Genomic DNA, 70,063 nt, shown 5'->3' on the forward strand with positions numbered 1-70,063 from the left:
CAGCAGTGGCAGAAGTGTGGAGCTGCCAGGAATTGCTAAGCCTGGCGTTAGAGAGCTTGTACCAGGGAGCTCACCGGGCCACACAGCCAGACAAATCCTTCCCCACTGCAAACTCACTGTGCTGCTCAAGATGTGCAAGTGGTGTAAACACCAGCAGACAGCTACCAAACCACCACAAGCCATGACAGCCAGCAGGACCACTCTGCCAGGGTGAGTCCCAGTGAATCAGAGCTCTGTGATGCCAGTGGAGGGAATGGTTCCCGTGTTTTGAAAACCTTTGCAGGTGAAGCTGGAACAGAGGGAGGCAAGCAGCAAATGCCTATGGAACAAACTGCCAAGGCAATAACACTTGGGTACACTGGGGCAGCTCTGAAACTGAGCATTTTCCTCATCAGTGTCACTGCAACGATGCCCAAAACTGCCAGGAAGAGTAACATCCAAAGGGAGACGTGGTATGGAAATCTTCAGAAAATGAATATCATTGTCAAGCTTTGATTTCCCATTCATGCAAAGATTTTTTTTTCATCTACTGGCAAAAAATAATCACTGTGGAGACAGTGGGAGTACCCTGTGGGGAAAAAAAAAAAGCTTTTATAAAGAAGTTTACAAATAATGGTTCAGATGTCCTTCAAATTGACATTGAATCAGAAGAAATAAATGGAGCTACTCAGATTTGGTAAGGAAGTGATCCTATTGTTTTAATGTGATTTTGTTTTAATGATGTTGGAAGATGATGACAAATTGGCTCCCTCTGGTTTGGATTTTTCCAGACTGGCACAGGACAGATGCAACAAATGAAGAACGCCAGTAGGACTATAAATGGAATAGAGCTGTAGTTCCTGCACTCAGCTATGCCTGTATCTCACATACCAGAACAAAAAAAAAGGGGAAAAAAAAAGGGGTGGGGGGAGGGAGCTATGCTGACATGGAGTTAGGGCTTGTGTTAGTAAATTTAGGGTAAGATACATCTCAGAGCACTGCAAACCCTCAGGGCTTAGCATTAACTTGAAAAAAATTACCGTATCTCTGGAAATGCAGTGCTAAGGGCACCCAAAAGAAAGTGATTTTTGTCATGCAGTGCCACTGCTGACCAAGAGCATGATTATAGTTAGGTCACTTTGACATTGGAAACCAAGGACACTGCCCTCTCCTGCCAGCCACCATAGTAATTCCCAGTGGCAGTGGGAATCCATCTCTGCATTTTCAGATATCTGCATCTTTGGTTTAACCTTGAGCCTGACTTGCAAAATTTCTATTCACAGCACATCAAACAGTTACTTCCATCCATCCACAACAGTTTTCTATGAAGTTTACATTTCCATCTTCATCAACACATTTTCCAAGGATGTGCATTTCATACGAGGTGAGTTCTGCCTTGTCAAAGATCTCATGCTCACTGATTCCAGCCTGTCTCAATATATACTCACATGTGTATTTATTTTACTTAACCTTAAAGCAAAGCAGCTCAGCTTTGTTGTGTAGACGATCCTTATATTTTCTTGGTTTTGAGAATTTGTATACAGATAAACAACATTCAGGATCTGACATTTCACTTTGATTGCAAGTTGCTGTAATTAAGAACCAAAGCTTTATGAATTTTAATCATCAGCTGTAAGTGGTACATTATCTCTAGTTCACAATGAAAGCAATCAAGTGGACAAGATATTTTTAGAGACATTACTGTGGTAATATTACATTAAGTAGTGGTTAGTACACTATTTTCACACCCAGTGATTTCACACATTAATGCGGCTATAGATCAGCGTTAATGACAAGAGAAAGTTATTTTTCAAGTAGCATGAGAAGGGTGGTTAAAAGAGCTGCTGGGGATTTACGCTCCAGCAGCAGGAGGGGCACCTCAGCAGGGCTGCAGCTGAAGATGCTCCAGCAGCAGGGGCTGCTTCCACTTCTGCTGGAGACCTAGGCAGGAGCTCCTGGATGGATACAGGTTAATGACAGGGGCAGCATTTCCTCCCTGCTCCTCGGGAGGGAGGAGAGGACAGGAGGGGAGCGCAAGGTAAAGTACACCAGTGCTGGCACTGAAACCCAGAGCTGGTGAGGGGAATAACACACCACATCTTGCCCAAGGCTGAAAGACAACATTTCCCCCTTTTCAAAGAGGGCAGAGTAAAGAACAAATCAGAAACACCCTACAGCTTAAAGGTAAAAAAAAAAACCCAAAAAAACCACCAAAAAACAGGAAGTCTGGCACATTTTAAAGTTTCAGTGTATGCTACTCCATGTGGATACAATGTTGTCTAGATAAACCTGTAAATACACACATCTCTTCTTTCAAGGCAGGAGAGACTAATGCACAACACACAGGGCCCCAAAAGGAACACATTTAAGTATTATCATCCTGCTGAAGGATGCCAGTTCATCCAAAAATTATTTGCCTGAAACTAAAACTAATTAGAAACACTGTTCTGGGAAGGAGAAAATCTTCCTTCTTCCTGGAGTCTCAGATCTGGGATAATAGAAGCTCCAGCAGCCTCACCCCAGACCTGCAGGCCATTTTATTTTACTGCAGAGGTCCTATGGGGATGGCAGGGCTGGGATTTGGAGAGCTCAGCAGCCGGCTGTGCCAGGGAGAGAGTATGTGACAGAGAGCTGGCTGTGTGTCACAGTGGCAGACAGCTGTTGTTCACTGCATCCTGAATCCTGCTGAAAATGCCCTCAGAGGAAGCCAGGTCTGCTCCACAGAAGGTGGCACTCAGGGGATGATGCCTCTGGAGCCAGAACATGCTGATACCAACATCATCTGCATCTCCAGCCCAAACCACCTGGTTACAGAGGCAGCTGTTGACAGCAGGAACTTTCTGTGGCATCCAGAGGCAGCGATGCAATGGCCTCTTCTGCTGCTCTCCCTCACACAGCACCAGTTACCCGCCAGTATCAGGCCAGCCCTCAAATCCAGTCCAGGATTTTTGTGTCAGTGAAGAAAGATTGGACCCCTGCTCTGGGATATAGAGAAGCAGTATGGAAATACCAATCAGACTTTAGGTACCATTGAAATGGCTCTTTCACAGTGTTTGCCTTCTTTTGTTACAGGGTAACTCAAGCAGCTCTGTCAGAAAACAACCCAAAGTAGGAGCATTAGGTTCTGCAGCCCACAGTAGGAGAGGAATCTTATATTTGAGCAATAGGTAATGCCCTCTGACCTACTTGTGCACTGAAGAATTATTTATTTCTCAGGATCCTACAGATGGCTTCAGAAAGCAGCATTAACTGCACATCAGGGCCTATTGGACAGAACATCCCCAGGATATCCTATTTCCACAGAAGTGTCACTGCAGTGCACACCAAGACTGTACAACTTGGGGGAAAAGAATTTTGAAATAAGATACAAGACAGAGAGGGAAGTATTCTACCTGAGAAGCTGAGAAAAATACACACTGATAATGCACCTTACATAAAATCCTGTATGCTGTTTGCTCACTGCCCAGCTTTCCAGGCTCTTCTGGGGTGTTTCTATGTGGAGAAAACATCAATTGCAGCAGCAAAACTTTTCTTGATGCACAGCCTCTGTCTTCTGTTCCAGTCCCATTTCCCTACACCCTGTAGAAATGCACAAAGAATGTGGTTTTCCTGTACAGAAATTGGAGCCTGCCTCTGGAACAAGCTCTTGTTCCTCACTAGGCAATGCTCCCAGATCTTCCCATGGGCCTTCCAGGTGGCAGCTCCACAGCTCCCTATTACATATTTTTCAAACAGGTCATTTGAACCAATGGTAACTTGTGTCAAGGCTGTGGCTTCATCAGTGTCCTCTCCCACTATGGGAAAGAAAATGAAATTGCTTCTTCATTAGTTCAGATGGGGGATGATTTACATATCCATCTATGCCTGTAATTAAAAACATAATGATAATAAAACACTAACTATGATAATAGGGGATGAAGTGTCTAATGGAATGAGAGGTTTCTTGATTGTGAATCCAGACCTGTACACATGGAAAGGTGTGCACTGACATCACACATGGCTTTCTTCACTGCCTCCTTTTGCCTTTCCAGACTCAGTTAAGTGTAAAATGCAAATTTGGCATCAGCTGGCACACACAGAGGTGTCTGTGCTAAGTGTGAGAGACACAAGAAAAGACACCTTTTCCTCATTCCCTTACATCAAAATGTGAATTCCCTTCTTTGGACTTCTGTGCAAACTGGGGCTCAAGTCAGTGGCCTGGTACTGATGATGCCACACATGGATGTTCAAGAGGAATATGTAAAAGTGTCCTCAAGACATTGGGATGGGAGGGGACGTCTGAAAATTGCCTGGTTCAACCCTGATCAAAGATGCTTCAATTAAGGCAGCTTGCTTAGGCCTGTATCCAGTCAGATCTTCAATATTTTCATGTGCAGAGACTTGGTAACCCCCCTGGACAACCTGTTCCAGTATTCAACCCATAATCACAGTAAAAACAAAAAAAAAGCAACAAAAAAACCCCAAAAAAACCAACCAACCAAACAAACAAACAAGAAAAACCACACCAAAAAAAAAAAAAAACCCACCAAAAAACATGGCAGTGTTTTTCACATAAAGCTTTTTGTGCCTGTTGCCTGTTGTCCTTTCACTATATACCACGGAGGATAGTCTGTCTCTGTCTTCTTTCCATCAGGCTTTTATGCATATGGATAAGATCACACCCATCTCCAGTTTGGACAGTCCCAGCCCTCTCAGCCTTTCCCCAGGTAAGAAGTGTACCTAAGTGTAACTCCAAGCCTGTAACTATTTTCCTGGTCCTCTGCTGGAACAGTTCCAGTTCCAGTAGCATTGGCATTCCGCTTTGTAGAACTTCATGAGATTCCTACTGGCCTATTTCTCTGAGCTGTTTAGGTCCCTTTGAACTGCAGCAGAACCATTTGGGACAATCTGCCTTCTACAGAGTGTCTCCCTGATACCAAAGAGTTGAAGGTTGGCTTAAATCTGGAAGGTACAAGGCATCACTGTCTTGAAAACTCCAAGCCTTCCTGTTGGCCATTTAAATGTCTAAGCGCCCTTAGAAGTATGTCTGAGAAGGACTTAGCTACGTGCAGATCACTGTGCCACCAGTATGAGATCACTGTGCAACCCAAAAGTCAAAAGCACCAAACCAGAGAGAGTTTTTTGCAAAGTAATAAAACCTTAAAGGAATTTCCAATCATTCTACAGAGGTCATGCCCGTTCCAAAAGGCTTCAATCTACAGTTTTGTGGGTTGTAGGGGTTTTTTTCCTTCTCTTCAACAGTCAGCTGAGACTATTTCTGTACCACTCCAGCTGTAAGGCCAGGAAGTGCCTTGTCCTGCTAGGTGTCTAGCAGGGTACCATAAATACTTAAAGAATTTCCTTGAGCAGATCATCTCCCTTTAAATGTTTATGGACTTTATGGCTAGAGCACAGATTCTCCACAGTCTATGAATAAATTCTGCTGTTAGGCATTCTGTGCTTGCCCAGCCTTTGGAGACTCTTCTTAGTAAAAGATTTGAAACTTGGAATGTTTCGCAATATGCAAAAATTATTGTTCTTGACTGTCAGTTGGAGGAGAGGGAAATTTCATATCCAGGGAAGTTACTGCTCCTTCTCCATCAAACAGGAAACATGCATCAAGCAAGAGTTTGTAGAGAACTCTCCCAGAACTTGTATTATTCAATATTTTCATTAATGGCAAGGATGAAGAAACAGAGGCTGAGCTTATTAAACTTTTAGATGACACCTTGTTGGGAGAGGCTGCAAATATGCAGGAAAACAGACTTAGTATTCAAAACATCTTTGGTTATTTGAGAAAGTCTGGGAAGAAAAAAAGGATGGAATTCAAAAAAGACATGTAAAATTCTACAGTTGCTTAGGAAAAATCAGCTATTCAAATGTAGTAGACAGGGGCAGGACTGGCTACATGGGAGTTATGGTGTCAGCATTTGAAGGCAGGACTTGAACTCACAAGGAAAGCAAGCCCAAAATGAGCCCAAAACTGCTACAAGTCTGAGCAGGTTCCATCACTGCAGGTCTTTAAGAAAAGGGCAAATGTTGGTCAGGAATGGCAGACAGAGGTACCTGTGCTGTCGGACAGAGGAATGGACTAGAAGACATCCCAATGCACCCTTCAGTCCTGTTTTATGACTTTTCAGTGATATTACATTAGATAAAAAGGAAAGTTTCACTGCTTGTTTCAGACTGGTGGGTCTCTGGACCTGTACCCCTTTTAAAACTGACCTAGGTCTCTGATGACAGGAAGTGACAAGAAAACCAACTTCTGCTTTCGGAAGTCTCTTCCAAAAGCTCTGCTCTCTGATCAGCCAAAGCCTTTCTCCAATTTTCTACCTCAGGGGATTCAAAAGCAGTTTTTCTCTTGACCTTACAGCCAATGAGTGCTAAACAGTGTAGGGGAATGCAGAGTGCAGTGGAAGACTAAGACTAAGACTAATAAAAGAGAAGTTCAGCCCTGCTAACTGTTCAAGTCAAAGAGATTAAGTTAGCCTACACACTTTTTTCATGGCAAGTTGTTCTCAGAAACCAGGTTGGTCTCTTTCCTCAACTCATGTAGACATGAGTGCTGAAAAATCCAACAGGTTATAGACCAAAAACTGTGCCAGACCTGAAAGAAACTTACTATAAGCAAGACTTTGTGATTTTTTTAAACCACATTTTTTTTAAATCCCAAAGTTGTGGTTTGAATTTGCTTCTCCCTGATTTAAATACAAGCTTTAGCTGAACTAGATAGAACATTCAAAATGTCCAGCTAAGAGGCCCAGCACTGTGAGGGTAAAGCCTAATTCTGGGAAGACATGATCTAGTAATGCTTTGGAGACCCTCTATCCTATTAAATATGGAATAAGAAATTGTCCATATTACTGCCACTTGAGACCCAGCTTTTATAAAGTTTGAGGGAACTAAACTAATCACCATTAGAAAACAAGGGTCAGTAAGTGATAATTAAGTAGCTTGGGGATCTATTAAAAAACTTTAGAAATCAATGTTTACACTGTGTAGTTACAAATTAGCTGCAATGGGCATTGTTAAGGAACCATTTTTATACAACAAACACTGAATGTTTGCACATTAGAAGAGTTCTCCCATGATTAGAAATCACAGCACAACTCATTTTATCCCATCCCTAAATTAGAAACTTAATGCCTCAGTTTATTAGCAGAAGGAAATTCTATTACATTCAACCAATGCTAGAACAGAGAAAAGCACAAATTTTGTGCAGCTCTGCAAAAAAAAAAGTTGTAACAAAGATGCTCACAATTACAGTTCCATGCTTCAATGATTTAACAACTTCAATGACTTTATGTCTGTGGAGTCACAAACATCTAGGATGGCCTTCCGATGATGGCCTTCAGGAAGCAAAGCAGCTGCAGCAATGACAGTGGCAGTGACAAGCACTGGGACTTTAGGAGGAAACAAAGGCCTCTCAGTGCTCAGCGCATTGTAGCTGAACACGAAATAGCATGGGAGAACTCCCATGTTCCATGTTGTCCAGGAATGCCTCCTAACCAGCAGCCCCAAGGAGCTCTGCGTGGATCATTGTCTGAGCTCTGATTGGTGCTGTTCACACAAGCCTCTGCACAATGGCACCTCCTCCAAGAGCTTCTGAAAGATCCCCAAAGCTTCTCTAGGGACACAGGTTCAACTACACCACAAGGTGTCTGTTCACCTAAGAAATGTCCTGTTGCCACAGATATCCCATGTTCTAACCCACGTCCTCTGGAGATCCCATCCCGTGGTTAGCAAAAAGCCCACTAAAAAGCTGCTTACTTTTCTAGACTGCAGCCACTCTAAGCCAACACCACCAGTGTGGAAGGCAGCAATTTACACTCTCCCACTGGCCTGTGGAATTTGGGAAAAGTGAATCTATTCCTCCATAGCATGTACTGCCTACAACAAAGCCTTCAGGTGATGATGAGGCCTCCACAGAGCAATCCTCACTTGCTGAGTCTCTCTGTTACTGAGCATCACTTGTGAAACACTGCCAATCCCAGGCTACAAAACCACACCACATTTTTGTTCCACTTTTCCCATTTGCTTATCTCAACAAACCCACCCTCACTGCGATATCAGTTTCTGCGAGCACAGATGTGACGATCCACTGCAACTGAGTAGTGCCAGGAGTGCAGCAGACACTGCCCCCTTCCTGGCAGGGTTTCAGCATTGCTTTCCACTGCTGTGGTAAGTTTAGGCACTGGGGATTAGCTGGGATACACGTAAGGCTGCACTGACCTGCAGTCCATTGACAGACCTGCTGTTATGAATATGAAATCCACTATTAAGAGATACCAGCGACCTGCTCCCTTACAAAGCTGTAGTGTCTTCCCTCAGAGACTACCCTGCAATATGAAAATGGCTGCTCAGGATTCCCACATCAAGCTGATGCCAGCCTGCTTCCCTAACTTCCTTCCAGAGGGTGAGTGTTTTCCACCAGCATGCACTCCTCCATTTCACATCGCTTGTATTTCTGACTGTTGAGGGAGGCAGAGATGTCTCACGCTGCCTTCAGGCTCTAAATGGCTTTCTGTGTCTTTATTTTCCTGCAACACTTCAAGGATCAGTTTTCTTCATGCCTCAGAGAAGTGGTATCTAAATCGTTTTAAACTGAAACAGGGACAGAATAAGCTGTGCAAATCATTTTCTAGAACCTTAATTACATCCTGCAGTGTCTCGTCCTCAGCAAACCACCAGCAATAAAATTCTGCATTTCATTTGAAAACCGACAAGGCTGGGTTTTTTCTATTTTGTTTTCCCCAATTGACATATCCATAATCTAGCCTGGGACTTTGTTCCACAGAATTTTTGTCAAAGGCTCTAGAGAGTGTGCCTGCAACTACTAAATCTTTCTCAGGTTCGCATTCAATTTGCAAGTTATACAACTGTAGCTAAAGAAAGAGACGTTCTGTTTGCAGGAAGGTGTTTGCCAGATCCCCAATGGCAATGGCAGAAAGTGATTTATGATCAGTTTTAGTTAACATGGCCTCTCAAACAGATTTTTAAAAGTCTTCACAGCCGTGGCCCAATGCCAATGCTTTTTCTATAGGAATGTGCTCAATTTCAGCTTGTGGTGATGTCCTGTGACTCAAAACCAAAACGCAAATGGGTACAAATATTGAATACATCCTCTTGATGAGAAAAAGGGCTTTTTACTTTCCAAACATTCCCCCATGCTCCACCACCATAAACTTGCCTTTTCCAGTTTTTGGTTTGTGCAGGGGGGGCTGGTGACTTCAGTCCCTCAGCTCACAAGATGCTCACAATTACAGTTCCATGCTTTGATAATCAAACAACTCCAATGACTTAATGTCTATTGAGTCACAGACATCTAGGAATTCTCCAGTGATGGTGGCCTTCAGGAAAAGTAGTAGCTGCAGCTACTATTGGCACTGGTAGTGACAAGTGCTCTGTCTTTAGGAGGAACTCAGTTCATCCTTCTGTGCAGGAGTCCTAGGTTTTCTAAATTCCTCCAAGAAAGATGGATTTATATCTACTGTTTTTAAGGGGTGCAAATAACAAGCCTTAGATGTATTCCTGGCCCAATATTTAAAAGTGTATTTACATACTCAATTCACACTAAATAGGTGTCCTTCTTCCTCTTTGGGGCTGCCAATATGAAAAAAATTTTTGTGACACTGTCATCACTGTCATGAGCACAGGAATCCTCCGACACATACAAATCCCTCAAGGAATGAAACCAGTGCAGTTCTTGCATCTTCTCCCAAGCACCAGATGTAGTTGGTTTGTGTTGCTCACAGAGCATGCACAACTACTTAAACTTTGACCTTGGGCTTCAGCTACAGATGCCTTTCCCACTGTTTCTTGGAAGCTCCATTGTTTCTTTTGCCTTGACAAATCCTCAGGCTGGGTTGAGGGCTGGGTTACTGACTTCCTTCACTGGCACCCTCTGATGGGATTTCATCAAAACCGAACTCTGGTGTCTCCAGCATTGTTTTGCCCAGTCCAAACCCGAGGTTCTGCAGAGCCTGAAGAGTCAGTCTGAGCCTTCATTCATGACCCCAACCCTTACTGGGTGTCCTGTTTTGGCACTACAGTTCTCTGCAGTGCTCCAGTTGTTGTAACACTTTTATAATTCCCCTCCTTTGCATAAAATAATTGAATATTCAATACAAACATCCCCAAGCCATGTACTGCAGCTGTGGCCAGCCTTGAATCCTGACAGCCACAGTCCAACACCTCCACAGGGCTGCATGCTATGAGACACAGCTCAGAACCACAGGGAAAAGAAGCTCCACAAGGATATCACCAACAGGAAACAATCTTGACTCTCCAGAAGCTGTGTGGTTTCTTATGAAAAAGACTGGACCCATCCCCAGAAGCCTTGGTAATGTCAGTCACAGGTTTTGAGGCTCAGCAGCCTGTACATTTTCCTTCTTCCCTCTGCTGAGATGGCCATGCTTCACAGGAAATATTCCCTGTTATTAGAGGAATTCAGGAAGCCTAGGACTTCCATTTGGCACAAAGGGATGAATTAAAGGAGAACAGCCCCCACTGCCACCCCTGCTCAAGAAGATAGCAGCAAAGAAAAGCCAGACCACAGCTCTGAGAGAAACTCAACATGTAGGAAGCATGTTTTCTTCAAGTCAATCTCAAAAGCAACTTGGAGCACTCTTCTTCTAACCTATGTTGAATATGTAAAGCAAGGACACCAGATTTACAGCCAAGAGATTTTCCACTCCAGGCACATGGAACAGGATGAAAGTAAATTTGTGGGTGTTTATGCTTGATTTGGCAGAGAAAAAAAATGAGGGAGGGGCTGTGTTTGAGGGAGGGTATCAAAGATCAGAGCCAGATGCTCCTGCACGGAGCTCTGGATTTACAGGAAATTAAGAAGGTAGAGAAGGTGAGGCAGAGGCTGTGTTTGAAGTGAGAGTCAAGGGGTTCTGAGGCTTACAACCATCCAAGGTGCTTGGGGGGAACTACAGCACATGCCAAAACCACACCACAGTGGCCTGGGGTGCTTTCATTATACAAAGCCTGGGAGAGCAGAAGCTGTAAATGTAGCTTCAAAAGAAGCTTCATCTTAAAGTCTTAGCTCTCAGGGCCTATTAAACATTTATGCTGACTACCACTCCTACTATTTGCTTCAGAGAAAGTACCCGAAATAACCTTTGCTACAGAGTGAACTACTACAGCTCTACTGGCTGAGTAGGAGACTAGCAGAGAGCTGTGAGAAACAAACAGAAATGGTGTTGGAAGAGTGTGCTGATGTCTCTATTCAGTCAGCCAGGAAAGAAGCAGGAAAATCTGGTCTGGAACCTGAGAGGGAAGGCAGAAAACTTTGCTAGAACTAATGGGTGGATTACTGATGTAGAGATGGCTAAGACTGAGTGAGGCCAGTGGAGGCAAATATAGATATTTAAAAGTATTGACAATTTTTTGCTTTTACCTTACTAAGGTTCACACTTTTGGGGGTGCCTTCAGACCAGCCTCTAGTTGGGTCTGTGGCCACTGCAGTTCTAAGAAAGACTGTAGAGGAAAAGAAAGAAAGCAGACCCCTATGCAGAAATCAAAAGGAAGACGGAGGATCTCGAGGAGAAGATGAAAAGAAGGGATTAATTTTCCTGATTTGCTTAAAAAATGTTTGGCCGTGCAACAAGAGTTTAGGATGAGACAGCCAGAACTACTCAAGGCTTTCACTCTAGGAAGTTGTTACTATTAATAGCAAGTAATACACAAAGATTCCCTTATTCCCTCACAGGTACAACCCTGGTAGAGGGCTGTGCTGGCACTAGCACCTTCCAAGCAGGCGTTCAGAAAGCCCCTCAAAGTGACTTATTTCAATGGGTGCATGCAGGATCCTGCAGCGGGTAGGAGCTGCTGCCCTCCGCTCTCACAGCCAGGGGTTGATCCCAAAATTCACCTGGAGCCTTGCACAGAGTGAGCAGACTTGGTGCTTGGATTTTATCAGCTCTTGCAAATTCAGTAGAACTTCTGGTCTCTGGAATTTAGCAGTCCTTGGGAAACCTTCACGCTCCTTGTCAGCACATGCTTTTCCTCTTTGGTCTGTTTTCTGGTAATCCTTTCTCCACCCAAATCTACAACTACCTACAGGACCAATCCAGTTCCCCACAAAAGAGGCCTAGTGACTGGTGGAGTTGGAGGCCGTTGTGGCTAATCAGAGTTTTCACTCTAGAGAAACTTAGTGTAAATGTGGCTGCTTCCTATTAATGAGCAACCACAGCTCCTCCTCCTGAAATCCAAAGCCCCAAGCTAGGAAAAATGAACGTTTAGTGTTCACATTTGAATATACAGACCCCATGAAGATGGGACAGACCTTCCCATGTTCAGCCTCAGGAAGAAACATTGATTGACTGGTCTGGATTCATGTTTGGATGGTACCTTATGTTTGGATGGGCTTAACCCCAGCCCCTTTAACCTGCATTCATTTGGGTGCTTATCAGCATGGCTATTGCATCTAGCCCCCAGGTGATAAGCCTGTCTCTTGAAGGATGGCCAATATGACCGAGCTGACCCAAACTCAACTACCACACACTAAGTGGAGGGTAGCTTTGAATACTGCATTCTTACAAACCATTTTGCAAAGTGAAAGTCCTACACGTTATGTTGATGGTGCTCAACCACCGATTCTCAGTTCTCTTCTTTCCATGGAATAGCCATGGAATAGCTTGGGTTGGAAGGGATCTTTAAAGAGAATCTAATCTTGATTGATGGACATCAACCTGTTGGAATGAGTCCAAAGGAGGGCCACCAAGATGACTATGGGGATAGAGGATCTTTCCTACAAGGAAAGGCTGAGAAAATTGGGTTTTTCCAGCCTGGACAAAATACGGCTTAGGGGTGACCTAACTGCAGCTTTCCAGTACCTGAAGATGGAGAGGGACTTTTTACAAGAGCATATAATGATTGGAAAAGGAGGAATGAATTAAAACCAAAAGAGCAGGGGTTTAGATTAGATGTTAGGTAAAAAATTCCTTACTGTGAGGGCTGTGAGGCACTGGAACAGGTTGCCTGAAGTTGTGGATGCCACATCCCTGGAAGTGTTCAAGGCCAGGCTGGATGGAGCTCTGAGCAACCAGGGATAGTTCCTGCCCATGGCAGGAACTAAATAATGCTTAAAGTCCCTTTCAATCCAAACAATTAGATGATTCCATGACTCCTTGAAGTCCACAGCCCTGAAGTTGAAAAGAAATTTATATAAATCAGTCTGAACCTTTATATAGTAACGATTTGTGACTTTAAATGTTCAAATTGCATCAGGCCTTGGCAACAGCGAGTGGCCAGGCCAGGAGAAAGAGCCTCTTACAGGCTGGCCCAAGTTCTTAATGAATCCAGGCGTTCTGGGGGAAGTTCTGCCCCAAAACAGCCCGGAGGGAGGGAGCGAGGCCGGCCGGCCCCCCGAGCTGTGCGGGGCTGCCGGGGCTCCTGAGGCCGCAGCTGGGAGGGTACCTGAGGGGCTATCCCAGCTGCACGCTCAGAGCTCCTCTGCGCAGCGGCTGCTTGCACGGCCCCATCTGTCGCGACCCGCCGCCACAGGCAATGTCCGACCGGCGGCGCGGCAATGTCCGCCCGCCCGCCCCCTCAGCGCCCCTCAGGGCGGGAACTACAGCTCCCATGGCCGCGCGGGGCGGGCGCCGCCGCCATCTTGGGACGGGCGGCGGGGCGGCCATGGCCGCGGGGCGGGCGGCGCTGGCGCTGTGGGCCGTGGCGGCCGTGGCGGCCGCGCTGTGCCGCCTGCAGTCCGCCCTGGCGGCAGGTGAGCGGCGGCACGGCGGGACGGGACCGCGGAACGGGGCCGGGGGCCGGGCGGGCGGCTCCCCCAGCATCCCGCGGCGGGCGGACCGCGGGCTGGACGGCGCGCCCGAGCCGCTGCCCGATCCCCGCCTCCCCAGCCCGCCGCTCTTTCTGCTGGCGGGTGGATCGAACCCTTTGGCTTTTCCTTCCTGTGTGCTTTAGATACCAAGTGGAAAGCGATAACTGGCCAAATTAAGAAAGCTGTGGAAGCCTATGAGCCGTGTGTAAAGGAAAATTGCAGCTGCCACCAAAGGTGAGAGACTGGTTTCCTTTCGGCTGTGCAGGTCTCCGGACATAGGAGGGAATACTTTCGGCAGCACTGGTGGATTGGGGATAAGCCCAATAAGAGAATATTTTGGCCCAAAGGTGTCACATCTGCAGCTATGGGGCCACCACTGGCCGCACATCTTGTTACCCTCTGCAGCTGAACATGCAGTGTGTTGGCATTTCATATATACTACACAATTCATATATACTACACAATAAACCATACACGTAGCTGGTGACATTTCTCTTAACAGCCCACCTCTGCCTTCTCACTCAGTAGGACTGGGGGGTTTGATACCTTTAATCAGCATTTTTGTTTAAAGGAGGCAAAGGAATTTAGGAGTTACCATATTCTTACTCTAGGATTGGGATTCCAGATGCAGAAACACAGATGCTCAACTTCAAGCCTCCTATTTAAAAGTATCAGATGTGCTCACTCATTTTGGGGTTGGAGTACTGTATTGGCTTTTAAAATCAGATGAGTCATGTTGAGCTACTGTTTGTACTCTCTGTTTGGAGTTTTTGATATTCATTACTCTTGAAATATTGATGAGGGAAAGTCTCATGTAGCTGAGCCTTCCAGTCTTTCCTAAGTTCCAATCCAGATACAGCCTAAAGACATATCCTAATCTTTAAACGTACACCCCACGAGCTCCTGCCCACCTTTGTGCCAAACACCTTCCCAAGTGGTTACAGCCTCCAAATCTGCTGCAGATCATGACAGGCAATAGTAACATGAAGTGAGGATGACTGTGAATGTGCCATGGCACTGCAACTCTCTTCCTGTTCTCAGGCTCATCCCTTTGCATCCCTACCAGAATGCTCATGCTGTTGTGGCAAGACATCTGCACAGTGGCAATTCCTGACACAGTTTTACTGCTCTCTGATTAGGAAATAGCAGAATTCTGGAGGTTGGAGGGGACCTCTTGAGGTCATCAAGTCCAGTCTCTTGAGATCATCAAGTCCAACCCTTCTGCTCAAGTAGGGTTGCCAGGACTGTGACCAGTCAGGTTTTGAATATCTCAACATTAATATGCCAAAGAAACTCCACAGCCTCTCTCTTCAACCTGTACCAAGGTTTGACCGCTCACACAGTGGGATCCCCCGACAGTGTTTTCTTAAACTGAAACATTGATGCAATGTCCACGTAAAAGCAAAGAATGTTTCCTTGGCTGTTACAATCTGACAGTGTTTATTACATGCTCCAAGCAGTTAGATCACAGGACTTTTAGAGTAATTTTATATGTAAGTTGCATCCTCCTCCTGTGTTTTCTTGCATGTTCATTAGGTTTGTGCTTCCATACTGTGTTCCTGGAGCTCGCTGGTGGTGTGCAGTAGTCACAGGACATGTGCTGCATAGGCCTGTCCTCCTGGGCCAGCTTTCACTCACCCAGTGTTCCTGGATGATGGTATTTCATGCAATTAGACTGTTACCTACATCTTTAATGTACACTGCATGACATTGTGTGAGGAATTTGGTCTTGGCGTGCCCCATCATTTATGGAGAGCCAGAGCACAAGAGTGAATTGAGCTGGAGAGTTTTACCCAAAACATGCTAAGATATGTCAGGTACTTCTGTGAGAGAGTGACCAGAGTTGTCCTGTGCTGGGCTTTGTGTTCAGGCAAACAGCACATAGGTAAAAGTGTGAAGCTTGGACCTATGTGTCTCTGAGGAACTTCCAAGACTTAAATTCTGACACCAGAGCTCTAAGAAACTACATGGAGCTTCTTTTAGCTAGAAGCCTGTTCTGCACACTGCAGTATTTCATGCACAGTATCCTCCCTGTGGTACATAATAGTGGCTGATGGTTTTGTTTCAGTGTCTGGAAGCAGGACCTGGCTCCTTTTCGAGGTGGCATTTCCAAGGAGACAATGTCAGATGTGGTGAGCCGGAAGCTCGGGACCCACTACCAAATAATTAAAAACAAACTGTATCGTGAGCAGGACTGCATGTTCCCTGCAAGGTAAGAGCTGTGCAGAGGATCTGCTCTCCTAGCTGGGACAGAAAAGTACTTTCAACACTGCCAAGCTGGCAGCTATTGGGTACTACGATATTTCAGAGGTCTGAATTCCTCATCAGAGCTGGAGCCCAGAAAATAAACTGTTAGGCTTATAGGCATCAATAGGAAAGTGTCACTGTTGCGTTTCAGTGTACAAAGGGTTGATTGGTTGTGGAATCCCATAGAAATTCAGGTCAGGCCAGATTTTATAGCATGTGTTGCCTCATTGGGGTCCATGCTGCAGTGGAACTTGGAGGCTGCTGTAGGCAGTTCCCAGTTTGCATCATGGTATGGCTTAGGCTCGCCATCTCTTCTGCCTCTGTGCAGATGAAGGCCTGCAGGAGTCTGTCTCCTTATAGCTCTTTTGCCATGTGTCATTTCTCCACAGATGCAGTGGAGTTGAGCACTTCATTCTGGGGATCATCCACCGTCTCCCTGACATGGAAATGGTGATCAATGTGCGAGACTACCCCCAGGTTCCCAAGTGGATGAAACCCATTATCCCAGTCTTCTCCTTCAGCAAGGTACACACACCTTTAAAAGCTGAGCATTTCCAAGATGTGCATGTTCTTCTTTCTCTTGGGAACATATTTTTGAGGATGGTTCTCTGCAGATTTTCTGTGCATTGAAATTGCTTGTTCCTTCTTGCTCTTTGTTTCCTTTTGCTTCCAGTTTTCTGATAGACAGACTTGCAGATTGATTTGATAGATCAGCTTTTCCCCTCATTAGCTCCTCTTCCAGGTCAAAAAGTCTACCTCTGCTGCAGTGGAATGATACACACCTGGGTGGGATATGTGCCAGTATTCCTCCCATTTGCTACAATACCTCTGTTAAAATTGTAGCCATATCAATATCCTTGATATCGTTTACCAGCAATATCAAGGATTTTTGATCATGTCAGTGGTCATACAGTAATCTCATTTAATGTGAATATTTTAGTGCATTTTTTGTGCTGCCACAGATGGGTCTTTCTGTAATCTTGTCATCTTCTCTGAACCCATTTCTCTTGGATTCCCTCTTCCACCTGCAAATGTGTACACATATGCAGAGGTGCACACATGCATGGAGACAATTGCTCTTTGCTTCACTGTTCCCAGACTGCATGTTTTCCTACCTCTTCCACTATTAAACTTTACTGTGGCGTAGTGTCTCATCCTTTTCAGCAAAATGCTCTTACACCTCAAGCTTTAGCTAATCTTGCTTTGCCCCTTGACCATTGAACAACCTTAACCCTAGCCAGCAGAACCCAAGTTTTTGCAAAGCAGGTTGCAGGAGTTTAATCTTTGTAGCTGTGTTCATCATTCTGCCCCTGAGTGCCCCGCAAGACCCTGCAAGAAACTGAGCTCTGCACTCACTGTTGTCCAGTATCTGAACTGTACCTCAGCCTTATCTTAACTGAAACCCAGTGACCCAGGCACAGCTCACATTTCAGCAGCCAGAGTTAGGAAGACTTCAGGAGGAAGACTTCAGGGTGGTGGTCCTATGTGCTTTCTAAAGCTGAAAGTATAAGGGATTGAAGTATTGTCCTGTTTGGCATCTCAGAAAGTTGATCATGAAGCTGTCATGCTCTGTTACCGGTGCCCAGTTGTAGCAGGACTGAAGATAGAGAAGCACACGCTCATTCAAGTTGGAAGGGACCTCAGAAGGTCACCCAGTTCAGCACCTTTGCTCAGAGTAGGAGCAGCTCTGCACTGCATCCTGCTCAGATCTGAGCATCCCTGGGGACAGGGCATCCACAGACAGAGTAGATGAGTGAAAACATATTTCCCATTATCTAACTGGAATTTCTCCTCTTGTAATCAAAGCCTGCTGCCACTCATTCTGGCTCTGCCCTACAGAAAACAGTGCCTCCCCCTGAGCTCTCCCATTAGGCACTAGGAGATGGCACTTACATTCCCCCAAGCCTCTTCTTCCTGTGCACAGACAAACCCATTCCTCAGCCCCTGTTCATAAGTCATGTGCACTAACCTCCTAACTACCTCGGTGGGCTTGGAGTCTCCAGTATCTCCAGGTGACAGACAGATGGATAATTGTGTAGGAAGTTTACTACTAGGGCAAGGAAGTTGACTATAGTCTGGTTTCATGGAAGGGTTTAGTCTTAAGAGTTGGTATTCCCTCTGATAATTTATGGGGACTTAAGCAACCAAACAGGAGTGAGGAACTGGGATTCTTACATGACCAGGATATTTGTTACAGTGAATTGTTAAGTGATCTCCAGGAAGTCTGGAATGAACTGAAGTGATGGAAACCTTAATGTCAAAGTGTCTCTAAGTGCCTCTATCTCTGAGGAGGTAATAATGCCTCTTGACTTGTCATCAGAAGAAAACATTTGTAGCTACACATAGGCACAAGTCTTTAGAAAGGTGAGTTGAGCTCAGGTCTTTTGCCATTTACTAATCAACTGCATCATGGATCTCTTTTGCTGTTTTCTACATGAAAGTCCTGTGTCATCACACAGCATGACAAGGCCTTTTAAAAATCATTGAAGCATTTCAGTATTGAGCTGTTTTCATATGAACCCTGCTCAGGGAGGAGTGGAGTCTTCCTTTCTGGAGACATTCCAAACGCACCTGGATGTGTTTCTATGTATCCTGCTCTAAGTGATCCTGCCATGGCAGGGGGGTTGGACTGGATGATCTCCAGAGATCCATTCCAACCCTGATAATTCCGTGATTCTGTAAGCCCAGCAAATGGTGACTGCAAAACTCTTTTGGCCTCTTTTAGACACATAATGGAGAAAGCCAGCAGAGCTCCCAGAAGGAACATTTGTTACTGGTGGGCTCAGTCAGTAGACCAAAGCAGATATTACTCTCATTCTTGCATTACTCTCTTTTTCTCAAGACATCTGAATACAATGATATCATGTATCCTGCCTGGACATTTTGGGAAGGAGGACCAGCTGTTTGGCCAATTTACCCAACAGGTTTAGGGCGCTGGGACCTCATGAGAGAGGACCTCAGAAGGTATGTTTTGGAAATGGTTATGTGTGGGGGGAGGTTTCATGGAAGAGAAAAATCCATCTTGCACTGGGCTACTGTTGATGTCTAAGACCATAAGTCTATTGGCCTGTGATCTGTCCTCCTGCCTCACATTTACTAACTACAGCCTAACTGCTGTATGGGAATTCTCCATGGAAACCTTGGATGATGTCACTGGAAGTTATAATTAGCTCCTCTGTTTGCCACCCTTTAGTAAGGAATGCAGAGGACAAACTATGCACATCCTTCATGCTGTCAGGGCCAGATCGCTATCGGATTTGGGGAGAGCAGGTTTGTCAATAAAGTAGCAGTTATCTTTTGCCTGCAGAAATCTCCCCTGACATACAGAAATATTCTTCTTTCTTTTCAACTACTTCTCTAGGAGCTATGTTTTTTTCACTGCAGGGATGATCCAGGATGTTTGTATAAGCTACTGGAAGGCTAAAGGAAAGCATTCTTTAGATCTGCTTTTACTTGAGTGTCATTGTGCAATAGAAAAACCTGGAACCATTCCTAGGAATCAAGAGTCATTACTGGACTAAACAGAAGACATTTCTGGCTGATAGTCTTCCTTTTGGCAGGATCTTTTGACTTACTAGCAGAGTAAGGGGCTGCTTCCCATGGAGAGTGACAAACCAAGTGTGCAATGATGAGTGAACACAGAAACAAAATAGCAAAAACCACTTCTATGTAATTGACATCCGAATGCAAAGTTGAATCTTTTGCTCTTCAAAATCTGAAGATCCACGTGATTATTCATAGCTAAAACTTGATGTGTTGTAGTGAAATGGAGGTGCAAAACATTTACTCATCCTTGTGTTTTCACTATAAGGAGATGCAAAGCTTGACCTGCACTGCTAGATCAGCTTGGGGGTCAGGACCTGCATGTTCCATCAGGTGCAGCAGAAACGTATGGCAGAGCTCCATACTTCTACTGAGAAATGGTGAGGCAGGTGACTGCACTGGCAGAAAAAAAAACCAGGTTAACAGCTATTTTGAAGGACTTGATTAGGTTTAAAATGGAAGTGATTAGAAAAAACAATGAACTCTTGTGTTTTAAGTGCAAAACACTAGGTGAGTTTTTTGTTTCTTGATTGGTAGTTTTGTTTTGTAGTGGGAAATGACTGATTAGGAACTCTCTAGTAGTTTTTTCACTGTCCATATTCACTACAGCAAAATAAAGCCACAGCACAAAAAGTGCATTCAAAGCTTAGGTAAACTTTTAATACCCTTCAAGGTTTGGTGGGGAGCCGTGTGTAATACATTGTTTTGCCTGAAAGGTGTTCTGGAAAGTAGCCTATATTATGTTGCCTTAAACACAATATTTACAGGAAAACCTGTTTCATTGGAGCTGGCTGAGAGTTTTTTTATGCTATAATGAGGAAAGTGATTTCCATCAAAAATGAAGACTAGAAAAAGACACCATGCTGTGAAATCTGATGAGAGTGTTGTTTCATGATTATATTAAATCATTAATTGCCATGTGTAAAAAATATTTTCAGATCTGCAGAAAAATGGCCATGGAAGAAAAAAATCTCTAAGGGATATTTCCGAGGATCCAGGTGAGCATTTTTTCCTGCAACAGAAGATTCTACCAACAGAGGCTGAGACAGCTCTCTGTGTGTAGAGATTTCCATGTCTCCTAGACCTAAACCCTAATTAAGTGTACCTCAGAGTGTATTTTCCAAAAGTAAGGAAAGTGAGACATGTTGTACAGCATTGCACTATTAGTTATTCTCCAAAAGAACTGCCATTTGCAACTAGTTTATTATAATCACCTAATACTGGAAACAGAAGTTGTAATGGATTTGCCACATTATTTCTTAATGACTAAAACTGTCACCTCAGGAGCCCGCTTGTTTTGTTCTGTGAAGGGAACTGCAGGTGCTTGATACAAATTTAAAGATTTAATATTGCTGTTCATGCATCCTGCCAATGTGAATGCTTTATTTGCTGTGCAAGTGCTCCACATTGAATGAAAAGTATTCTGGCCTTAAGTTACCTGAGTGATGGAGAATAAGAGAAGATTTTGTTTTGGCCTCTCTCCAGTGACAGTTTGAAACAATGTTAAACCCCATACTTTGTTTTTTCCCATTCCCCAGTAGGGAAGGATTTAATGGCTTTCCAGGTAGGCCCAGCAGCTGATGAGGAATGTGTCTCAGGGATGTCATAACCTTGTTTATCAGCAGTGTTTTAAAGCCCTGTCAGAGGGATCACTGCTGAAGATGCTGAGCATCTTTTAACTTTCTCTAAGGTGGGAGTTAAAGCATTTGGCACTCATCAGGATAAAGGAAGCAGGATTTGTCCTGGGAATTGTTTAAATAATACTGTTAAATATATGGTCAGTCTAATAATTTTGGTACCCACTACTCATTCTCTTCTGTTATTATACCCTTGGACAGAAATACACTGTGGTACACACTAAGAAGCAGTGCCTCGAGTCCTGTAGTCTGTTAGCTCTGTTGAGTCATGGGGATTGGCAATTAGTGACAGCATTTCTTTTTCAGAACAAGCCCTGAGAGAGATCCCCTCATCCTGCTGTCCCGAGAAAACCCAGAACTTGTTGATGCTGAGTACACTAAAAACCAGGCTTGGAAATCTGAAAAGGTGTGTGGGTGTTTGTCTGTCTTCTGAGTGTGAAGGCCAGAAAGGGTGGCATTGCAGGATGGCTTTGATGGGAGAGAAACATCTTGTTGGAGAGTTGTGGGTGATCCTTTAGAGTGGGGGAGGTTTGTAGTTCCCTTGATGGCTGCACCTCTCTGACAGATGAAAGGAAGGAGTCACTAGAGCCTGGCAGGCCAAATACTTTTCTTCCTTCCACGCTTGTTGTTCAAGGAAAGGAGAACACATAAGAAAATGAATCTCTGCCAATCTCCTCCTCTCCCACAACAACAAAATTGGCCAACCCTTCCCCTTCTTGTCTCTGAGCTGCCTCTCTAGTGTTGTCAGTCTTCAAACCTTTTTCTGTTTGCTCTGTTTCTTGATCCTATTGTGGATAACTTTCTGATAACTGTTGCTGATAACTTTTTAGTTTCTTACTTAGTCTACAGTCCAGCTCTCTCCAGACAGTCTTGGCTAATCCAGTTACACTTGGCTTCACACAGTCCATTGTCCCAAGCTGTTTTCTACTCTGTAGCTGCCAACAAAACATTATCATTTAATGTGTTTGTGCTGGCATTCACTTACAGGCAGTGTGTAATTTACTGAGCTTTTTTTCATGTTTGAAGGGCTGGGAATTCTTTATAATCCTTCTAACAGCCCACCAGAGAAGGTTTTCTCAGAAGTGGGAATGGAAGCTTTTGACACCTTACCTTTGTTTCTAACTGAGAAGGAAAACAAGTTAAATAACCATTTGAAGCTTACTGTTTTGTTTTGTTTTGTTTTGCTTTTAAATTCTCTTTATTTTAAGGACACCTTAGGAAAGCCTCCTGCAAAGGAAATCCCACTGGTTGATCACTGCAAATACAAGTAAGAGTTTTGATTAGTAAAGCTACTCAAGGGCTGTGGGTTAGTCTTTCCTAGAATGGTGTAGGGTCTCATTTTATTTTAAGGTCTAATTCAACAACCAACTTCATGCAGATATGACAGCTTGTGAGCAGATATAAGGCAGTTGAAAATTTGGGAGATCAGCATGACAAGTGCTGCCACTGGGTGTATGTAGTAAAAGAGAGAATCTGAAATCTGATTGAGCAGACCAAGTATTAATTCATACTTTTTATGTTGTTTAGGAGAATGTGGTTTTGATTTACAAGGGTTTTTGTTCTTTAACTACTTAATGAGAGTTTTTTGGTGTAACACTCTCACAGGTTTCTATGTGCAATATAAACTCTTAGTGTGTATGCACTTGTGTGTCAGATGTTTTGCTTTTTCTTCTGCTAGTTGTGATTCTGCCAGCCAGAATCTGCTGATATAAGAGCTCAGTCATTTGGCTGAATCTGTGTTTTTGTGCAAATGTGATTGACTTGTCTCATTTTGTATTTCACTAGACTGTAGCACAGATTTCTCCCTTCTGTTACACAAACACTGCCCAACTCTGATGCTCCCCAGCCCATCATATGGTGTAGGCTGAGACCTTCTCATACACTTTTGTTGTAGCCCAGGGTGGTAGGGTCAACATGAACTTTTGTCTGCTCCTTTCAGTGTAGGTGTGACAGCAGGCTGGCTATGCTGAGGTCATGGATGGTGGGAGCTGTGTCTGGAATTGGACAGAGGCATTTCCTTGCTTCCAGACTGTCGTTCTTGTAACATCTCTACATGTATTTGCTGAGTTCCTTATACAGTGAGCTGCTCGTCCCTGCCTTGAGATCCTAGGTAGTACAAAGGATGCAAAGTAATTTCAGATTTACTCCTAGTTATTTGCTGCTGAACTAAGTTTAGCTGGAATTCCCATCTTGCCCAAAATATATATAATATATAAGCTCCATCTCACCCAAAATAGCTTCATTAAGGAAGCTCTTCCCCCAGCCCAAAATATTTGACTTCAAAGATCAGTTATGTTCTGAGGAGGTTTACCCGTAGGAAAAACAGCTTTCCATATAATAGGAGAAATGTGGGTTTGATAAAGAAAACAAGTAAGCAAACAAACATCCCTATGAGATACAGTTTGCTAAGAGAAATATCCCCTTGCCACAGTCAAGCCCACTTTACTAACTTGGCAAAAAATACTGAAAACAAAATTGTGGATTCTTTGTTATCTGCGAAGTCCGTCTGTTGTGTGCTGGCCCGTTTAACCTCCTAGGGTTGCATTCCCAAGTTAATATCAAATAATCACATTCAGATTAAAGCAGAATCCCAGAGGAAAAAATAACCTGGGATAGATGTGGCAAAGCAGAACAGTGAATAGAAAAGCTTCACTGCAAGGCAAGAGAGAATTGGGAAAAAATTCTTTGTGGTTGACAAAGCCTCTGGGTGACCCCGCAGGGTCACAGAATTCATGCTGTGACCTTCCATACCTTGCTGGCAATTGTCCACAAGGCCTTGTTGGTTTGTCACAGGCAGGTGCCTTTATCAGAGGTAAAGCCAACTTGAATTTCTCACTGAGTTTTGACAGACAGCAGAAACTCACCTTAACTTCAGTTCACCTTTCCTGTGAGCAGCTTCAGATAAATGCCTTTCCTCTGCTTTAGTGACTAGTGTGCTACTCAGCTGCTGCCTGCCAGGGAAGGTTCACTGCTACCTGGAGACCAGCACACCTTAGTGCATTTCCTGACACAAGATGTGTAATCAGGTCCCTCTCTTTGCTCACCCTTTTAAAGGTACCTGTTTAATTTCCGGGGAGTGGCAGCCAGTTTCCGTCTGAAGCACCTTTTTCTGTGTGGCTCGCTCGTCTTCCATGTCGGAGAGGAGTGGTTGGAGTTCTTCTACCCCCAGCTGAAGCCTTGGGTCCACTACATCCCAGTGCGGTCAGACCTCTCTGACGTCAGGTGTGGCACCTGAGGCTGCTCCCTGGAGCATTCCATACCATGGGGAAGCCTTTGGGAAGGGGGGATGGTTTGTGTTAGGCCATGGAGTGCCTCCACTCTGAGGCATCAGGCAAAGACTCTTGGAGCTCGTGGCTTTTCATCACTGCCCCCAAAGAATCCTTTGCTGATATTACTTGGGGAGTACAGTTTCACTGGAGTCTTTCACTGAAATCAGCAGGCACTAGACACTTAAATTTGCAAGTGGGCAGCAGAGATAAGGGGGAAGAAGAACTTATCAGTGGGTCAAAAATGTATTAGCTCCCAGATTTCAGGATGTTGTCCAGAACTGATGTGAAACAATCAAGAAGAGAAGTTTCTTCTGTGCTCTGAGGCGAGCAGCACCTTCACTCACTTATAGACTCTTAACCTCACCCTCCCCAACAATTTAGCTAAGGGTGATATTCTCCACTGACCCAGTTGTTTCATAGCTTTTTTTGTGTGTATCTTTATTTTAGGGAGCTCTTGCAGTTTGTAAAGGAAAATGATGCTATAGCACAAGAAATTTCAGACAGGTAAGCACCATGTCCTTCCTGGCTATTAGGCTGTCTTCTTCCAAAACATTTTCTTGCACTGCTTTTGAAGGGGTTGCCCATCAAAGACAACCCAGTATTTGTAGGGTGCAGTATAACTGATCTTCTGCAGTAACAGCAGGAGGGCTGGAGCAGTGATAGCAAGCAGAGGGAAGCAGAGAGCAGGATGCTGTTCTTAGCTCTTTGGTTCACATGTGACCCATGTCAGGAACCCCATGGAAAGCTGGCAGAGGCTGGGAGCTTTCGTCTCAGTATGAGAAAAGCTGGCTCCTGGGAGCCTTGTCTGTGCTGTAAACATTATCTATCCAGGCTGGTCTAAAGCAGCATGCATCAGTGCTGCTCTAGCTGCATGTGATAAGTGAAATCTGATATTTATTATCCCAGATAGCAAATACCATCCTGAGGATAGCAAAAGCTCTGCAACGTCAGAGCTGTGAGCATGAATGAAAATTGTAAAATTAAAACAGATGGTACAGAGCAGTGTGTGTTGTTTCTCATTTGAAACAAGGAAGTGTGAAAGTTGATATACATCCAAACCAAAACTAATGACTCTTGTTGGAACTGGGAAACAGGCCTGACTCTGCCTTGTGTGTCTCTAGGGGACGTCAGTTCATCACTGAGCACTTGGAGATGGAGGACATCTCTTGCTACTGGGAGCATCTGCTGTCTGAATATTCCCAAATCTTGACTTACAAAGTGAAAAGGAGGAAGAGCTACAGCGAGATTACTTCTGGACAGCTGAAAACAGAACTGTAGAGACTTCTCTGATTTTCTCTTTGGCTCAAACTGATCACTGTGGAAATCGGAAGATCAGTATTGACTTATTTCTTGCTCTCTCAGACTTACCTTTCACAGTAGAACTACAGAGAAGTCAGCAGTAGGCTGACTTGGACATTGTTTCTAGGCACTGGGACCTGGTTATATTGTCACCACAGGAATGTTAAGCAGCATATTGGATTAAGGCTATTTAATGGGGTGGTCAGTCATGCCTAGAGGAGGGATGTTAGCATTTAGGAATTAGTTACTACCTGTCTCAAAATGATCCTAAATCCCATTCAGTCGATGAGAAGCCTTACTGGACTTTTCGCCAAAGGTCATGGCAAAGGACACAGACTGAGCTGCACTCAGCTAGTAAATACTTGCCTCTTTGTTTGGCAAATGTTTTCTCAGCTGGGTGATAGCACTTGGGGTATTAGGTATTCTCTGACAGAAGCGGCTACTGGGATTTGGGGGTTACATTTCTGGATAGCTTAGAGTTTATGTCAGGTTTTAGAGGTTGATGGTAAGGTTTTGACATGCCCTTGAAAAAATAACTGATCCTTGCAGAGTTACCCTACCTACCTCACAGGGGAATCAGTATGTGCCGGTGATGGGGCCATCATCAGTGATGTGCTTGGCAACTGAGACAGAGATGGTTCATCCTCCAGCAGATGAGCTGGGTGCCTGCACAGCCCTGCACAACTGAGCGCCTGTTAATTATCTCTCACCAGCTGCCTGGCCAGATATCCTGGGATGTCATCCTTAGGAACCCAGAGAAAGTATTCACAGAGGTAGATTCAGCACTTCCTTTTTCCAAAAGTGCAGAGTCTGCTCTGATCCCCTTCTGTAATCCTTCCAGGATTATTTTGGGGTTTTTTGGTTTGGGGTTTTTTTAGTTGGTTTTCTTTTTTTTTTTTTTTTTGATAATACATCTGCTCACTTCAGTACTTGCTTTTCTTCCCCACAGCTGTGCCGCTTCTTTTTTCATCTCCTTCAGCCTGGTTGAGGGAATGTCCTCAGTCACACAGTAGCAGCTACTGCTCACATTACCCATTTTGGGTTGGTCACAGGCTGCTTGTGCTCACTGTGTTTATGCCCACCACAGCCTCTTGGCTGAGTAGGACTGCAATTCCTGAAATGCTCTGTGCCCCCTAAGGTGAGAGGCTGGGAGGCAGCAGCATCTTCTCTGGCAGCCAGACAGGAAGAGTATGGGGTGGCAGGAGGAACACAGGAGCCTCCCAGGGAGCATCTCTGTTGGTAAAGCAGCCTCAAGGCTGAGAGAGCAGCACATTATAATGGAAGGGGATGATAGCAACAGCTCTCAGGCCCCTCTGCAGTCAGTGTGGATCGGGGAAGAAGGAAATTGCATGGAACAATAATATTTAAGAGCATGTGTGCCCTCACAGAGGCCTTGCAGCCCTGGTACAGGGACACAGCAGCTGGCCCTATTGATCAAGTGCTGGTTGCTGGGGCAGTGTGTTGGTTTTGGGACCAGTGCTGGGGTTATCCCATCCAGCAAAGGAAACAGAATGGGGCATTAAAAGAACCTGGTTTCCCAGGAAAACTGTGCCAGAGTGGAAAGGGTTTTCTGGTTTTTTATTTTTAGCCGACGGAGAGACAGCACTCCAAGAAACTGAACAGCTCTGTATGATATTTTAAAACCATTTGTAACTAAGTGCTTTTTGGAATAAAACAAACAAAAATGAAGTTTTGCTGACTGCATGTTGCTTCATCAGAAGAGTAATAAGAGATCTGCAGAGCCCCAGCTTTCCCACCCATAGATCTTGCGATGAGACTTGATTGTTGCAGCTTAGGTGGCCCTTGGCCAAAGTGATGGTTCGGCAGGAGTGGGGGAAGAATCCCGGGAATTCCAGTCCCATAGGTTAAAATATGCACAGGCTCGGTGGGAAGGCCCAGGCACCTCCCCTGGTGGGGAGCTTTCCCTGCTGTGGTGAAAGGAGGAATTCACAACAGAGGGAGCTGTTTTAGGGAAGGCAATGAGCCCCCTGAGAGGAGGCACCGTCTCGCCGTGCAGCATTTGCCTCTTATCGGCTTTAAAGCCTAATCGGCTGCTCCCCCTCTGTCCTATGCAAACCGGGCATCACAGCCCCCAAAACTCAGCTCCCCTCTCGCGGGGGAACAAACCTGGCCCCGCACAAACGGGTAAATATTTGGAGTAATTAATCAGTAATTAACGCAGAGCCGAGCGGTTCGGAGCCGCTCCGTGCCGTGCCCCGCCGGGGCGCAGGGGGCGCTGTCGGTGCCGCCGCCGCCGGCCCGGCCATGGCGGAGCCCCCCGGCACTCAGATGGCCTTCGGCCGCCCCGCGCCGCTGCCGCAGACGGGCTGGGAGCGGCTCAGCGAGCTCTGGCGGCTAGAGTGAGCTCAGGGCCGGGCTCGGGTGGGACGGGCTGGGGTGGGCCGGGCGGGGCTGTGCGGGGCCGGGTGCTGGCGGTCCCGCCGTGCCGACCCGCGGCCATCGCTGCCCTTGCCTTGCAGCGAGCAGCAGCAGTTCCCGGAGGAGACGGTGAACATCGCCAAGTCGGCGTTCACGGCGGCCGTGGTGGGCTGGCTCTACGGGGGGCTGCCCGCCTTCGTCAGCGCCCGCAAGGCCTTCATCGAGAGCAGCCACGGCGAGATCTTCCAGAACCGCGCCGATGCCGTGGTACGGGCCCCGGGGCTGCCAGGGGGGAGCGATGGGCACCGCCGGGGCCCGCGGCGGCCCCGGGAGGCCTCGGGAAGGCGCCGGGGCTGGAAGGAAGATGCCCGGGGTGGAAGGTGCCCGGGGTGGAAGGAAGGTGCCCGGGGTGGAAGGAAGGTGCCCGCGGTGGAAGGAAGGTGCCCGCGGTGGAAGGAAGGTGCCCGCGGTGGAAGGTGCCCTTGGAGGCACGTTTGGGGTGACACCGGGGCCCGCAGGAGGCCCGGCGGTCTCCCTTTTGGGACGCGTGTGTTTGCCCGGTTCTGGGACAGAAAGTTTGCCGGGAGTGTGTAAGTGTGTGCAGGTCAGCTGTGCGGGAATTAGCGGGCCCCGCGGTTAGCTTCAGAAAAGTGTCCTTCGTTACAGAGAAGGTTGGCAACAAAGTTAACCGTTCTTATTAATGTGTCTCGAAAAGGCTTTCTGCTTCCAAGTTTTAGTGTGCTGACAGGAGACTTCCTAATATCAAACTGGGATTGTACTCTTGTCTTATTAATGTGAGTCATTTTTAGACCATTTAAAATTCTTTTAGAACAACAGCACAACAAAGAACGTGTGTGACGTTTTATAGATGTATTTGAACTTCTGGGTGTTTGTTATTCAATTAAAGTGTTGGTTACCTGGATTAAGAGGAAGAAAACCCTTTAAAAATCTGCCTGATATAAATTTTGTATTACTTACCATTAGATTTGGCCTCTGATGTGGTGACCTGAAAATTGCCACTGCCTGGCTTCACTCCGGTGACTGCAGTGTATCTGAACGTAGGCTAAGCACCTACACCACAAGCACTGGAAGAGAAAATGTATTTACTTTTATGGTGTTAACTGCAACATTTTTAATTTTTGTGAAGCTTCTGTTTATCACTTATTTTGAAAAAACTCTTCAAACTTTTAAATGCCAGTGTTAAACAGCAGAGCTTTTAACATTTAATGCAGATGGTTATTATTTACTTACTATTATTTATTGATGGTTATTATTTATTAATAATTTTGAATTCATAATAATGAAGTAGTTTCTAGTTTTCCTCCCTTCTCTGCTGCTTTCCTCGAAGAGCCCTCCCAGTCCACAGAGATGTGTTCCAGCACCCACATTAGAAAGACCAGTTGACATTCCAAACTGGAATTGATTCTTGGTTTTCCCCTTGGTGGCTGGGAGAAGCTTTTCCTCGGAAGGTGGCTGACTTGACCAGAGTTGGGGTACCATCAGTCAGTGCCCTGACCTGGCCTGCTGGCTGCTGGCAGGAGGAGGGTGCTGTGAGCTGTGACATGTCCTCTCTGTCCCCTCAGCAATCCGCACACCGCGCTGGTCTCCGCAGCTTCATCCGCTACGGCTGGCGCTGGAGCTGGAGGGTCGCGGCGTTCGCCACCGTGTTCAAGTGAGTGCTCCTGATGGCAGGGGAGCAGAGCTGCCCTGTGCCGTGCCCGTCCTTGCCAGCAGTGCCCACAGCTCTGGTGACTGATCGAGGCTCCTGTGCTGCCTTAACCCAAGTCTGGTTGATCAGGCAGGAGGAGGAAGAGGGTTTGACTTTTTAGAATTGCCCGGGAATTCTCATCTTCCAATGGATCAACACAAACCCTAAATGTGGAAAAGCCCTGTTTGTACATCTGTGACTGACTTGAATGTTGTTCTTTCTTGACAGCTGTGGTATTTTCTGAGACCCCCGTCGTAGGGAGGAAATGATGAATCTGACTCCATGTTCTTAGAAGGCTAACTTATTATTTTATGATGTATATCATATTAATACTCTACTAAACTATACTAAAGAATACTGAAAGGATACAGACAGAAGGCTAAAAGATATTAATGAAAAACTGGTGACTCTCCCCAGAGCCTCAACGCAGCTGGCCCGTAATTGGCCAATAAGTACAAACAATTCACATGAAACCCAGGAATAATCACCTGTTGGTAAACAATGTCCAAACCACATTCCAAAGCAGCAAAACACAGGAGAAGCAAATCAGATAATTATTGTTTTAATTTTTCTCTGAGGCTTCTCATCTTCCCAGGAGAAATTCCTGGGCAAGAGGATTTTTCCAGAAAATATGACGGTGACAACAGCTGCTTTCTGCTTTTCCTTCATCTCTTTTTGTGCTTTTTCTCTGACAGAGTGTTAAAGGGTGTGGCAGTTTCTGGAAGTGCTTTCTAACCCACACTGATTTTTGTCCTTTCCGCTATGTCTCATTACTCCCAGTTTGTATATGCTGCTGGTACTCACAATTGTCACTACTCCTACTTGTATACACTGCTGTTACTCACAATTTTTTGTTCTTGTCCTCAGACACTTGCAGGGGATTGTCTTGTTCTTGGGCAGTTGCTGAATATCAGACCTGTCACTTCTATGTGCCTGTTGAGGCCTTCAGATTTTTCCTACACACACAAAAACAATGCAGAGTGTTCTGCTTCCCTGATTTTCTTCCTTGGGTGCTTCAGTGCATTCCTGACAACAGAACATCAAACTAAGCATGGTCTTCTGAGCAAAGCTCTTTTAAACTAGAAATATCTCCTTCCCTGTTGTTCAAACCAGTAAATTTATACATTTAAACCTGCATTGACTTTCTCTGCCAGGTGTGTTCTGTTTAAGTTCTCCTTCTGCTTTTAAGATCCCACAGTATTGACTGGCATTACTTTATATTTTTGTCTCCCTAATATTTGTGTTCCTTTCTAAATTTCTTCCTCACTTTCTCTTGGTTTCTGTGGCTCTTTTTAGTTTAGTCTCTGTTTTTAGCCTGAGTTAGTGTGCTGTTTGCTTTCTCTCCTGGATCTTTTGATTTCTTTGGATTTTCTGGATTTCTTTGGATTTGACATGTAACCTCATCGTCTTCCACCAGGTGTCTCCCCCGCAGTCAGATCTGCCCCTTTTTCACCAGCCCTTTGGAAAAGGTTCTGAAGGAAGCTATTTGCTGCTCAACATTGTTTCTGTAAAGCCCAAGTTGAAAATTTCGTCCTGCAGTTGTGAAAACTTTAAGTTTCACAATTAAAACCCAAATTGTTTGGGTTTATCTGTGTTGGGAAGGAGAGGAGGATTGCTGCTGGCCTGTCAATGTCATGCAGGAGGCTGGAGAATATGTGGCTGCTGAACTGAGAACAGTGTTTTGGGGCTTAGCTGATGTTTAGGAGGAGTTGGTTTACCTAGCCCAGAGGGAAATCTGATGCCCCAAGAGTAGGTGACCCTGCTGATGTCATGAGTGTGACTTAGGCTGTTGTACTGGGCACTGTTTGCAAGGCAGGATCTTACTGACACATGGATCAGCTTCTGGGGTAAATGTCCTACATCAGGCTGACTGATAGCACCTCTTCATTGTTCAAATTCTTTTCTCCTTGACTGTATTGCATGTTCCTAGGAACTAGAACAGGTTGTTCAGAGAAGCTGTGGATGCCCCATCCCTGGAGGGAAGGCCAGGCTGATTGGAGCTCTGAGCAACCTGGTCCAGTGGAAGGTGCCCCTGCTGTGAGGGCTTGGAACTGGGTGACCTTTAACATCACTTCCAACCTAAAGCATTCTGATTCTATGATTCTATATGATAAGAAAGAAAAATCTTTGATTAAAAAAGAGTATCTCAGATCCAGGTTAGGAACTCTGATATTCCGTGGCCTGTGTCTGTGCTGCTGCCCACAGTAAAGTCACAGAAGTCATGGCTGGCATGTGTGTGCTCTAAACAGATGGGCAACCAGGCAGTTAGAGGCAACCTGAGGACTGGCTTAATGAAATCCAGCTTTATTTCAGGCTGTGTTTTGCTACCCCTCTTTTTCCATGTGCAGCTGCTGACTTCTGTGCCTTGCCTTTGCAGCGTGGTGAGCACAGGCCTGTCTGCGTACCGCGATAAAACCACCATCAGTAATTTTGCTGCAGCAGGAGGTAAGAGTGCTGTAACCTTGTGTGCTTCTGTTTGTTAGCAAGGGTTGTAGCAGAAGAGCATAAGCAAGTATCCACATCCCTTGGGATTGAGCAGCTTTTGTGCTCTTGGGTTTTGTTTCTTATTCCACTGACTTTCCTCTGTTGTTTGCCTGCTGCATACCTTTATTTGTAACAGAGATACTGATGCACTGCTGAAACCATTGGGGAGTTTTGTGGTTATCAGTTCATCTTCAAGATACTTGCTGGAGTGTTTTGGGTGAAAAATGCTTGTGTGGGGTAAAGGTAACACTTGGTGCATAACCTGTTCTCATAAGCACCTATTTAACAGGGAAAGCATTTTTTATTTCCACTCTTGGTAACAATTCAGCACACTGTTTATAGGCTGCCCTTTTCACGCTAAGTTTTGCATGCCCACTTTTGGCAATAGGGCTCTGGGTAAGTGATCTGCTTGTTCAGTTTTACAGGCTTTATTGCCCTTACAGTTGGATACACTTTTTACTGATCTTTTCTGCCTTACATGGCAGCTACTATTATTAGCTGTTGTTGAACAGAAAAAAGGGTGAGGGACATCATGCTCCAGTCTAGACAGAGCTTGGTTTTACTTTCATAGATACTTCTATGATACAGCAAAAACCTTATCAGTTTTTCTGAAGCAGAAGGAACTTTGTGCAATGTTTCAGTGCAGAGACCACGGTGACTTTGTGGTGAAGGTCTGTCCCACTGGCCATGACACTTGTTTCTGCTCTGTTAAAAGCAGATGTCGGCTCATGGGGAAGAGAAATACAGCAAAGCAACTCCCTATGTTGGTGTGAGATGTCTGTGGCGGGGCTGTTTCTAGTTTCAGTGGGTTTGTTCTTTTTTCAGCCTTCACAGGAGCCCTGTTCAGAATGCACTTGGGCCTGCAGGGCCTGGCGGGCGGCGTCGTGTTTGGAACGGTGTTTGGGTGAGTTGTGACTGCTGCACACACTGAGCCTGGAATCACAGGTGGGGCTACTGGAGCTTCCCTTCCTCTCTTGCCTTGAGGGATTCTCTGTATCCCTCATGATGATCACTTTTCTTCCAACCTTAAAACAGTTTTTCTTTTCCCTCTTTGTTTCTTGTTTTGTGCTTTGCTGCTCTCTCAGTAGCAAGAGCTCAGTGCTCTCAGTAGAGAATCTTATTTGCTCTTTGCTTATTAGAGGGAGCAACAGAGGCTCCACCAAAGCTAGAATGTGAACTGGCAGCCATTAGGAAACACTGAGGGAGTAGCTGCATGGCTGGGCTGTAAGGTTGCACGTATCTTTGTGTGTGTCTTGCAGTCATGAATCTCCTAAAGTTCCCTGGGGCATGGAGGATCCCATGGCTCTGTCTCAGAGGCTCTGTGCTTCTGGACAATGTCCTGTAACTCACAAGAAATCTGACTTTTTAAGCATGACTGGGATTTCTTAAAATGCTGACCTGTAAATATCCTCACAAGTGAATCTGAGGATCCTACCTGAAAATGAGAATGAGCTTTATTTGTGCTGCTTGGCACCTTCAGGATGGTGTCAGCTGTGGGCATTTCTGGAAGCAGCCTAGGGAGCTTTACCTGTGAAAACACAAGTACTTCCAGAGCTGGATGGAAGCTGAGCAGGGGTGTCACTGTCTGAAATATGGTTTAGGTGTTCTATGGGGTCTTCACTGGGCACCAGAAATCCTTCCACTCCTGTGTGTACCTGTCAATGTGTAAATTCAAAATATGTTATCACTGGGGCTCCAGTGAGTCACAGCTGAAGAGAGGCTGTGGTTGGTGGGTGCCAGTAGAACAGGAGTACCTTAGTCTGTAGTGTGATGTGAATTTTGGGTCCCTGCATGCTCCTTTTGCTGATGCCAGTAAGTTATTGCTGTTGTGTGTCACCTGGGTGACTGATGACTTCTCTGCTTCCTCCTTCAGGGTTCCTGCAGGAGGCCTCCTAATGGCAATGTATGGCTTGGCTGGTGAGACCTTGCAGGAGAAGAGGAGTCGTGAGCGCAGGGAGCTGTACGAACAAAAGCTGGCAGAGTGGTGAGGAGCAGCTCTGTCCCTTCAGTTGTGGACTAGCAGGGTGTCTGGGCCTGTGGGCTGATTTAGTCTTCCCAGTCTTCCCTTGATTGCTACCCTTCTTTCCATCCCTATTAAAGAGAGGAAAGAAGGAGGATAGCTGGAGGCTTGGGGGGAAAAAAGGCCATGACACTGGTCATGTGAATTACTGAAACTTACTCACTAGTTCTAGAAGAAATTTTCAAGAGCTGGGATTCTGCAGTCATGTCTCTGTCAGGAGAATACAGGCATAAAATTGCTTTGCACTCTCTCTTCTCTCCTTAGGCAATCCAGGCTCAGTATGACTGAAATCTTAGGCCAAACAGAAAGCAATGCCCAGGGAAGGCCGGAGATGGAGAGAGCAAGAGAATTGAAGAGCTACTGAGTCTTCCCCAGATCTCTGTTGTAAGAAGCTACATAGCATGTTGGTCCTGCGTAATCCTTCAGTCAGAGGATCATGGAAGTTGTCTGTGAATGCAGTTGCATCCTGTGAAAAAGTGTTTAGCTGAAAACATTGTTCAGGGACGGATATCACTGCACAAAGAGCTTGGGAGGGCCAAACCTGTTCCACCTGAGGAGTGGAAATACAGACTTTACTGACCAGGAAGTGTCATGTAGCCTTGGGAGGAAGTGAGGGTTCCAGAGCCTCATCTAGAACCCATTTCACTGCTGAAAATGTCCAAACCACCAGTGATGTAGAAATACTCAAGATAAAGGAGCCTATGAATGGTTTGTGTGCTAAAGGTGCCCTGAATCCAAAAGTTAATTATGCCCTGGTGAAAGCTGCTCTTCAGACAGTGCCTGAACAACTTGCTGATGGTGGTTTCTTACTTGGTTCCTACAGTACTTGGGGTATTTTGCAGTCAGTGTGGAAGAAGGGTGGAGGAGCTGAGAATTACATGGAAATACCCCGAAAAAGGCATGTTTTGGGTTCCTCAATAGAAGCCTGAGGGTGCCGCAGAAAACATGACTTATTTCTGGTGGTGACTGTGGAAGCCTTGGCACTGGGGCAGCTTTAACAATAAGAAGGCCTCTAATTTCACTTGCAATTTGGAAATCAGGGGATGACCTTTGGGGGAAATGTAGTTCAAGACACCTAATAAAGCCATTGAGCAGTGGTGACTGTGTCCATAAGCTCTTTGTGTCAGTACAGCTGGTACTGTGGTACTGTGTTCTAGTACAGTTTTGGTACTAGAGAAGTATCCTTGAGGGACATTCCTCGAGAAGAGCTCGAAGAGCCTACCAGACATTCATTCCTCCACCCAGGCAGTAACAAAGGCAAGAGCCACGAGAGTGCCAGCTCTTATTTTGTTCAGAGATGAACTGTTCAGTCAGAGCTGTTACCTGTGGGTGGTGCTGGAGTTACTTTACAGACCATTGTCTGTACTCAGAAGGGTGAGGTGGCCCATCACTCTTCCTCCAAAGCAGGAGGTCAGAATTCCTGTTCCCTTTCTTTGTTCTCCTACTAAAAGGAATTACATCCAGGCAGGATTTTCGGGTGTTCTTCTCATAAGAAAAGAATCTGTTCTGGTTGAATGCTTTTCCAGATAATTAGTGTTGATTGAAATATGAACAGTTGATCCCACTGAGTGTATTCCACCCACCCAAAGCAGATTTTTGGCACAGTTTGCTTTCAAGAAGGTGGTGTGTTTTCTGACTCCTGAAGTGAGCATTTAATTTTTTAAACACTCCAGTGTAGCTCATTTTTCCATTGAAGAAACATGTGTATTTCAGGGTTGTCATCAGCCAGCTCTGCTTTTCCTTTTCTATGTGCAAGTGAAGGATCTGCATAAGCAGAGGTATAGATATATCTTTCCTTCTTCCTGTTTTAAGCTGTATGTGTTGGTGACAGTAATGGTGTTGTCCTTTGCCCCCCAAAAAAAGAAAAGAGGCCTTTCTAAGTCACATTTTTGCCATTGTGCCTACACAGCGATGTCTTATCTTCTTCTTTTTTATCTTCTTTCTTCTTGCTATTACATCCCCACAATATCCCGCACTCTTATCTGTGCAGTAGCTCTGATGACATTTAGCTGTGTCATTGCTCTGTCTCTATTCCTGTTTGGTGGTATTTGATGTGATGCCTAAAGAATACTAATTTTCCTGTGCCTGACCATTGATGCAGGGATGTTCTTCCACGAGAGGGAAAGTTGAGCCAAGATGTAGCAGTTGTGTGGATTTTCTCTCCATGCAAGGGAGGGCTGCTACATGTTCTTAAGGGGAAGCAGAGACTTCCAGCTAAAGATTAGCAGCCATTTGTTTCTCAGTTTCCTGCTGAATTTAGTTCCCTGCACTTCCTTATTTCTTAGACTCCCAAATGGGGAGTGAAGAATTGGTTCAGAGTTTGTTTCTTGCCTATCTGTAAAGGATTCTTCACATCTCCACTCCCTCCACCCCCAGCAAAAGCACAGCACTGAAATTCTTTACCCTCCACTTTCAGAGTAGGTACCCAAGGGGCCAGGGGTACAGTGAGAACACCTCACACTGGGTTTTGCTTTTGCAGGGAGCCTCCTGTTTGGAGGGAGAAGGATGATCTGTGGCCACACTGCTTAGCTAACCCCTGGCAAATTGAGAGATGTGAGGGGTGTGGAAGTCACAAGCTGGGTTACCTGAGTGTCATTTGGTCATTGCTGTCAGCACACTGGACAGAGCTGTGGCCTGATGCCAGCTGTACCTGGCACAACTTTGTCAACACCTCCATCACCTACCTGGATGCTGTGAAATGGTGGCTAACATGAATAACAGAGGTTCTACCCAGTGCATAGACAGACATCTTTTTTTACTAAGGAAAGGAAACTAAATTTACTATTTATTTTTTAATACAATTAAAGGAGGAACCCCAGGAAACATTATATACAAAACATCCATGGTAAACAGAGCAGCTCACTTGCTACAATGACACAGATAATGAAGCTGAGAAAGTCTCATAGAAACCATTTATGTGTAACTCACTGAACACAGCATAAGGCAACAGAAAATGTGATCCAGAGTATTAGTGCTTAATGAAAAATGAACCAAATAACCTGATGCTAGACATACTTGTCAGTGAAATTTTTGGATTCCTTTAGAAGGAGTTACTGGAAGTGTTACTGGAGTTTGTGGTGATGTGGAAATGTTTGGCACAGAGCAAAAGACAAACCCTTTTCCGGGAGGCTGCGCAATCACTGGTCAGGGCAGAAGTAGAGAGCATGGGATAGTGAGAGGGAGAACATGCTGGTACAACTGGCAGAGCTGTGGTGTGGCTGGCAAGGTGCAGCTGCAGTGTGCTTATAGGGAAGAACAGTGTTGGAAATCAGCAAAGTTGGAAGTGAATGCCAAGAGAGGGTGGTTAGCCTGCAAGGAGCTGGTGGTTTGTGTTGGAGCAAGCATAGGCTGAAAGAACAGGGAACCTGAAAAGTGTGAGACACATCACTCGTGCACTGAGTCCTGCAATAGGGTCAGGCTGCCTTTTGAAAACATCCTGATTTCTGTCACTTGTGTTCTGTTTGCATCCTAAACACACAAATGCCAGTGTTTCCTTAACCCCCAGCTTACCTCATTTTCTCTGTCTAAAACTCCTCTGTAAGAATGATCAGAAGTTCCCATTATACTTGATACAATGGAAAGCAGTAAAAAGGTGGTGGCACAGTGTGACTCTGCAGGGGTAGGAAGGGAGCATTGTCTTATTTTTTACTTAATCTCAGAGCTCAGTATCCTATTAACCACTTTTAATCCTCCTATTTTCTCCAGCAGTTTCTCAATATGTACCAACTAGAAAAAAAGTGAAATGGATGGACTATCTTTGCCGTGTCCTAGGAAGATAAGCAGCTCAAGTAGCAACATATCCTACAAAGAGGATGGCGCTGTGCTTTCAGACTTTGGTTTTCCTTGATAACATGGACAGAAAAGTGAGGGAATGGGTACAGCTTGCAGAGCCAAAAGGAAAAACATTCCAGTCAAACTCAGGGTAGAGTTGCTTGGGAAGCTTATTGGGGGTTGGGGCATTTTCCTCCTTTCCCCTCAAAATGAGAAGCCATTTTTTCCTACACAGTAGGCAAGAATGTCACCTGGATCAGATGAGTCCTGTTCAATGTTAGCATCCTGCAGGGAAATTCCTTCTAGTCCTGGCTGTATAGAGAACAGTGGCAGAAAGCAGCAATGTTCAGTGCAAAGTAAATATCCTCACATTGCTGTGAGAAACTCCCAAAAATCTGCAGAGCTTTCCCTAACAAGTATCCCGTGGCAGATGTACACACAGAAGCAGACCCACGTTTATGAAGCAAGGCCCCAAGTTGCATTTGATGACAGTAGATACACAGGAGATCACCACTGGCTGTCACACAGGTTCCAAGGGGGCTTTATGGCTGGGAAGGAATGCACATAGAGGCTTGGCCATGTGTGTGCACAGGTGGTGTGCCCTCACACTGCAGCTGAATGCAGGAGCTGCACCTCGGTGCTTGGGTTGGCAAGGCTGTCCTTTCAGGAGAGAAAGGGTATGAGAACTTGTGCCACTGCAGTAGGTAAGCAATACTAATTAGCTCTTAGGAGTGCTGTCGCTGTGTATCATTCCCTAAAAAGTCTCATAGCGCTGCAAATAAGCATGAGGCACATAGACTCACTTCCAAGATGTCTTTTTTTCATGAAAAATGTGTCCACTATTTCCTCTTTAGGGGAGAAGGGATGTGTATCTGTAATGGTCGAGTCCAAATCCAAAGTCCTCCAGCAGGAAGAACAGATTCTTGCGTGAGGCTGAATATAAAAGAAGTTTTGGCTGGTCCCACTCGCAATGTGGAGGCACAAACTGACGAGATTGCATGCCAGGATTTGGTGTCCCAAAGGGCAGCTCCGTGTTACTGAAGGGGTGGGTGGGCATGGGCTCCCTGCTAGAGCTCTGCAGGCCCCTGCTTCTCACAGAGGCAGCATCAAAGCCAGAGGCTGCTGAAGTCTTGACCTGGTGTGGCACCGGTGACATCCTTCAGCCCTGCTGCAGGAACACGGAGCGTCCTCTCAGCTGGAATCCCAGCGACCTCCTTGTAACGAGGCCACCGCACAGCTTCGGTGGCATGGGTGGGGGTTTGCATCTGTCCACAGGAGGTCGTGTTCCAGCCCTGGTGAGCAGAGTTTTCTCCTGCTGCCACCCCCCTGCAGAGAGCCAAAGGGGCCGTGCAGCAAGCATCGCTGTACAACCAGCAGTGGAGGCTGCGGTGCGGGATGCACAGCGTGAAGAACCTGAGGGACCCGAGGAAAAGATGTCACTGACTTTTTTTGTTTCTCACACCTTAAGTGTAGCCCAGTAATGCTGCGGAGCCGACAAACAGATATCACCTGCGAGAGCCCTCCACAAGAGGGCTCCTGGTCCCTAAGCTTGGAGCTGTTCTGAGCGAGCTGCAGCCTGGCCCACGCTCCCTGCAAAAACCTTAGGAACAGAGTGAGGATGACTAGTGAACGTGCTTCCCTACTTAAGCAGCAGCAGGACATGGCCCAGTGCATCACGACATGGCAGTCAGCCACTAGGGAAGCACAGCTTCCATCCCACTCTACAGACAGCTGGAGTCGGGAAGCACCAGCGACCTACAGGAAAATTCTGACAAACTTTTATAACAAGAGAGATGGGTCTATTCTGTAGGTGAACTCCTGCCACTCCCATCACAAAACTCCCCAAAATTCATGCTAACCAAGGTTCTAGTATCTGTTCCAGACAGGGCCTTCCCCAGAGGAAAACATGAGTGGGTGGTCAGGTTTGGAAATGAGACGAGTGGCCTGAATGAGAGTTTCCCCTCCTTTCCATCTCCAAACTATTAAACTTTTAGATTCTGCAGTGCACAGTTTGACAAAGTCGTGACTTCCAGGACCCCACAGCTGTTGCTCTAGGGCATTACCCTGGCAATTCTGCATGCTGTGGTGAGAGCAGGAAATGCAGTCATCTGGATAATGATGTGAATAAGAACAGTTAGCTGCTAATCTTCACTTAAGTGTCTTTTTGGAGGACACAGTCCTGAAAACTGCTGAGCTTTCAAGCCAAAGCAAATATAATCCTTCGTAATCATAAAACCTTGGCAAGCCAGACTTCCCCAGCCCTTCTTTAGTAACACCCCATTATCAAAAGTAACTCCTTTTAAAATATGAGTGTTTTCTGGGCAAGCTTGAGGGAGGAAACTTTTCCTTCTTTGTTCTTCCAGCTGCTGAAGGGAATGGATATATCTCAGAAGTGGACAGGAGTGTCTGATCATACTGGGAAGGCTGGAGTTGATATTTTGTTCCCCCCTCCCTTACCACCATTTGGTCAATGTTCAATTTCTATCATCAGTGATGTTCCCATGTTGAGGCATCAGATCAGGCTCACAGGGAATCAGCCAGAACCTCTGGGGGGTGAAGCCACACGTGGCACCTGAGATAGGGATGAGTAACTCACGAATGAGCCCAACATGAGCCCAAAAAGACTGCCCAGTGTTTAGTTGGGAGGCCCATGAAATGAGCACAGGGGCAATGGCAGGGGATGTCACTGCAGATCTGACAGCTGGATGACACGTGCTGTTTTGAGCCAACATTGCACAGGCATGAAATGGTATTTGAGAAACTGTTTTGCCAAGAGAAGAGTGAAGAAAATTACCTGCAAATGCTATCTGGTCATACAGATGATGTTTCAGCTGTCACTTTAGAGCTCATGGGTGCCTTTGTGTATTCTTTCACACCCTCTTCCACCGAATCCTGGTGCTTGCAACAGTGAGAACAAACTGAAAAAGAAGATCCCTTGTTAGTATATGGATATGGTCCTGACAGAGAGCTCTGTTACAAATAAATATCTATATACTGTCATATGGATAAAACTGCTCTCGTTAGCACAGGGCTAGAACCTCAACCTGGCACAAGAACAGGTTGCTACATGCTGAGATAAGTTCAGAAGGGAAGTAATGATGGAAGTTACATGTCACTAATTGCAGTTTACCTATTGAGTGAAAGAATGCCCGAGTGAAAACCAACAAACCCTTTCAGTGCTTTAAGAGGATCTCAGATTAAGCAGATCCCCTTAATATCTCACCATCTATGACTGAATTTTAGTAGCTCAAGCTGAATCTTGTGCAAATGTGCCAGCACAAATTATGCAATGTGAATCCTAAACTATTCTTTAGATGACCTCCAATCTTGGTGCTTTGTGTTTTCGTTTTTAAATGACTGCAAAATAGGCTGTGTGCTCCTCAGAGTAGGCGGCTGTGAACCTCAAGGAAGCACCTGATTGTTCTGGCCACCACAACAATCACGGATCTGAGAACTTTTCGGTTTTGTTTTGCTCTGCCTTTCTATTCTTCCCTCCCACACTTCAGCTCTTTGAAGCATGGCTTTTCGAGCTCAGAAACCACTCTTAGCAACTCCTGACTCAGCTTTCCATAGCCCAGAACAACAAAGGTACTCTCAGACCTATTCTGAGCTCCCACAAGAGCTCTTGAGAGGTGACCTGCAGCAGCACCCACAGGAAGCATCTTAGGGCAGACACTGCCCTTCCCAGACAGGTGCCCACGCACAGCAGCACTGAAACGGGACAACTGCACAAACTGGAAAGCTGGATGGAAGCTCTGGCTTCAGTTTCTTACACTTCTTACGGTTTCTTTTACAGTTTCTTCCATGCCTGGTCTGGAAATTGGCTGAACCAAATAGCACCACCTGACTCAGCAAATCTACTCCCTGTGAATATTATGGAAGTGGGACTAAAAGGGAAATTCCAGTTAATTTGGCCATGAGCCATGCTGTTTGCAGGTGATTGCATTCTACCACATGGGTATGCTTTTTACATCTGCTTTAAAAGCAACTCAGTTCCTATATAAAAGGCTATTTCAGAGTGCTCCAGGATCTTGCTAATTTAATGGTAAGGAACCTTTTAATTTCCAGCCTATATTTGTTGAGAGCCAAATCTTCTGATTCCAGTTCATTTTCTCCTATAATTAGAAGTTCATTATACATGCAGCTAACAGCACAGGCTGTGATCAACTGTGATTTTCTTGGTTTCAGGCTGCTTGTTGCTTTCCTGTTGACACAGCCCCAGGGAACAGCAGGGGAGAAGAACTGGCACTGGTGTCATGAGGGCACAGGGGTGGAAAATGAGGAGGTGCACAGGTGTGACCCGCAGTCACAGCCTTCCAGAAACTTCCTTTCTTTGTGATAAAACACTAAAAGGAAATTAGCCCAGCTTGACTCAATGGTCACATTGGTTTTTGAAGGGATGTGGTTGATGAGGAAGGGAAAAGAAAAATAGTAATGAAACCTCCACACATCTGCCTTGGGAGTGAATTTGTCTGAAATTGAAGTAGAGGTACCAGAAGGCACAAGCATGGCAAATTTACAGGTGTCTCTGAGTGGGCTGAGCCCTTGCTGCCCAGAAAATGACCTTTTCCAATGGGGAATACCATGGCCTGGTGGTGTAAATGGCCTGAGCAAAGAGCCCTCAGTGTGGGATTCTTGTCCCCAGATGTGGCTTCCCCAGTGACCTGACAGAACTCAGCTGGGTGTTATTTATCCTCATGTATTTGCAAGGCCTGCTGTCATTCTCCAGGACTGCTCTGCAAAGCTGCTCACAGGGTGTGGATAACATACCTACTGCTGTTGACTTTCAATCCTACCTGCCTTCATAAATCTATTAAATGCCTGCCCACATCTTCTGTGACTTTCTGGCAAGTTCAGCTTAGACATGATTAGGAGCAACAGCTAACAGATAGGATTTTTCTGAAGATGAAAAAGTAAATTACTCAGCTGTCCACTAACCCTGAGATATCTGAGGTCCCCTTTGCCATTGAAAAACTCTTGGAGATTTGGCTGGAGTTACTGAAGACTTCAGAAGATGGGACCAGACACTTTACCTGTGCTAGTTTTGGCTGTACAAAGAACACAAATGTAACTCTCCTGGTTGGTGTTCTCATAAAAGTGGGACATTGCTCTGCTGAAATTTTTCCTGTGGCCCTAACACCAGGTATTTTTGCTACTTTGGCTCAGTGACTTTCAGAGGGATGATGTAGGGTGTGGAGAGAGATCCAGTTTTGAAGCTCTCAGAGCTCAGCTGTATCTATCATAATCACCAAGATCCTTGGCATCCTAAAGCATCTTAATACATAAAAATGAACCTTTGTGAACCTCTTCATTATCTCTGATTTTGGAAATATTTTGATCTGCTGTCAAAACTCCCTGTCACCTCTCCACTCTCAAACCTGAACTCAAGTGTTTCCTGCACGCAAAATGTATGAAAATCATGTGCTAGGCTTAGATTTTGTGACAGTGGGTGCTAAAAGGAAAAAAAAAAAAGGAAAATGAGAAGAAGGTACAGAAAGGTACAGAAATACCTGGTGATGTGACAGTAAAGTTTCTATAAATGTGTATCCTACATAGAAACTTCATCAGCACTAAGAGACACCTTCTTGAAAAAGAAGCTGCACTTACCATGCCTTGGGAGGTATCTTGCTGCCAGGGTGATAGCCAGAATGAAGGTGATAACGATGATAATTGAAGCAGTAATGACATTATAAGGTGGAGGCACAGGAGGAACAACGCAGTTGTTTGTTTTGTCTGAGACAGGAGAAATAAACCATAAATAAACGGCCTTTAAGGATATTGGCATCTTCATGTAGGACCAGTTATGTGAATTTCAGGGGTTCTGGCCAAATTCTAACTCAGCTATTCAGCCTGAAAATGGACTTACTCAATAAACAAACAAACAAAGCTGAAATTTCACCTAAATTTCTTCCATTCCCCCACATTTGCTGAAATTTTTAACACACTCACAGAACATAAAAAGCTGGGTCTTTGTCCAGAACAGGACTGAGACAGGAAATATTTAAATACACATGAGCTGTTTCAGGGAAATTAGCTGGGCTTGGTGAAAAAGTCTGAGTTCACAGCTAGAAAATTTCTGCTCTCAAAGGTGCTCTGCAGTTTTCCTTACTGTTTTCAACAATTTATGCCAATTTTTTTTCCTTTTGGATTCATAGGTGAAGCAGAATGCATTTAACAGTCTAGAATAGACTTTTTTCTGCATGGCAGGAACAGTGTTGTGTCAGAAATCAGTTTCAGTGTGTCTGGAGCCTTTGGTTTTTCACCATTGGAGATGGTGGAAAATCCCATTCTACCACTGGGATTTTAGAGCAGATACTGGGCCATTCTTGTATAGGACAGGACTTGCTGCCAGTCCATAGGTCTGCAGACCTATGTGCACAGACCTGCAGTTCTTCCACCATCTGCTCTGGCACAGGTAAGCATCATTCCCCTCCTAAGACATTAATTAGCCAGATCTGCTGTTCAGACCTCCCCTCAGGAGGGGATGCAAACCTCCAACTCTGCAGGGGTTGCCTTCTACATTTACCAGAGGCTCTGTTCTGTCAGTAACTCAGTGTTCATGAAAGGTTTGTTTGGAGGACCATTTACACCAAAATGGGAGTGGTTCCACATCCTAAAAGTCAAAAAGTGGGGGGTTTGTGACTGCTGCAGCTGTGTCACCGCACCCTCCTCTGATTACTGCTTTTCTTTTTTGTTGTTGCTCTCTGCTTCTATGTAGTGAGCTATTCTTAACCTTATTCTCCCTTCATTAGGGACATTATGCTCTACATCCAGCAATAGCCAATATTCATAAAGCACTAGTTCCTGGCATTTGTTCTGAAGCTGAATAGCACCTCTCCCCACAAGCCCCTTTGATTTTAGTAAGATAGATGAATAAGCTACCTTGATGAATAAGGTACAATTCCCTAGGAAAAATGCTGCTCCTCTATCTTCCCTTGAAGGTGCCCTTATCTCCACAGTAAAAACATCAGGCCCAGAGATATTTCAGAATACTTTTTTGGTAACAACATGAAAAAAAAAATCCTTTTGGCTTTACGAATTTTCTTGCAAATCCCCTTCTACTGCAAAACATCTGGAATGTAGTGTGCTGCCTTCCCTCATGCTGTTTCCACTTATGCCTCAAGCTTTTCAAAGCACAGACTTATCTATTATGCCATCACTTCTAAGCCATGCTCAGTGATGGAATTCTTTTCGTATGAGTTAACCCTATGTTACATTTGAAAGCAGAATTTTGTCTAGACCCCAGCTGACAGTTTCTTTCACTGAAGCAGGGACAAACATGCTTGTTAAATGAGGAAATTCTTTTAAAGTGCAGCCTGTGTCTTTTAAAGCACAGACATTTCTCTGGTCCCTCCGTTCAAATACCAGGTCTGTATCACACAGCGGGCAGCAAAACCATGCTGGTATGGAGTGGCACAGGATGGTGGCAGCCCCAGCCTGTGGAAGCCACCAAATGTGACATTACCAGATCACAACAGGATCCAGTTCAGCTCTCAGTCCAGCTGTGGTAGAGCAGCAGGAAGACAGACCTGCCTCTGCTTGTCAGTCACTGTTGTAACCCTCCCTTCCCAGCCTGGCTATCTTCCAGCCTCTAAAATATTTTGGTGTGTAGTTCACAGGCGGGATCATTGGGGGATTCTTGCATGAACACTTGCACAAAATCTACTGCATTCTCAGAGAGGCAACTCAGCAGATTCAACAAAATAGTTTTGTTACAAAAAACATGAATAAAACATACTCAGAAGCAAGCTGGCAGACGTGGCAAAGCCACTGTATTCAACGGAGCAAGTGATGCTGGTGTCTTTGGTCACGTTGAGCACCAGTTTTCCAGTGACATTGTAGGGGCTGAAGCTGGACTCAGACACCCAGCTGGCATTCCACTCCATGGACATGTTGTTGAGGGCTCCAGAGATTCTGGGCTTGGGGAAACCTCCGTGAGAAGAACAGGTTATCACCATCTCAGTCGACTCGCAAGAGTCAGCGGACACTTCTGCCGTTATGTTGGGCTTGCTGAAGTCAGCTGCAGCGAGAGAGGTTTGGTTACCATTCTGTCAGGCCACAGCGAGGTTTGCAGCCCCAAAACCCAAATGGTTTGGTTACCATTCTGTCAGGCCACAGCGAGGTTTGCAGCCCCAAAACCCACAGCCCAAGCAAAGACTCCCCCACCTGAAGGGCATTCACCATGGAAATTTTTTCCTGCCTATGGTCATGGATACCAAGCAACCAGTCACCACTGAAAGAAACTTGCTCAACACTGTGTGGCTGAGTGGTGGCAAGCAAGGAGAGACAATTTTCCTTCCAGGCCCACTGTCTGTTGGTAGTGTGGTATTGTCTGTTGAGCAATGCCACACTGCCATCCAGCCTGGAAAATCCCTTCAGATGTCCCAGCCTGATTCCAGCATTTCCCTCTCTTGATCCCCACAATAACTTGATCCCACTTCACCAAAGGGAGCAGAAGTCTACCAGAATTATTTCAGCTGGCCCGTTAAGGCAGCAAGGGGATTTCTGGCCGGAAAGAAACTGGAGTATTTGTGGACAGGAAAACAGATCCGTAGTTTTATGGGTTTTATGCAGTTAACTCCTCAACCCTCATGGTTAAAAAAGGGTGCTGGCAGTATACTTCCCTTTTTTCATGCCAGTTCCCAGAAAGATCACTAAATTTGTCTCTGTGCACATATGCCCTCAGACCAGCAGGAAATGGCCAAACCTCAGGAGCTTGTCTTTTTTTTGTTGCCAAATCTCCTGACTTATCTGGAAGATTCATGTAACTCTCTGCTGTTAAAGGTATTCAAATGCTTGTGTATATTTATATATGTCGCTAGTATCTCTGGTTGAGATCAACTGCCACAAAAACACCGGTGGAAATGGAAAATGTCAGTGGAACTTTTTGTGGCCTACCAATCTAAGAGAAGATTCAGATTCATTTTGAACAAAGGAACTCGGTTTCTTTAATGTAAAAAGCCTCAAAGCTCCATGATTAATTCAGCCTTAGGGTGTGGAGCTGCAGTGCAGCTAGCTCCACAGGGGTTTGGAGGCAGGGCTAGGACGCTGCCATGGCCACCCTATTTCTCTTTCAGCTTGGTCTTGCTAAGGGCAAGACTAAGGAGTTGGTCTTGCTCTGTCCCAAAGACAGCTGCCTCAGGCACCCATCATCAGGGATACCTGGGGAGGGCCCCAGGAGGGATCCTTTCACAAGAGGAAGACATCAGGGGGAGGAACATTGGGTTGGTGGTGGGAAAAAAATTTCTGTACTTGGGGTACCTTTAGAAAGGTAAGAAGGGAGACTGCTGGAATGGAAGCAGTTAACAAGCTTCCATTACTGTAACTTTACAAGTGAACACTCTTTCAAGCTTCCTGGTGAAAGCCTATCTGCTACAGTATGAATAAGCTTGGAAGAGCATCCTTCAGCCCTGGAAGCTGGCACTGGAGAGCCTCAGGTGCCAGGTGTCAGGAGGCATGCACCTACCTGTCACAAAGAGGACGACAGACTCGCTACACATGAGCACTGAGTTGTGCTGAACCAAACACTGGTAGGAGCCGTTGTCCAGGATTTCCACGGGGGAGATCCACAGCGTGAGGTTCCACGGGTCCATCTCTGTCCGGTTCTGGTACCGCTCGGGCTGGGGCATCATGGTCCCCTCGGAGTAGGCCAGCACCACGTCTGTAATGTTCTTCTGCCAGTACACCCGGTACTTGTGGAAGCTTTCTGAGCTGGGAATTTCATGACAACAAGGCAGGCTGACCTTTTCCCCCACTTTGCTTTTGACTACTTTCTTCTCCAGCGCTTGGCCTGCAGGGGAGGGGCAAACAAAAGTCAGTGAGTCAGTGAGTGGCACAGCCTTGTGCCAGTACCTGTTGCCTAAAGCTCACCCTTTTTGGCTCTGACTGCTCACATCCCTCAACAATTACTCACTGAGCTGTTTTACAGCTTCAGCTCTGCACTGAGGGGAGCCATCCTTGTACATCATGCTCCACTCCTACTCAGGATCATGACCCAGTGGGCACACAAGGATTGCTGCATGGATTGCTGAGGGCAAAGGCAGGAGAGGTGCTTGTCTGAACAGAAATTTTGCTGGCCCCTTTGAAAACAGGGATAGAAACACACATGCACAAACTGCCATCTCCTCTGCTCTCCCTTTTCAGAGCCTGGTGTTTTGAAAATCTTTGTCACTCTCCACCAGGTTCTCGGCATGCCTAACAGGGCCACAGTGGACTATTTATTCAGGAGGGCTGGGGGATTTTTGGTAGTTATTTTTTTGTAAAGGAAAAAAACCCCAAAACATTCACAATCCCAGAAAACAGAATCAACCTACAATGATGCACAAAGGTTGCAGCCATACTGTCATCAGCCTTCCAGCATTAGCAAATGAACAATTTTGCCTAGTCTAGCTAGAAAAAATTTATCTTTGGGAAAGCTCATGGGATGACTTGAAACCAGCACAGATGTTCCCCAACTCCTGGCCAGTGACTGTGCTGGTGCCATACCTGGAGTACAGCCATGTGCTGACAACAATAACTTGAGACCCTTGCAGGGTGAAATTAAGTACAACTTTGAGTGTGTGAGCAGTAATTCCCCTGCTAAGCACCCCACTCTCATGATCCGCCTTGCTTTCCCACTCCTTCCTCTTTCCCCATCCGAGGGAGCAGCCCTGCAAGGAGTTCCTGCTGCCGCTGAAAGGTGACCCAGCACGGACACACAGCCCTGTGCTGCACCTGAGTTAGTGCAAGCCTGGGGATGATGTGCACCCGGCTTTGTTAGTCCAGAAGCTCAGGTTGCTCTCTGTCCCGCTTGCCTCGGCCTCGCTGCCCTAGCACTCATCTCCAGCGGTGGAAGTGGGATATCAGTCTGTTACACTCCACTGACCGAGAGCAGAAAAACAAGGAAATAGCTGTCTACAGGACAGAAAAGATTCAGATTCCCTCTTCTTTCCCTGCAGAACACACCTCAGTAAGCACACCTGGGAGAGGAAGCTGGAAAGTCCTGACAGACGGTGTGTCACTGATGGGGACAGCGCAGCATCACCCCTTGGCACAGAGGAGGGTGCACATGCAAAGCCCGAAGTGTGAGCTGAGCAATGCACAAAGCTGAGCCCCAGAACTGCCACGGCCCCAGCAAAGTCTGGCTGATGCTGGCTCACTCCTGCTAATCCCAGCCCTGCTGTCAGAGGCAGGGTGCAGCACTCAGGCTGGACCATGATGCTGTGGCGTTCACATTCAGGTGGTGTCCAAGGCAGGCACCAGCTGGTTGCCTGCCAGGCCTCATTTGCTTAGCAGTGACTCACAGACCCTGGGGTGACTCACAGACCCTGGGGCCACTGTCACAGCAAGACCCCTGTGGCACAGCCAGGTTACTTGATCACAATCCTACAGCTGCCAGTGCTGGAGGGAGACAAGCGGATGCTCAGCCAGTGCCCCACCACAGCTGGAGTAAAGCCCAGACACAAAACCTGGGACAGAACAGACCTGTGGGTGTGGCACTCAGGGACATGGTTTATTGATGGACTTGGCAGGGCTGAGTTAAAGGTTGGGCTCAAAGAATTTAAAGGTCTTTTCCAACCTAAATGATTCTGTGATTCTGTGAAATAAACTTCACTCCCCTCCCCAGCTGCACACCCACCCCTGTCCCACTTGCATACGTGACATTAAATCTGTAGGAAGCACACCAAAAATACTGTGGAGGTCCTGGTGACACTGTGCAATGTTTTAATATTAATAAAATAAAATAAAATATGTAATAAAATTAGCAACTTCTTGTTTAACTGGTTTCCCTCTATTCAGCCACTCCAGTGGTCTTCCAAAGGTGAAGTTTCATTTTTTCCCCCCACTTCCTGTACTTTCCCTTATAATGCATTGCAGATCCTGATCAACCAAGCTGGGGCAGGCCAGGAGCTGCTCTGACCTCTGTCAGACATCAACTGGTAACAAAATGAGAGAAAAACTAATTCTTCCACGCAGGAGAAAATCTGCCTTGTCTTGCCAACCTTTGCAGCCTGAAATTCAGGATTTCTTGACATCAGCATTTAAATTGCTACTACTAGACCTACCCCGCAGGAAGAGTTCTTGCCCTTTCAGGAATGCCTTTTCAGCAATGCCCTTTCAGGAATGCACATATATTTTTGGCATTCACAACATCCCCTGGCAATGACTTGTGCAGTTTGATTACATGCTATGTGAGAAAGAATTTCCTTCTGTTCACCTTAAAAGCAGCCCACCTCAGGCTGTGATTGTTGAAGTTGCTTCTCCTGCACCTCTGTGTGTGTTTGTGTGTACATGTGTTTTTATCTTTGACCACATCTTTGCCTCTTCTCACAGAGCAGCTCTTACTATTATTGGAGAGACTCAAAAGTGCAGCCAGTCAAATATCCAGTCAAACTTTGGGACTGATAAAGATCATTTTCTATTTCCTTTTGCAGCAATAGGGGAAGAGTAGGTGTACAGTAAATGTCAGGGTGACATCACATCATGAGTTGCATGAGGTTCTCCCTACCTTGCCCCTCAGAGTCTCCTTTGCAACCAAAAGGAGAACAAAAACCTTCTCGGGAGTACATGTGCAGGGGCTGGAAACTCCTGCTGATGTCATGACTACCCTTAAAAGGCTCTGCACCCTTGAAACTGCAACCTGAGTGCTGCAAGCCTGAAGGAACCAAAGTCCATGAAGAGTCATTCAGCCCTACAAAAGTCCCCTTTCACTTTAGAGGTGAACTGCAAAGCAAAAATGAAAATCCAGTTTTGTGTGCCGTTTCTGTGCTGAATGCTCTCTGCAGCCAGGCTGTGGGGAAGGTATTCACCATGGAAATAATTTTTAATGACTCTTCTAGAAAAAGATCCCTCCTCTGCCTACCCCTCTGAAGCCCACCCACTCTCTTGCTGTGCACACATATCACTCCATCACTGGAAGCCCGTGGCAATGCTGAACTGATGGAAGGGCTGACTTTCTCTTCCCTGGGCAGAAAAGCTTGCTTCATTCAAAGCATGCCTGTGCTGCAGATGCCCCATACAGCAGGGCTAACTGGAACATAAAGGAGTACAGAGAATTGTTCCTTCTTGTCTGCTCCAGAGTCCTGAGAGCTGTTGAGCCTGTATCCATACTTCCTGCACTCTTTGCCCAAGCCTTGACTCAGAAATTCCCCAGCCACAGAGAGCTTTGTTATCCTGACCACACATGCAGCCAGACAGCACATGAGAGCAGATTTCCTCTGTCACAGAAGTCTTGCTGAGAGATTTGACAGCAAAAAGCAGATAAAGATCTAGCAATGCCCTGGAGAAGCAGCCTCAAACTGTTGGAAACCTCCAGATAAGTCCTGGTGAACAGAAGCTCCAAAGCCATTCCTTTCCCCCTGCATTCCTCATTTCTCTGCCCTTCTGAGCCTTGCTTTGCTTTTTTCCCTTCTGGTTCTCTATTTATTTTTGCAACAGCAGCTGGTATCTCTACTGGTAAATTAATGGCATCACTGACTTTGCCTAGAACCATGCACCTGGGATTGCCACTCTGCAGGTAATTGTGCAGCCCAGACCCCTCATTTTCTGTGAACAGCACATCCACCCCAAACTTGCATGATTTATCCTTTGAGGGCAATGCAGTATTTTACAGGGATTTCCAAGCAAAACAAACAACGAGTCAAAAAATCAAGACATTTTAAAAGCTGAATTTTTAAAGGACTAAAGGACACTCCCCCTTGATCTTGTCTTTATCCCAGGTGATTTTACCAATGAGGAATGAGATCCTCCCCAGGCTGTCCATGGAGCCAAAAGCCAGCAAATGTCTTGTGCTACACATGAAATGCTTTGTGTTTAAATCAGTGACTCCTGTGAACACACTGATGACAGAAAGACCCTGCTAGATGCCCAGATAACCTCTGTGTGGAGACACTGGTTCAGAAGGGCATAAAACCACTGCCTTCCTCTGTGTTCCACTGAAAAGACCCTGTGCACTAAGATGGGATGAAACAGAGAAAAGTGGGTGCTCTAAGGCCCTGCTGCCTGTCCTCTTTCTGGAGTCTGTGACTGCAGATGGACCCAGGCACGAGTGCCTGACAAGCCTCTGAGGCTCCTTCTGCACAGACTGCACTCCAGCAAGTCCAGGCATGCAAAGAGAGGTCCTGGCAGACATGAGGAGGAGGAGTGGTCCTTTCCCCTGCACAGCCCAAAGCCCAACCTCTCATCACAAACCACGGGCCTGCTGATGCTCTGGCTGCTTTGGTGATGGAAAGCAGCTGCAAATCCAGATGCTTTGCTCAGGTCAAATTCCCTTACTCATCCCAAACGTGGTTAGAGAGGGGAGCAGAAAAGAAGGGGTCCCAAAGAAAACCAGAGATGGACTTATTTTACAGTGATTCCCCTCAGTTCCCTGTACCTGCTCACACTACTCAAGTGTGCCTGCAGCAGTTGAGTGGCAGGATTAATCCCAGTGCAGGATGATGCCATGGCAGCTCTGAGGTAGGGAAATGCTCTGAACAGGTTTTTCTAAAAGTTCATCGTTGCTTTCTTCTGTGCTGTAACCTCAGGGTACCCCATACATGGTTTTATGCACTTCCCATCTTCATGCTGCCACATTCCTTCTAAACAAAAGAGTAACCCTGGTTCCCTGGTTTGTCCAGCTCTATACTGTTGATTTGACAATTATTATAACACTCCCAGGGTGTTTTGGTGTCCCACTCCATCAGCAGCCTTCACATCATTGTAGTGCTGTTTTATTTTGCATGTGTTTGTGCATCTTCACCTTTAAAGAAGAAATCCTTGAAGCAATGAAGTGGTTCTGAAAACCAGAGGGTGATCTGCATTAACATCTGAGAAGACAAGAGGGAATCTGAAATACTTTGGCAGAGGGGCTCCAGCTGACACCTCTTGCTCCAGCTCAGGTTTCAGTACTCGTGGAGATACAAATCTCCAGCTTTCTGATTCAGCCTGGGACAAGGCAGCTGCCCGGGTATGTCCAGTCTGCTGTGTTTGTTACATAAGTAAAACCACCACTCTGCACAAATCACCGGCAATTTCCTCAGCTTGGCACCAGGCAGAGGTCAGATACAAGCAAGGAGCTGGATATGGAACCAGAATTACTTGGAGATGGGGACTAGATCATGTCTTAGACCCTTCCCCAGGCTGCAGAGTGGGAGGAGAGGATGGAGATCTCGTTTTGTCCCCTGCAAACCAGCCATGGGGACAGAAGGACGTCTTTGACTTGGAGAAATGAGCAAAAGAAGAGACTTTCTGAGCCTTCTCCTTTTCTCCATTCCCAGCCCGTGTGACCCTGCTACAATAAAAAAGGGAAGGGAGCGTCCCTTAATCTGGATGTCCTCAGAAAATTTGCATATTTTAGTTCCTTTAGAGATCAAATTCCTACATCTTGCTCAGCACTCTTTTGATTTCCCGGTTTGGGAGCAGAAACTAGATGTGGCATTTGTGTAAGACGGGCTGGTAGGGGGAGATTTGCCACAAAGACAGACAAAAATAAATTTGTTAATTTTTTCCCCTGCAGTCTCTGTCTCTTGCTGACAGAATCACTTTGTACTTCCTCTATATTTATCTCCCAGCTGAAGATGTTCTCAGATAATTTTCCTAATTCCTGCAGTACCACTGCCATGCAGGCTACTGTCCTCACAGCAGTTTCTGAAATTGAGGTCCTCCCCACTGCTTAAGGCTGTAGTTTTCTTCAGTGCTTACTAAATCTCTGTCTCACATGCTCCCCAAGCAGCCAGCCCTCTCTTGAAATGGATAGAAGGTGAAAGCAGCCAGTAACTAGGAAAATCAAGTATGATACCTCTCACATAAGTCCACTTCAAAGCTGAAAAATTACAAATTTAATTTTTTTTTTCCCCGCTGAAGTACTTGCCCGCAGCTATAGCAACACTAAGCAGTGCAGCTACCAATGCTGCAGGCCTGCCAGCCATTATCTTGCTAGAAAAACTGGTCTGAGCTCAGGCACTGACTCGCAGACGCTCTGAAGACGTCCCGCCAGTCAGAGAGATTACACAGCTGAAAGAAGAGCTCGGCATGGAGAGTGGTCATTAACCATTGGGACCCTCAGGAAAGCAGAGCAGCCCAGAGTGGGCTGGGAGCTCCAGAAGCTGCAGAGGGAAAGGAAGGAGAGCCTTGGGCAGGTGCTGCTGGAGCACTGAGGAAAGGGCAGGGCAGGGAAGGGCTCTCTCCTTTTAGGAGCCGGTGTCTGACAGCGAGCTCTGCTCTCTCTGAAGCACTTCCACAGGGATCAAATCCCTGTCTGCAGGGCACTTAGAAGAACACCTCCACAGGGATCAAATCCCTGTCTGCAGGGCACTTAGAAGAACACCTCCACAGGGATCAAATCCCTGTCTGCAGGGCATTCAGAAGGACACCAGAGAGTACCTGCCAAGATGAGAGCGGCAGTGTGCAGAGAGACTTCCTTCCTTCCTTTTCTAATAACTTTTTATGTGATAGATAGGGACTGGGGCTCGCCAAAAGGTGGGTGTCCTTTCAGCTCAGGGCAGGTAGAAATACCACCATTAGCCATCAGTCAGCACTTTCTTTTCAGTCAGGGAGTCCCCTGGGACCAATGATATTTTAAAAGCATAACACTGAAAAAGCAGAAGCAAAGCCTGTGGCATTTCCGAGTTGGGAAAGATTTACATATTCTCAAATGAACTCCTGAGACTCCCAATGGTGGTGCCCCTCCAAAGGGGACAGAAGAGCTACAATTAAACATAAAGTTAATCTGTTTTAAAACAAAACTGACTTCCTTCTGCCAAGTGAACAGACTGCATCCAGCACACCTGCCTGCTACCCTGCGAAGACACCACATCCACATGTGCACAGCATTTATACTGGGAAACACATGCTCAAAAGGAAGGAGAAGCCTTCAGTCTGGAGAAGAGGAGGTTCCAGGGAGACCTTAGAGCAGCCTTCCAGTGCTCAAAAGAAGCCTTAAAGAAGGCTGGAGAAGGACTTTTCACAAGGGCATGTAGCAATAGGACAAGGGAGAATGGCTTAAAGCTGAAGGAGGGAAGCTTTAGATCAGATATTAGGAAGAAAGGATTTATTGTGAGGGGGGTGAGGTGCTGGCTCAGGTTGCCCAGGGTAGCTGTGGATGCCCCAGCCCTGAAGGTGTTCAAGGCCACTTTGGGTAGGACTCTGAGCCACTTGGTCTAGTGGAAGTGTCCATGGCAGGGAGGTTAAAACAAAATAAGCTTTACGATCCTTTCCGACACAAAATCTGTAATTCCACATGAGAATTTCTCTGAATGTGGAAATTCTCCCCCAGCATGGCATGACCTTGGGATGCAGCCAGACAACAAACTCATAATGATCTCATGCCTTCCCCATGCAAGCAGAGGGGATCTGGCTCCCCTTTCCCTTCCAATCCCACATATTCCCCCTTGCAGGGCTCTCCAGAGTCTGGTTTAATATACCAGTCTAAAAAAAAAATAAAAAGAAAAGAAAAGGAAAAAAAAAAGGAAACTTGGTGAAGTAGATAATCCAAGGATCACACATGTGCAAAGAAGAGGAGGATTACTCAGCCAGAGAGGAGCAGGATTGCATCTCTTGGTGGCAATGACCTGTTTGTACCCCTCAACTGTGACTCCTATTTGCATCCGTCCCCCTCCAGGGTGCACAGCATAGCTGTAAAAGCAAACTGGCTCTGAAAAAAACTAACTCACCACAAGAGAGGCAGAGGGATAACATCAGTCATTTATATCAGAGTCATTACCCCCATTAAACCCCACTTGGAACTCAGAATCAAAGCAGTGATGAGCAGGAAAGGTGAGAGGGTGTAAGGGCGGCATTTTCTGCTGCTAATCTACCACAATTAACAAAAGTGTCTACTCCAAACTTTGCAGGTTTAAATGCACGAATGTCCAACATGCACAAGGCAAAAAGGACACAAATGTCTCAGTGATCCAAGAAATGCAAAAAAGCTGTTGCAGTCAGAGCAACATGAGGTCACTGCAGCTATCTGGGTTCATTCCGATCTAACTGGAAAAAGGAAATGATGTGGGCGAAAGGAACATTTGACCCATAGCCTTACAAACTGGGCATTTAGGCTTTCAACTCTATTTTGTGAGTAAAAATGTGGCTTGTCTGGCTTGTCTAAGTCGAACTTTCTGTGGTTTTCTTCCTAAAGAATTCTTTAATCTAAGAAGCACTCAACAGAAGAAGTAAAACAGTCTCTATAAGCAAAGAGCAGTAGGCTTTAGCTGGGTTTCTGTTTCTCCAGACAAGCTCTTACAGCAGGTTTCACTCTGGACAGACTGACAAACAGAAAAAGGAGTTCCTTAGACCCGCTGCCCTTGGTTTCGAAAGACTTTTTTTCCCGCGTGTCTGGAACAGGAGACAGAAACTCATCCGAAAAAAGAAATTAAAACAACAGCTGAAGGCATGAAGAGGAATAAGTCAGAAACTCAATTTGCATCCACTGATCAAGTGGGCAAATCCGGTAGGTACAGAAAAATTTCTGCCATCTCCACCGTGAAATCTGCCCCAGCACAACCCATACCAGAGCTGGCACGGAAATCAGACACCAAGCACCCAAAGCTCATTGTTAGACACTTCAATATCCAGGGGTGGCCACAAAACAGGGAATCTTTGTCAGCCCTCACTGTCCCTTTCTGAAACCCAGCTCCACTCCCAGCTCTTTACTGGGAGTAACACAAGGGAAGGGGATTCCCGGAATGAGTTACTTGTGAGCCACTGCTCGCTGACAGAAGTGGATATTCCCCCTTTCTTCCCAACTTTCCAGTAACTTAGAACAGCTGTAGGGAATTTTCTTCAAAACTTCTCAAAAAATTTCACTCCTGGGAAGAAACCAAGAGCTAAGTGGTCCCCAGCTAGAAGAAAAGACTCCAGGGAAGTTTAAAAATACTCCACGGACGTAAAGCTGGACTTGCTGGGTCTCTGGAGTCAGTGCCTCTGCTTTGTTTGCACACAGGGCAGGGAAAGGTCATACTGAGGGACTTCAAGCTATATTTTTGTAGGATAACAAACTGGAACTGAGAACATCCTACAATTTGTAGGTAGGTGTGAAGGTGCAATGGCAGGACGAAACCAAGCCCGTGGGGATAGCAGCAGTGCATTCAGATCATAAATAAAAAAGTTTGTGCCGCAACCAAAGTTGTTTTGCCATTTTATGCTGAGACAAGGAGACATTGTTCATGCACAATAGTGTCTCCATTAGCAGATGACATCCCAGAAGCAGCTCTAAATTACACTGGCATTTCAGGGGGGCACCTCAGGTGAATATCAGAGTAGCAAAATTCAATTCAAAGGAAAATAAATAGATCTATGTAGCTTGCACATACATGAAATTCCTATGAAAGACAACTTTAAACCAACCTTCAACCTTTCCAATGCAAGACAACCTCCAAATCCCTTTTAATTAAGCCCCCCATTAATGCCTTCCAGTGCTATGACAGGAAAATTCAGCCTGGCATCCCCTCTGTTACTATTTCACTCCCATGGGCTTTACAGAGGGTGCCTGTTTCCATCCTGGAATGCTACCTGACCTTTTGCTACATCAGGGAGGTGTGCCAGCATCAGGACACCTGGGCCAAACCAAGGACATGGGCTCTGGGAGCCAGCCCTGACTGTGCCTTGATGTGGTCAGGAGCAGTCCCATGTGGGGTCAGCACTGTAAAATGTGTAGTGTCCTGTAAAATGTCCTGTAAATGTGGTGACTCACGCAGTATTGTGTGGAAAGGCTGCCAGGCTGATGGCAGACACCCAGGGCTCCACTATTTTGCCACAACAAGGTCAGAACTTGGTCCTTGTAGTCCCTGTGGGCAGCCTTGAGAAGGCATCACCCACAAGCACCAGTAAAGCTTTTAAAACCCAATTCTTTGTGGGTACTGCACCACGTATTTTCCAGGAGCACTGATGTAGGAATGCTGATCTTCAGAGAGAAAGGGTTCAGAGCGTATGTGTGTGTGCATACAGAGAGGAAAATAAGTGCATCAGCTGCCCTGCTGATCAGTTATCAGTCTGCCAAGCACCTGAGGCACCAGGACTTCCACTGACTTGTTGCTTGAGAAGCATCTAAAAATTGTACCCCAAAAGTAAAACTAGAGGAACAGTTAGTTTTCTTATCAAACTCCTATTTCTAGTAGGGGATATTAGCATGCATCAAATTATACATCCTTTAGCCAAGGAACCAGAATAATTTTCAGAGAAATTACATGACTGGCAAATTACCATATTATTGTAATTACATTATTAACATACCCCAAGCTCTTAAAGTACTGTGAGAGAAACAGTTCTGCTCGTGATAGATTGTCTGCCTGATGCAAATACAAGCAAAATATATTTGTGCTTGATAGATGCTTTGCAAGCACAGAGGTGGGGGAAGGAGTGAGGGGAAGACAGAAGAGCAGAGATCCCAGAGCGACATTTGAGGTCATTGCTTTCTTTACAAGTGAGCTCTGAAATTCACTCCCAGCTAAATTCTCCAAGTTTTATCTTAAAATTCTGAGGCTGAAACTCAAAATGAAGCCCGGCATCAAATACCTCCCAGTTTCACATTAGGAGCACGAAAAGCTCCTAATTTTACATCACTTGCTTTTTAACGAGAGCCCCAGTTCAGCCCAGGTTTGCTCTAGAGTAGCAATGAAACACTAACATGCCAATAAGCACAACTCATGTTGCATCCACAGCGAACTCCAGCTCAGAAGTAACTTTTGTGTGGTTTCCAGGTTAACGTTTCACACATCTAAGACACATCCCAAGCCTTTTGAGGTGGGGAGCGATCTGTGTGAGCTTTATGGCAAGTCCTCAGAAAGGACAGCGGACAGCCCAGGCAGGATGTCACTGGGGATTTGTGCTGTTGGAGAAAGAACTCTGCCCTGCGCTGAGCTGCCCAGGAGGTGCAGAGCACCCCAAGCTGTCACCTTTGCCAATCTTTTCCACCATGCACCCCCTTAGAACCACCCAAAAAGCTGCAGAAACCACGCTGCCACTGAAATCAAAGCCCAAGGGGCCGTGCCATGCGCTCCCCTCAGACATCAGCTGACCAAAAACACCCTCATTTCTCTAACCTGGCTGGAATGCGAGATCACCACGCCTGTCTGGGATGCAATGGGCCTGGTGCAATGGGCCTGGGAAGATGAGAGCTGAGGGCTCCTCAGTGAAGTGCCAGCTGCCCCAAACCCTGCGCTCAGCCCCGGTAGAAGGCACCAGGAGCGTCCTGAGGGCCTCCATGCCCTGTTGACCACCACATGGGCGCCGCTGCTGGTTCCCAGCCCCTTCCCACATTCCCATCCTGGCTCCTGCTTACCTTTCCCAAGGCAGAGCAGCACCAAGAGCCCGAGCCCCAGGCACGTCCTCAGCGCCGGCGGGGAGGCGGGCAGGCACATCATCTTCCAGCAGCTCCTGGGCCGGGAGGAGAGGGGAATAAGTTAGAGGAACGGAGCCTGAGGAGCCACAGCACCCTCCACAGCGTCCCTCACCCTCCTGCCTGCCGCCACGGCCAAAATCCCGAGCACAGCCCGGCGTGCCCCCTTCCCTCAGGTACCTGGCGTTTCCCCGGTGGAGCAGCGCCCAGGCCCGCCCTGAGCAGGGAGGATGCAGGGGCTCAGTGCCCGGCCATGGGGCCTGGCGGCTGTCCCGGGCTGCCGAAGCACTCCCCGGCAGGCTGCAGGGGAAGTCGAGGCGCCGGGAGGCCGCTCGGCCTCATAAGTCGCCTCCCACCGCCCACGGCTTCCTCACGGGGTGTGCCGCGCCCGCCGCCCTCCGCACCCCGCGGGCACGGCTGCCGTCATCCCTCGGGATGCTCTGGGGGCTCCCCCCGCCGGGAGGGGTCCGGCAGAAGGACCCTGTCCTGGGGCTTTGGAGGGTAAACTGCCGCTGAGGGAAACCCTGATGCCGCTTTGGGAATAGTTGTATAAAATTACGTTTGAAATTAAACACAATGCCTGCCCCGCCATTTCGGGCCCAGCAGGATGTCATCCGTCAAGGAATGGATTTTCCAAAGAAAATTTAAGAAGGATTGCTTAGGCTGCCTGTAATGGATGTCGTGGCTGAGCACCTGGAGAGGGAGTAGGGTGTGAGGCAGGGCCAAGTGTGGATGGTGGTGGTGCCACCAGAGAGCATCCGCCAGCCCTGTGGAAGTGGAGGGAGCACTTGCCTCCCCAGCACTGTGTCCTGCCTTCCCCAGAAGGTGCCCACTGCTCACCCGAGGCATGGACAATCCCTGCGGACAATCCCTGTGGACAATCCCTGCTTTGAAGCCTGGAAGGGCAGAGCCATCACCAACCCAAGCCAGTCCAGAGCAAATCCTGGGCAGAAAAACAAATCACTTAGTAAATAAGAGCCCGAGGGACTGAATGCATGCTAAGTGATGTAGATTTGTACAGATACTGCACACCCTCCTGCAAAATAAATAAGCCCTGGTATAATGTAAGCAGTTACAGTGCAAGGGGTTTTATTTAGCTGTAATAATCACAGCAAGAGGGTTGCACACCAATGAAAACCGGGTATCCTTCAAGGAGAAAAAAAAAGTGCAAATACAAATCAAGAGTAAAATAATTTCTTTAAATGCAGGCTTCTGGTTTGCTGGTTTAAATTATTTTGATTTAAATGAAATGCATCCTTTTTTATCAGAATCGATTTGCTGCTACATTGCTCCAGTTTTCCTTCAGTACAGGTTCCTTGAATTAGATAGATTAGATGGACTGGGTTGAATTACAAATCAGACTTTTATTTTGACATAATTAAAACGATGGTACTCTGTAGAGAAATCAAATACAGGTTATAACATTTCTGTAGAGAGAAAATCATTGTACATGAAATGGCTGAGAGGAGTCTGTTATTGAGTCAGACTGGCACTTTCTCCAGTGCAGGGTTTTGAGTGCCTGTGTTTTGTGTTTTGGGCTATGATCTAATTCCTGTACATTTGTACTCCGTCCATGCACTTTCCACCAGCGTGGTTTGCAAATGCAGATGACAGTAGCACCATGTGTTTACGTGGAAGTGTTTCCATGGTGCTCAGAGAAGAAGAAAGTATCATTAATAGAGCCAGCCATACAGAGCTTCCCCAAGTCACAGCTCCAGCTCCCAGGCAGGGACTGCCTCTCTGTGAGTCAGATGGAATAAACTTTCTCCTGCTAGTCTAATCATGAATCCTTATCATTACAGAGTTACTGCCAACCCTGCTACAGCTGTACAGTTCATCACCTCACTTTCCTTTTAAATTCAAGCCTTTTTAAAATACAGATTTCTGCCATTAGCATTCTACAACTAGAAGGAAACTCCAGCCTCGTACGTTTGTGTCTGCATTTCTTCCTCAGGACTTAACCCTGCTTTTGGATGAGCAGTCCCAGGGAGAGTAACTGAGCTCATCAGCTGCCAGACTGTAGTAAGGAAGTACCACAACCCCTTATTACACACAGAAGAGCCTGGACCAGCTAAGGCTGCCTAAATTTTAGATAGACAGCTGAACTCAAGGGCGTTATTCTCACTCAGGGCTCCTTCTCTTTTCCTAGGTATTACAGTTCTTGGTACCTCCTCCTCCAGAGATTTCCCTGATTGCAAGGAGAATGAAGTAACACAGAGAGAGGAGCAGTCAAGTGCTTTGCTCTGCTTTGATCAGAGGCAGAGGTCGTAATTTTTCCATCACTCAAAGCTTCCCTAAGCACATATCATATCCTTGATTCATGAAATCCATCAGTTCAAGGAAAGAGGTGTTATGCATCTTTAGGATGTTAACAAAGTTGAAGGACTCATACATACTGAAGTCACAGAGGACAAGACAGTGCTCTTTTGAGCACTGCAGAGAATAATATAAGCCCACCAATTCACAGCAAAATCCCCATAGAAATAAGGTTTCTTGTGCACCTGATGAGGCCTTCAGCATTTCACCTCTACGTATCCAGAAACAGCTTTGAATAGGTAGAAGTATTGCAGAAGAGAAGCTAAGATTTAATAAGAAAGGATGGCTAAATTCTGCTAAAAACATTTACTGCAGAAAAGAGGAAGATGTGAAAGCATCACACAACTACATTGTTCCATTGCTTTCACAGAAAACCATTAGGGAAAAAGCAGAAAAGACATGTGAAATTTTGCAGCATATGTGCTGTGTAGGGGAAATAATTTCAGTAATCAGCACTTGTGGTAGAAATCCTTTGCACTCAAAGGGAAGTATTTTCAAATATATTGCTGCTAGCCATTGACATCACCAACTTGTTCCACCTCTGCAGAAGTGCACTTCCAGTGCAGTTGAACGTCAGTACTTTGAACATTTATTGATTGTCAAGAACATACAAATAAACCCCAACCTCCCCCTCTTTCTCAACTGACATCTCAGAGAACTCTCAGAAAGGTCAGCACTGGATAAACACTAAACCAAAACACAGCACCCACTCTCCACTGAGGATGCATAACCACAGTCCCTCCTACAGGACTGGGTACTTTTCTCTGTTTTCAAGGTGAACGGCCATTTCAATCTGTGTTAATCTGAACTAAAAGCACATCTGCATGCTTTTAGTACCAGAATGTCCAGGTTGGATGGGAAGTACCCAAGATATGTTTCCAGAGATGTACATCATCAAAATATGGTTGTGCAAATGCCCTAAAAATATCTTTGTCAGAGAAATAATCCCATTGCAAAGCAAAATGACATTATTAGGGATACTTTTTGCATAAAATCATAGAATTAGGTTGGAAAGACCCTTAAGATCAATTAGTCCAACTGTTAACCCAGCACAGCTTGGTTTAGTCCACCACTAAACCATGTCTACATGTCTTTCAAATACCTCCAGGGATGGAGACTCATACCCTGGGCAGCCTATTCCAGGGCTGGAAAACACTTTTGGTGAAGAATTTTTTTCTGATATTGAATCTAAACCTCCCTTGGCACAACTTGAGGCCATTTCCTCTTGTCCTGTCAACATTTGATGGTTCCCATACCAGCACATGGAATACAGGGTATGTAGAGAATGAACTGAATTCAGCTGGTAATACTCATGTGTTTCTTAGTGGAATTATATGACATTTTTTTTTTTCTTTTCCTGTAAGAGAAGGGCAGAAAGCAACCTCAGCAAAGTGGTCCCAGCATCCTGAGAAGTTAGGCCTTTCACACAGACTGATGGTCTCCTATGCAATATCAATAACAAAATAAAATAACTTTGTGAAGTAAGAAGAAAATCCAACAGTTTCAGGTTACAGAAAATCCCTTTCATCTTACAAAGGAAAATAACAAAATTCCTACAGCTTCAGAGACTTCTTGTTTTTCCCCCTAGCTGTCCCCAGTCTTCAGACTCTAAAACTGGCAAGATTTGAAGAAGTAAAATTTTTGTCTGAGCACTGATTGGAGCACAAGCATCATCGTGTTTACAGATTTAAAAAAAAAGGAAGGGAGGAGGCAGGGAAAGAAGCAAAGAAGGAAAGAAAATTAACAGATAGTGTGCTTTGGTGACATGGTACATTTGAAATCACAGGTAGCATGTCTGGTGTGCCATGGTAAATCAGGAGTGACCAATAAAGTTTAAAAAATCTTCTGAACTCAGAAACAGAGAGGGGGAAAATGTGGGAAATTAATCCCAGCAATGCAAATGCATTGTTTGATAAGTTTAACTTTGATTACACCTGATTACTGCGTGGGTAGATATTTGATTTCTACTGCACAAAGCACCGGGGCTTCTTGATGAAATTCCTTAATAATCAGGGATTAATCTTCCTCAATTACCTCACATCAAAGTACTGCAAGGAACTCACTGGATTGCTGTCCTTTGCTGTAGCGAGGCACCCCTGCTTGTGCAACCACCGTGCTCACACAGTCCATGCAGGAAGGAGTAACAGGTCTGTGCATGCCGGCTGGCACTCACAGCTGCCCTCATCCACACCTTTCCTCCAGGGCAGCTCCTGCAAGCTCTTCCCTTGAAGCAGAGGTGCTCATGAAGGAGGATGCAATCTCCTGTGGTTTCCACCCCTGTGAGTGATGACAGAGCTGCAAACACACTGGTTTCCCTCACAAAAGCAGGATGGGCTGCCTGCAATGGTTGTGCCAGGGGGAGACAGTCCTCGGCAGCACCAGGCTGGGAAGAAGAGACAGGCTGATTTTTATTGGTTTTAATATTCCCACCAACTATTTCAGCACATGGGCAACTCAAACTTTGTGTCTGGCTGTGCTGTGACTTAAACTACCGTTTGTGCTGGCTCATTAGGGGCTGTGAGCCTTCATCCTGTTTTCACAAGCAGTTTAGGCTGGCAGCTCTGTGGCTGAGATGGGCTTATCCTGACTACCATTTTCTTTACTTATTTTTAAATTTTTTTTGGTGCTATTACACAGAAAAATGTTACTGCAACCAGGAGCAAGCATTGCACAGGGTGCACATCCAGAGCACGCTCCCTGCCCTGCTGCCCCAGCTCAGAGGGCTGCTGGAGCCCTGCCTCTCCCTGCAGGCAGGGCACCTGTGCTCCCTGCTCCGGGAGCCAGCAGTGCCGGGGTGCAGCTGAGGACAGCGGATCCCTGGAAAGCCTGCCTAATCAGGCATTTTGCTCTTTGGCACAAATGACTGCAGCAAGGGGAAGGTGATTTTCAGGCTGTTTCACATCCAGGACTGCATTTCCCTGTGTTACCCTTGCATTCACTAGGGAAAAAAGTGTAAGGTTCTGAGTTGGCTTCAAAGTGCGTCACACAGAGGCAAAATCTGGACCTTGGTCCTAGGGGTTTTGCAGAGATCCATGGAAATTCACACTGTCCAAGTCATGGAACCACTGTGACAATGAGAAACTGAGACAACGCAAACATAAGCAAGTAAATATTTAAGTCAGTATGCCAAGATTATGACATGTGTATATGAAAATGCACCTGCAAAAGGAATTAATCAAGATGTGAAGTACCATGTCAGAGAAGCAGCACTTTGGATCTGCCTTCTCCGTGAGGTCTGCTGGGCATTTGTCCTGCCAGCCTAGGAATCTGTCAATATGATTAAGGACTAACAAACTGTAAGTGTGTTTTGCTCATCAGAACGTTGTTTTTGATTTCAGAAATCCACAGTTGATTCCCGTGATGCTTGGTTTCTAAGATGCAGGCTTACAAAAATCCCAAGAATTACTTCCGTACAGTTGATCAGAGGCAGGGACAAATCTCACCCCGGAACATTTATCCCTCAGTGTCCCCTTGGAATTTGGTTCAACATGCTAACACACTCCAAAGAAAAAAAAATTAAACAAACTTGCTTTTCTTGGCCATCTTTGTAAGTTGCATTGATTTACTGGAACCAGCATCAGCAGCAGGATGTGGGGGACTGAGAAAGAGAGAGGGGACTGTTGACAAAAATGGGCATTAAATCAGCTCCAAATGTTATACATATTTTCACCCAAATCATTGTGTTCAAACCTCTCCTGCCTTTAAGAGTGAAGCAAAATAAATCACCCCTGGTGCCCACAAGACCACGTAATCAAGGAATTAATTAGAACCAATGAGCATGCTGCTATCTTGCAGCCCAGCTTCCTACCTGCAATTTGCCCATATGGACAAGCACCATATTTGTAAGTGTGAATGCCGTTCTGACACAGATTTATATATAAAAATGCAACACTGTTTTCAATGGAAATCATGCCCAAAAAGCAGAATTATGTGCTCTGTTAAAAGCAGAGCTGAAAGCACTACCTGTAATCAGCACTACTAGGCATTGTTGTCTGCTTTGGCTGTGGTTAGGGTTCATTTCAAAAATTTAACCTGCTGGGTTGATTTTATTTTTTTTTTTTACATCAGATGTGGTTCAGATCTATTTAAAAAAATCCACCAAAAAAAGAGGAAAAGAAACATGTATTTCTACCACTAATAGTAAGAAAATAAAGGGCTTTTTTTCCTTTTGCTGAGGCTGTGATTGTGATATCCTTATTGGGCTCTGGCTTGTTTCTCTCTTGGAAGAAGAAATTCAATGGTCAGAAGAGCATTGTCAGCGCCCCTGCTATTTCCAACTGTTCTGGTTTGAAAGCAAAACCAGTGAGAGATTCCATGTCAAAAATACAGTTTATTAGGAAAAGGATAAAAAACCCAAATACATGCGATAATACAAAAGAAAAACCACTGACAGAGTCAGAATACAACCTAACACCCTGCTAGTTAGGGTGGTGGCAGCAGCCCAGGTGAAATGGTCTTGTCAAAGTGGTGATCCCACTTTGGGATCACCACTGGTGGCTCTTGTCCTCTGGAAACCAGTGGGAAAGGGCAGCTTGTTGTGTCCCAAAGCCCAGGTTGTATCCAGGTGGGGATGCTGAGCTGCTCCCCCTGGGCAGAGCATCTCACAATAGGCTGGTACTGTCCTATGAGCCGTGCAGTGGGTCCATTAAACAGAAATGGCTCCTGGAGGGAGTTATCTCTGAGTCAAGGCATTGATGGGCCCATCAACAGGAGATAAGGAAAACAATGCCCTTCCTGGTTTCAACAGCTCTTGAGGATGGGAATAGAATACATCTTTATATTGTAACCTACGACACCCACCCTTTGAAAAATTATGCCCATATGTGTGTTAGGAAACATTCGCTGGTTTCATTTTGCATGAAATGCAAATCCTGCTCAGGAGAGGGATCAGTATAGAAACCTCCAAAACCTCCATCTGCAGCAAGGTTGTGCTGGCAACCCACAGACTGGCCAGTCTTATGTTGGAGCAGTTTTCTTGCCAAACACAACATTTCTTGGCAGATTTGCTTTCTTAGAGACAGCTATGTATCTGCCCTTGCTGATGCATCAGCAGACATAGCTCACTGTAGTGTACACACAGATCAGACAGCAACATGGGAAGTGCAAATTCAGGGCTTTCAGGAAGAAAAGCTCAGAAGGACTCAATTCCAGAAACCTGCCAGCTTGACATTTGGAGGTAGGAGGGGGAGTTCAGGAGAAAACAAACAAAAGCAAAAGCCCCCAAAACCTAAAACAAGAACCAAACCTGAAAACGTTCAGAACCTCAAACCCAAATGTGATGTCCAGCTTTGGTTTGTTTCTTTTCCATTTGAACATAAAGAGAGTAATTTCTGTAAGTGTGAGCTGTGGGGTTTCCCCTTTTAAATGGGTATCACAATTTTTTTGGATGGAAATCCTCAGGCTGCTGGGACATGGGTGCCTTTGGCTTGGATCTGCCTTTTTTCAGAGGCCACATCCACTATCTGTGAGGCTCAGGTAAAGCTGTCTGGACAATACAGCTCCTCCATCAGTGTATCTTGTCTTCCACTTAGGGCAAAGACTGAGGGGAGGCCTGAGATCTAAATGTGCCCTTGAAAATCTACCAGGAGAGACAAAGCAATGCCACAGCACAGGTGCTGTGTTTGGCTTCTTCAGCTGATGTGCTCACCTTCCTCTTTTTCTTGGCTACACTATGGTGAGAACTCATCCTCAATCAAACTTCTCTTATTCTGTATTTTTCAAATGTCAGAGGACAAGCTGGGAGTAAAACATCTTATAACTACTGTCTGCATATGAAAGTTTGCACTTTGTGCTGCTGCTGTACCCCATTTCCCCTATTCCTGCCCTCGATGCCATCAGTTCTTCTCTTCCTGTAGCCTGAGAAATCTTTGCAGTGACTTAGCCCTTCAAATCTGACCAAATCTGATTACAGCTTGTTTTCCTGCCGGGTAAACAGGATCACCCCCTTTGAGGAGCATCATTAATAACCCCTTTCTACCCAGCTCGCTTCCCTTGAGGCACAACCTCCTGACATCCTTTCTTTAGGTAAATCCTTACAATGCTCACATTAATCCCCTGGTTCTCCAGCTTAATGGCTTTGCCTGTAGCACTCTAAGTGCTGCCTTACTGAAGTCCACTGTCTACATAGTCAATTATCTTATCAAAATAAACCTACTAAGATAGCCAGGCCTGAGATAGGCTTGGTAAACTCATTTTGCACTTGATCTCATTTCCCATTTACTGAGGTCAAGCCAGTTGGTTGCTTGGGGATCCCAGCTTACACAGCTCTCCAGCCTTAGTTTCTTAATGATAGCAATGACCTTTGCTACTGGTAGAAAGACTCACCACTTGACTTTGTTTTCACATGCCAGTTCCTGAACGGGGCAATTATGTTGACCCTCATTTCCCTTTACCACCACCCACACCCTTTGCAGCAAGGAGTGCAAACAGCTCTTCTGGTTTGCTTCCTCCTGCAGTTCTTCTGGTTTGCTTCCTCCTGGCCACAGCCCAGGGCTCGGAGGGGTTCCTCATACCCAGCCTTGTTTATGGCTGGACACAGTAATGTCAGTCCAAGCGTGGCCTCACAGGTTTCACTATCACAGCCAAAACAGCTCAAGCCACGCATGAGCAGGTTACATCAAAGCGGCTGGCATGTCAGGGATACTCAGCAGAAGAAAATGAGAAGGCTCTGGGGACTGAGGACAGGATAAGCAACATTTCACTTTCCAAGCACCGGTCCCAGTGCAAGCAGGTGACTGAACAGCATGAACAGCGTGCACAGAGATCTCACACTCCTCTGCTTCTTACAGCTCCCCAGCTACTCCAGAGCAGCGGCAGCACTGACAGACCAACGCACTTCCCACACCCAGCAAATGTCTGTGCTGACACAAAGCCTGAGCCCTGGGCTCATGCTCTTGTCACATCCATGTCAAACAAGGAGCTGTCCTGTGCTCCTGCTGCTGTGGGGCTGGGGGAGAGCACAGGGATGAGGTCTTTGATACAGGATGAAAGCATGGGTGTGGTTTTCTCCCCTGCTCCAAGCAGAAGTGACTGCTCAGAGGCAGTGCAGAGCCACTGTCATCGGAGAGGTACAGATCACACCAATTCTAAACCTACAAGAAGGGCAGCATCCTTATTCCTGTGCTTCTCTCTGTCTCTTGGAGTTATTTTCTTAACTTTCAACAACATGAGGTCTGACACCACATCTAATATGCTTAGCTTTTTTTTCCATCAAACCAGATTCTCTTACACTGTGTGGCAGTTTTGTGCAGCCATATACCTGGTAGATCAGTGGCCATGTCCTCCTAGACCTCAAGTGGTGTCTCAGTTTTAAGAGCAAGAGGTTTCACAGCTAGCAGCTTCCTTTGCCTAGTGGCTGCTGTCAGGAGCTTGCCTGTCCTTTCTGCTGGGCCAGGCTCATCCTGGGGACACACCAGGGGACTGGCCACAGCACATCAATGTTTTTGGTGACCCCTCTAAAGCCTTCATTGCCATGCAAGTTTTGGTACGAACACAGGGTGAGGTTTAAGCTGGAAGAGCAGAGGCCACTGTCAATGTGATGCAATTCAGAAGTGACATTGTTCTGATGCATGGAAAAAACTTCCTGTAAGGATTGCTCCTCCTTCCAGGAGGACTTTTCCATGCATCAAAACAGTGTCACCACTGAATTGCATCACACAAAGCATGTAAATAGAGAATGGAAACATAGGCAGATATTTTTAAGCCTTGTCAGACCAGTGGATAAAATAGAGCATTCAGTGATGTAGTTCATATGTTCCTCTTCCGTCACAAACCAGCACTTCCCAATTCTCTGAAATTCAATTCATGAAGAAACAAATGCAGAAGTACATTTTCAAATGTTGAGCTTTTTGGTGTTCCTAAGCCCTTTCTCATGAATTCTCATGCCCTTTTGTTCTTCTGGTACATGTTAAAAAGCAGGAGTCATTCCCAAGAACAGCAGTATTACAGAGGAAGCTGGTGAAGAAATAGCCACAAGAGAAAGACAAGAAAGAAGGTCCTGGTCACAACCCAGCATCAAAGAAATCCCTGTGGTGGAATATAACCACCCAGTCAAGTAACTCAAAGCCACCATGGGGCTTTTCCTAACCTATCATACTTACAATTTTGCCTACTCTCAGTTTAAGTCATTCAAGCTGAGGAAAGTCATCCTTCAGCCTGCCAGGCCCTGGTACTATAAGCTATCCCCAATAATAGGAATTTCTGAGTATCATTCCATCCACCTGCTTTCCTAAATTTCAACTACTGCCTCCAACTCTCCCTCCCTCAAGCTTAGCTCTTGTGCCTGTACACAAGCCATAATTTCCTCAGATACCTTGAACACACTTGCAACTTGCTGGCAGAAGAAAGAG

The 70,063-nt window shown here is 45.8% G+C and overlaps 3 protein-coding genes across 3 annotated transcripts; 2 read left to right on the forward strand and 1 right to left on the reverse strand.

The window, feature by feature from the left end:
- Positions 1-13,573: 13,573 nt before the first annotated feature.
- On the forward strand, positions 13,574-27,512 carry POGLUT1 (protein O-glucosyltransferase 1). Its single transcript, XM_084224272.1, has 11 exons — positions 13,574-13,693; positions 13,894-13,984; positions 15,819-15,962; positions 16,387-16,522; positions 18,840-18,961; positions 20,479-20,538; positions 21,484-21,583; positions 22,386-22,444; positions 24,232-24,399; positions 24,894-24,950; positions 25,568-27,512. Exons 1-11 carry the CDS (start codon positions 13,606-13,608, stop codon positions 25,722-25,724), a joined length of 1,182 nt encoding a protein of 393 aa, XP_084080398.1. The 5' UTR covers positions 13,574-13,605; the 3' UTR covers positions 25,725-27,512.
- A 476-nt stretch (positions 27,513-27,988) lies between these two features.
- On the forward strand, positions 27,989-35,427 carry TIMMDC1 (translocase of inner mitochondrial membrane domain containing 1). Its single transcript, XM_084226620.1, has 7 exons — positions 27,989-28,105; positions 28,226-28,391; positions 29,708-29,796; positions 32,210-32,277; positions 33,142-33,220; positions 34,190-34,300; positions 34,601-35,427. Exons 1-7 carry the CDS (start codon positions 28,011-28,013, stop codon positions 34,698-34,700), a joined length of 708 nt encoding a protein of 235 aa, XP_084082746.1. The 5' UTR covers positions 27,989-28,010; the 3' UTR covers positions 34,701-35,427.
- Positions 35,428-39,413: 3,986 nt separating this feature from the next.
- Positions 39,414-59,692, reverse strand: CD80 (CD80 molecule). Its single transcript, XM_084225788.1, has 7 exons — positions 59,580-59,692; positions 59,343-59,437; positions 47,574-47,897; positions 45,846-46,127; positions 43,715-43,840; positions 40,902-41,025; positions 39,414-39,520 (listed from the first exon to the last, which is right to left on the reverse strand). The coding sequence occupies exons 2-6, from the start codon at positions 59,422-59,424 to the stop codon at positions 40,919-40,921; spliced, it is 921 nt and encodes a 306-aa protein (XP_084081914.1). The 5' UTR covers positions 59,425-59,437; positions 59,580-59,692; the 3' UTR covers positions 39,414-39,520; positions 40,902-40,918.
- Positions 59,693-70,063: the final 10,371 nt, after the last annotated feature.

The sequence above is a fragment of the Fringilla coelebs genome (genome assembly GCF_963513975.1).
Source record: "Fringilla coelebs genome assembly, chromosome: 2".
In the NCBI taxonomy this organism is placed as follows: domain Eukaryota; kingdom Metazoa; phylum Chordata; class Aves; order Passeriformes; family Fringillidae; genus Fringilla; species Fringilla coelebs.

What these genes read in the sequence shown, in the direction of transcription:
- POGLUT1 (XM_084224272.1), top strand. Translation starts at nt 13,606, where the DNA reads ATGGCCGCGGGGCGGGCGGCGCTGGCGCTGTGGGCCGTGGCGGCCGTG. An exon ending in GGATATTTCCGAGGATCCAG is followed by an intron (nt 20,539 to 21,483) that starts GTGAGCATTTTT and finishes TTTCTTTTTCAG; the next exon opens with AACAAGCCCTGAGAGAGATC. An exon ending in TCAGACCTCTCTGACGTCAG is followed by an intron (nt 24,400 to 24,893) that starts GTGTGGCACCTG and finishes TCTTTATTTTAG; the next exon opens with GGAGCTCTTGCAGTTTGTAA.
- CD80 (XM_084225788.1), bottom strand. Translation starts at nt 59,424, where the DNA reads ATGATGTGCCTGCCCGCCTCCCCGCCGGCGCTGAGGACGTGCCTGGGG. An exon ending in GCTGCTCTGCCTTGGGAAAG is followed by an intron (nt 47,898 to 59,342) that starts GTAAGCAGGAGC and finishes CCTCCCCTGCAG; the next exon opens with GCCAAGCGCTGGAGAAGAAA. An exon ending in GTCTGCCAGCTTGCTTCTGA is followed by an intron (nt 43,841 to 45,845) that starts GTATGTTTTATT and finishes CTCCTGTCTCAG; the next exon opens with ACAAAACAAACAACTGCGTT.
- TIMMDC1 (XM_084226620.1), top strand. Translation starts at nt 28,011, where the DNA reads ATGGCGGAGCCCCCCGGCACTCAGATGGCCTTCGGCCGCCCCGCGCCG. An exon ending in GCGTTCGCCACCGTGTTCAA is followed by an intron (nt 29,797 to 32,209) that starts GTGAGTGCTCCT and finishes TTGCCTTTGCAG; the next exon opens with CGTGGTGAGCACAGGCCTGT. An exon ending in TAATTTTGCTGCAGCAGGAG is followed by an intron (nt 32,278 to 33,141) that starts GTAAGAGTGCTG and finishes TTCTTTTTTCAG; the next exon opens with CCTTCACAGGAGCCCTGTTC.